Source organism: Mytilus californianus, unplaced genomic scaffold (assembly GCF_021869535.1).
Source record: "Mytilus californianus isolate M0D057914Y unplaced genomic scaffold, xbMytCali1.0.p SCAF_3, whole genome shotgun sequence".
In the NCBI taxonomy this organism is placed as follows: Eukaryota; Metazoa; Mollusca; class Bivalvia; order Mytilida; family Mytilidae; genus Mytilus; species Mytilus californianus.
Genome location: NW_026262679.1, coordinates 102,388,771 through 102,460,859, shown reverse-complemented (window position 1 = coordinate 102,460,859; position 72,089 = coordinate 102,388,771). Strand labels below are relative to the sequence as shown.

The following is a 72,089-nucleotide window of genomic DNA, read 5'->3' as shown; positions in this document are numbered from 1 at the left end:
GATTCGGTATATTTTTAATATGTATAAAATCTGTTGTAAAGAAATTCAGGCAAATGTTTCGATCCGATGAAATAAGTGAATGCTTTTCAATGTTCAAATGCTTTCCCATGCATTGTTTCGTCTGTCGACGTGGCTGTATAAATTTTTGACAATGCCTGACGCGAGATATTTTGCCATTTGCTTATTCCTGATAAGTATTGCTAATGTTCTAACATCAAGATTTTGAAAAATGAATTATACTATAAACGTTTCTTTCAATTAGAAATGTTTATAACAGCTGTGTTAGTGGGTTTGCCGAAACCTCCCCCTTTTTAGGTATTCATTCAATAACAGTTCCCTGGATACGTTAATAATTTTATTTTTTAGACGAGGATTGAATCATCTCAATGGCTAGTAGGATGCATGGGTTCTGGTATTAAAAGGGAGGTTGTTGTGGCTACACCTCCAAATAATTTTTGGGGGGGGGGGGGTATTCAAGTACACTTTGTAGGGTGAGCTCAATTAAGTGGCGTATATTTCAGCATAAGGGTTTTGGATTGTAAAAAATTAGCACTGTAGTTAACAAAATAACATATTTGGGATCTCCTGTAGTTGGTGATCGCAATACTGGTATACCGTGCACAATACTGGTATAAAAATTTTGTACCAGTATTGTAACTTTTAAAAAAAAAGACAGCAATACTGGTACATTACTGATAACCCAGTATTGTAGTTGTATTGTTGACTATAATTTAAGGTGTATAATAAAAAAATGAATTTTAAGCTAAAGAAGATATTGAAGATCAAACATGTCAAAAGGGGATTAAATGAACTCAAAAAGATTAAAGAGGAATATAGTGAAATTAATCAACAACCAGTTAAAAATAATCACGATACTCATAATTATATATAAGCCCTAATTAAAATCAAAAAGATACATGTTACACAAATAAACAAAAGATTATTGTAATTAACTCATATTATTCCAACAATTGTTAATTATATAAAATAATTGCTATTCATTTTATCATATTTCTATGTTTTTTTTAATTCAATTTAGGTAAAATAAAATAAAAGCTTATTATCATCTGAGTTATTGTTAAATAAATTCAAGCAAATTATTACACTCTTAACACTGTAAATTCAGCATTTACATGTACAAAAAATGTATGCCATCATATATTTTTTACAGATATTTCAATACATGTACACATGTATACTAAGATTATATGCATTTGTTGGTCTTTTATTTTCTAATTTATCTTTCACAATAAAAGATATCAATATCCATTAAACATAAAAAGTTGCTTAATAGGGGAACCTGATTATAATATATTTAACTACATGAATGTTTAGGGTAATTAAAGCAGATGATTCAGAACCATGGGCAACACAATTTGTAGCAGATATATCAACTGGTACAAATACTAGTACTAGACAAGCACTCCATCACCTACGATAGTAAGAGAGCCGTACAAGTGCCATCTAAAGAAGCTGGTCATGTTGTTAAGCGTAAGAGAAAGTCCACAGAGACTGAATACCAATACAGAAAGAGGAGGGTTGCAGAAATGCCATCTGAAGAAGAAATAGACAATACCAATGCTGATGATACAGCAGCTATAACAGCAATGTCAATATAAAATTCACTAAAATATACTATGAGTCTTGGAAAGAGAGCGCTAGAGCTGAAAGAAGAAAATAAAGAGTTTGTTGAAATGCTAGGACAGTACTGTTCCCTTAAGAAAAAAAGACATCAGAAGATTTAAATCTTTCTTTGATGACAATCGCAGTGTATCATCATTTAAACATGCAATCTATATGTCCAATCATTCCTTATAAAATTGTCATGTCATATGTTAATTTCATTATGCATATATATGTGACACCTACATGTAAGTCCTTTAATAAATTTAAAGATTAATTACCTATATGTATTGTTTATTTAAAAAAGACACAATACTGGAATACAATACTGGTACAAAATTTTATACCAGTATTGCGATCACCAACTACAGGAGATCCCATATTTGCCTTGGAACTGAATAGGATTTAAACAATATATAACAAACATGTATAGAATTGTGTTTTTAATTTCAGATGAAGTTGTGGGTGGCAGCTATACTGTTATCTTTTACCTGTTATACATTTGGAGATGAGGAAAATTCAGCTCGTTTGTTAGCATCTAAAAATATACTCAATCAGTATTTAGTAGAAGGAAGAGATTTAACAGTAGAATATAAAATATATAATATAGGAGCTAGGTAAGAAAGTTTGTTTCACTTTTTTCTAAGAACATTGGAAATTCAATGTTTAAGGTTCATCATAACCTTTCGGCTAATAAGGCCGTATTAACACCACAAATTACTGCATATGTTTTTGGAATAAACAAGTACACTTAAAGCTTATCCATGTAAAATATTTGAAAGATATAAAACAGTGAGGAGCATAAAAACCATAAAGGACCTACGCAAAATAGTGATAACTGGTCAACTTTGTTGTAAACACTAAGAGTTGCAAAGTTAACTTGGTATATAAATTGTAATAAGTAACTTAAAAGTTACAACACTACAATCATGACATTAAAATTTGGCAGTACAGAAGTTCTGGATACTGTGCATATGTTACATTTCTTGACTGACCCTTATACGGACAGCAGTGGTACTGACCCAGTGTTAGTATAATACTATAGGCATATTTAACATGTTTAACTGATTTCATTGTGTATTACCACTGTTTGTGATGATATAATATATGAATTGTATGATGTTACCTACAAATTTAAGAGTTAAGACATGTTTAAGAAACTAAACATTTATGGAAATTCAAAGTAAGATATATGGTGTATAAATTGCCAAAGAGACAGTTGTACATATAAACATTTTTTTTTACATTTGATTGATTTGTAATGTATGTTTAACTCATTGTATTCTGCTATTATTTCAGTGCTGCCTTAGATGTATCTCTGCGGGATGATGGTTTTCCTGAAGCAGATTTTGAAGTAATTCGTGGGAACTTAGAAGTTAAATGGGACAGAATTGCTCCGTATCCTTTCTCAACCACATGTTACACACCATCATAAGATCAATAGCTATGTGATCATGTGTGATATTGGTTTGAAAATCATTAATCTTTTTGGTTTGTTCCATAATATTTTTATTCTTTTGAAGTTTTAATTAAAAAAGGTCTTTAGAAAACAAGACCATTTTCACTTAATCTGGAGGATAAATGAAATCATGAATGGTAAAATGACACTAGTCAATATTGGTGTTTTGACAGAAAAACTTTCAGAATGTTTCTGCTAAAGAATAAAATTGTACTTCATCAATCTCACCAGAGACTTTTACTGTCATAACTGTAATTTTCGAATGTCTGTGTATAATAGAAAAGGATTAAACTGTATTTCACAAAAATTAAACCTGATAAACTTTCCCAATGACTTTACTTTTGAAAAAATGATTACATGTAGTTTCCAATCTGTGCAAACAGTTGTTTTTCATTGGAGGTTCCTACATCATATTACAACTAGTCACTTCATGACTTGATTTGAGATACTTACATTATCATGGGTATACATTGAAAATATGGTGTTTTGTTATTATATAAAACTACTACAAATGAGACTTTTGCATTAGTGTACAGTGATATTACGATAAACAATTGATATTTTTTACTAATTTTTTTTGCTCTCGTTAGTTTTGCTTAAAAATTTATTTAATATTCATAGAATACTGAACATTTAAAAAAATGATAAAATTAAGTACATTTGAGAAAAGTGTAAGTTATTTCCTTAACTTGTAGTGCATCTAATGTTACACATGTAGTTGTAGTGAAACCACTTCAATATGGATACTTCAACTTTTCATCTGGTGTTGTAACTTACAAGGATACAGAAGACTCAACTGAAAGCACTGTAAGTTTGTATAAATTGTGTGCAGTGTGCTTAGTGAAGAATGCATTTCTGCATTTTTTGCTTTTTGTTACAAAAAGTGTAAGTTGTTCACATTAACATATATTTCACTTTCAGATCATTATGTTTTGTACTCAATATCATGATATATATGTGAACATTAATTTTCATTCTTTGATGTATTTTAGAGGGGTTCAAATTATCGGTGGTCCTATGTCCGTGACCTTCCATTTACGGGTTCGGACCTTCCCACTGGTAGTTAGTTACACCCGACGGACTTTTGTATTTTTGCAAGTTAAAAAAGTTACAAAAGCATTTTGAACAAAAAATATAAAAATCTAGTAAATGTACTACATATAATTTTGAAAATATGCAAATTTATTGAAAGGAAACTTATGTGTTTGCTTAAATTCTTCACAATTGATTTGATGTGTAGTCACATGAACGGTCGTCATACAAGATACCGGGAAACTCAAGAATATAATATTAAAACATAACTAGTAAACGGTATGAGTCTGTATGGTTTGGGGTAACCTCTTCCAGAAGAAAACCTGATGAAATGGGGGATACAGCGGGGGGGGGTTGATGAAACGGCTTAATGCAACCAGAAAGACAAGATCTGACTAAAGACCAAAAATTTACAGGGAAAAACAAGAACATATTTTTTTCCAAACGTGACCCAGTGAAAGGGAAAGTGCCCTGGTTCGTTGGACAAAAAACTTAAAATTTGATCCCATAAAAAATCTTTGGTGAAAAATTACCACCAAGCATCTATATATCTTGCCAAAAAGTGGTTAAAAAAAACTTGACCCCGAGTTTGAAAACGAAGTTGAGCCGTTATCTGACAAAAAGTTAGGCTTGTGCGATCTTCAGCAGTAATTGAAACCAAAACAATTAAAAAGATACAAAGTGTTATTTAACACAGCATTTAGTGTTGGGGGAAAGGGGAAGCTTTTTTCTGACAGAATTTATTTAAGATATTCAGAAAAAAAATTAACAATGGAGTTAGATATGATGAGTGCTTTGGAATGGTAAGAATTTTCTGTTTTGATAAATTGAATTTTCAATTAAAATTGGACCTTCTAAGAATAAAGGAGGACCTTTAATTATTTTTGGTCAAAGGTCCTGGACCTTCCATTGCCTAAAGCAAATTTGAACCCCTGATTTTAACGAGTTGTTATGGTTATGAGACTTTATTATGGCAATTAGCTGTGAGACGATATTTTAACAGTTATTGTTTTGCTGATAATAATGAAATATTTTTGATATTAAAAACCCTGAAACTTTTTGACCTGTATTTTACTGTAAGACTGACTATTATACATGTGTAATGTACATCAACATGTATTCCACTGTGATTCAAGTAACTGATTCATGAAAAATACCAAAAAATGATATACAATGAAGAGCAGCTGAAATACAATTCTTAACCATACGGGTACATATCATGTTTTTAAAAAATTTATCATGCTGCATGTTACAAATTCAACCTTATATTAGAATATACATGAAAATTAGAAGAAAAATAATAAATCCTTGAGAAAAGATTTCTAATTTTAGCATTTATGAATTCTTTTTTTTTCTTCTCTGTCATTTATCCCATGAGACAGAGTCTGAGAATCAGATAATATCTTTTATACTGGGGCCTCCAGTAACGATATTAATTTTATATTGATCCATTGTTCTATGCACTATGATGATAATTCTGTTCTATTTATAGATTGGATATACTACTGCTCCAGGAGAAGGAGGGATTGTTAATAGTAAAGATTTTGATAGAAAATTCTCACCTCATGTAGTAAGTATTACAAAATATAAGCTTATCACCATTGTCAAACACAGTTAATAAGTCTTCAACTGGTGTAATTAATGTTAATTACAATGTTACGGCTACACTGATGTACAAGTATACTATTCATATAGTATTTCACAATATCTAACATATCTTATATGGCAAGGGACAGTACAAAAAACAAAAAATCGTGGTATTAGATATCTAACATAATTTACAATTAGACAGATACTATTAAATTTAAAACTTAAATGATATCTATCACATTTACTTTTAAAAGAGTAGATATTGTCTGATTAATCACTATGAAACAGGTTTACGTTGGGTGACACTCAAACATTCTAATTTATGTACAACATACATATAATATAAGGAGATGTGGTATGATTGCCAATGAGACAACTATCCATCAGAGTTCAAATGTATGTTTTTACTGTTGGTTATTTACCATAATGTTATATAAATCTTGAACAAGATCATGACCAGAAGAGAAAATCATAAGATCATAAAAGATAAGGACCAGAAGAGAATAATATCATGCACACATAAGGCAAGTCATACCAATTTTCCCGATATAATTAAGCTTTAAAGAATGCTTAATAGGTATGCTCTGAATCTGTGAACCAACAATAAAGTGATACCTTTATACTTATATTAAATGGTTTGAAATGAACTATTTAAATGAAATTTAAACATGTATTAATTTTTTTTTCAGTTGGACTGGTCAGTGTTTGCTGTGATGACCCTGCCATCTTTAGTCATTCCATTTCTACTATTTTACAGAAGTAAAAGCCGATATGACCAACCTAAACCAAAGAAAAATTAACATTTGTCTATGCAATTATAATTTTTCTTTAATAAAAACTTTTATAATTTTATTACCTGTTTTCATAAGATCGCAAAACATTTTGCGGTCATATATTGGTATCACGTCGTCCGAAGACATTTGGTTTCCAGACAATAACTTTAGTAAATGTAAATAGAAATCTATGAAATTTAAACACAAGGTTTATAACCACAAAAGGAAGGTTGGGATTGATTTTGGGGGTTATGGTCCCAACAGTTTAGGAATAAGGGGCCAAAAAGGGGCCCAAATATACATTTTTATACAACTTTTGCGGTTGTATATTGGTATCACGTTGTCGTCGTCCGAAGACAGTTGGTTTCCGGACAATAACTTTAGTATAATTAAATAGAAATCTATGAAATTTAAACACAAGGTTTATAACCACAAAAGGAAGGTTGGGATTGATTTTGGGGGTTATGGTACCAACAGTTTAGGAATTAGGGGCCAGAAAGGGGCCAAAAATGAGCATTTTTCTAGTTTCCAGACAATAACTTGTGGAACGGTGTATGGATCTCTCTGAAATTATACCATAAGTTTCCATACCACAAAGGGATGGTTAGGATTTGCTTTGGGGGGTTATGGCTCAAACCGTTTAGGAATTAGGGGGAAAAACAAAGGTGTTCTGGTTAATGGACAAATACTTTAGTACAAAACATAATTTAAAGCATTGTAAGGGAGGTAATTCAAATACATCATTTGAATTAACTCCCTTACACTGCTTTTAAATTATGTATAAATAATGGTTAATGAACAATTAAGACAATTTAAAAGCAGTGTCAGGGAGGTAATCCAAATATAACCGTAATGATTACCTCCCTTACACTGCTTTTAAATTATGTTTAAAGAAATGCATATTTATAAAGGAAGACCAATAAAAATATCTTTTTTTTACAAAAAAAATCCATATGCAAGATTTGACACCATATTTTAAATTCTATTATAAAATAGATTAAGGTAGCACTATGGTAAATTTAAATGGGTAATTATGGTTGCAAACTCCATTGGAAATTTGAATTGAGATTATGACCATATCTTGGGGGAAAAATGGGGGGGGGGTTAAGGGGGTTAATACGCATCAACATAAGTTTATTGCACAAAAGCAAAAAAAAGAGGGGGGTAAATTTTTTATTTTTTTTTGTGGGGGGAGGGGGGTCAATTTGCAACAGCACAGTGTGTTGCACAAAAGCAAAAAATTGAATATAAATTCAAATCATATAACCATATCTAAGTTCTTTGACTACAGTTATTCTGTGTCAGAAACCTTTTATGTGTCAAATATTTAATTACAATCCAAATTCAGACCTGTATCAAGCGCGAATATTGTGTCCATTTTTGCCCCAACTGTTCAGGGTTGGACTTCTGCGGTCGTATCCAGCTGCACTCGGCGAAGCAATTTATTATTAGCTCACATGACCCAAAGGGCAATGACCCAAGGGTCAAGTGAGCATTTTTAATCAATTGGCGTCTTGTCTTTGTTCATAAACATTTACAAAAAACTACAGCACCAATTGGAACCAAACTTGGCCACCGGTAGCATTGGGGTATCCACTTGAAGAGATATGTCTGATGATTCTGCATTTTTGTCATAACCATAAAAAACTATAATAGAGAGAAAATCTTTATATTCCAAAAATGATAAACAAGACAAGGTATACTATAAGGCAATGTTTTGAAGACTCATTTTAGGAGTTAGTCCCCTGAAACCACAATGTTTTCCCTTTTTGCTTATTATTTTGAAAACTATAATTGATAATGAGAAACATTAAATTGCAAAAATGATCAGCAAGATGAGATCTACAAATTTGTCAACATAACAAAATCATCGGTTGACTTCTTATAGGATTTTTGCCACTAAATGAAAATGTTTACCAATTTTTGTCTCGCCTTGACAGAGTCAAAAAGCGAGACATACATGTAGGTATGCTGTTTCCGGTGGCGGCGACGGTGTCTTCAACAATGTATTAGTTTGTGATTAGGTCAAGTTTATGGTGAACCACAAGTGGTAGGTCAATCATATTTGGTATGCAGTTGTAATAGCATTGTCACATCTCATTTCCATGGAGATTATTTGGCCCTGCCCCCTCAGTCATGGTCTATTGACTTAGAAACTTTTGCTTATTTTACATGTATTAGTTTGTGATTAGGTCAGTTTATGGGGAACCACTAATGGTAGGTCAATCATATTTGGTATGCAGTTGTATTAGCATTGACATATCTCATTTCCATGGAGATTATTTGGATCCACCTCCTCAGTCATGGTCTATTGACTTTGAAACATTTGCTTAGTTTTCATGTATTAGTTTGTGATTAGGTCAGTTTAAGGGGAACCGTTAGTGGTAGATCAATGATAATTGGTATGCAGTTGTATAAGCATTAGCACATCTCATTTCCATGGAGAATATTTTTCCTTACCTTTCAATCATGGTCTATTGACTTTGAAATGTATTGGCATTTGCAAGTTCCATTTCCATGGAGATTATATAACCCCACCCCCTAATTATGGTTCATTGACTTTGAAATATTTACTTAGTTTACAAGTTAATGTTTGTGTTAAGGTTTGTTTAAAGGGAACAACTTATGAAAAGTCAATGGTATTTGGTATGCAGTTGTATTAGCATTGGCACATCTCATTTCCATGGAAGTTGTTTAGCCATGAACCTTCAGTCATGGTTCATTGACTTTGAATATTTCCTTAACTTACATGTTAAAGTATTGCTATTTTAATTTCAATATTTGCATTATCAAAATAACAAATAGGCGAGACATTTCTCTGTGTTAACAGTTTATTAGGTTGTTTTGTCAAACATAAAGTAAATGAAGGAAAAACTGTTACCAGCAAACTTGACCAGCAGAACATGCTATACAAAATAAGTCAACATGGTAGAAATGATCATACTACTCCCTATAGGAGTAATTGAACTTAAATGATGATTTTTGCATATTAAAAAAGTAATAGACATGCTATTTTATCAGTGTAGATAATTTTTAAAGAAATGCATGTATTTATCGGTCATTTTCCTGTGTTGATTTTTAATTGTATTTCTTTTGTTTGTATTTCTTTTGTAATTCCACATGATATAGATTAAAAAGGGGAGCGGGAGAGCTCTAAAAATTTAGTCAGCAGCTGTCTTTTGTCATATCTTAAGGTCTTTTTGGAAAATTTCGTTCTTGACACATCTCTTTATTCATACACAAAATGTTGGGTATGCTTTGTTAAAGCGGACATTTTGAACTCCCCCTCCCCATGAGGGAATAAGCATAGATAAACATGACGAGTGAGTTTTGACATCACCTGTCCTCTGTTAGCTTTTCACATTTTTATTTTCTATTTGAGAACTACTAAACAGATTGAAACTAATTCTGACATAAATTTCATTACAAATTTCTTTCCAAGCATAACTTTATGAGATTAATGATAGGAAGAACCTCTCAAACGAACCTCAGTAAATGTTCATTGTGTGGCATTGGTGGCACATATATACGTCCAATTGAAACCCTGTGGAAAGCTGCCCAATGCTAACACAGCAGATTTACTTTTTCCCCGGGAATACTGAAATGTGTGCCATTGCAATTATCTAGCAGGCTGTTATGTTATTTATAACTTAATTGTTTTTCATACTTTTGAAATATGTCTAGAGTAACCTTAAAAGGTTGTCGAACAACCCAACATTAATGATGTTGCACAAAGGAAATAGTGCTCAATGGAAAGTCTTGCATTGTTTTTCTGTGCTTTTGATAAGAATGTTAAAGAACAATTGTATGAAATAATTCATCGCCGAAACCTTCTATGTACAAGTCGTTTACATTTGTCAAATGGCAAAACGTCCATGAAAATTGTTTGGCAGTCATTTTAACTTGCAAATGTTTAAGACGAAAAGTAAATTTCCATGATTTATAATTAATACTATGCGTTATAGCCACAGGGACTCGGTTAGCAGATTAACATTTTTTTGTATATCCTGCCTATTTGTATTACATTATTAAAGTATTTAACGTTGTCTTTGTTTTTTAAGCAATGTGCAGTTTACTATCCATATCCCTATACTGAAAAATCCTAGGTAGTTGCATTGAAATAGTCGATATATTATATCCCAGTTAAAACTGCTTGATTTTGAAAAAAAATAATTTGGATATTATTTTCACTATAAAATTATATACCGGTATATAAAAAAAGTTTCTAAAATATATATACTGCATCATTGCAAAGCCAACAACATCAGCATTTTGAGTGATAATAAAATTACCCCACCTCAGATTGTTTCCAGTATGATTTAATCCGTTTGTGTGCAGAGTGACACCTACTGATCCAACTTAAAATACTTGCACAACATATGAAAAGTCTAGTACATAGTGGAACTAAACCATACATCACAGTGAGACTCCATAATTCTGATGAAGATATCCCAGCATAAGTTAAATTCCAATGATTCATCAGACTTAATGTTATTTGTCCAGATCTAGCATACATGGCATTTATAAGCTGTTGCTATCACTGGTGCCAACATTATTAATGTGAAAGCATCAGACAAATTGTAACAACACATCACAATATATAAACAAAAACTGAAAATAAGCCAAAAAGGGTGTCACTGATAACCAGGGAACATATGGGTTATGTTGGCTTGCTATGCTATTTAAGTATACACAGTCATGCCAGTACCTCCTTTTACTCGTATGAAGTAAGAAATTAAAGACATTTATACATTTGCTTCAATATTGGTGGTCCATATACATTTGAAGGAGAAATCAAATAAATTATGAACTACCACTGTGATACATTAGTAGATCTTGGTTTTAATCATGGCCAGATCAAACGACAGACCTGAAAAACGGCAGTTTCTAGTTCACTGCTAATGTCAACTGATGACTAGTCTTTTAAGATGTAAGCTTGTAAACCTAGCACATAAAAAAAATTATGCATGCAGTGTGTTGGTTATGATAAAAAAGCAAGGTCCATCATAATGAACACAACAACGTTCATATCGATATTAGCATTCTATACATGTATAATATCTTGTGAAAAAATGTATCGTAAGATTGAAGCTTCCAATTAATTAAACTCATTAAATCACCTTTTCATACATTCCCATGATAGATGCTTTTGCTTTTTCGGTTAATTCAATGGAGACACGCTTACATATGAAACATCTTCTCAGACATTAAATCTTTAAAAATGGATACACATTTTAAATTAATTCAGAATATGGTAATCGACCTCTAAAAAGTGTGTAGGATAGTGGAAAACAGTATAGTACAGAAAAAATGTTGAAACTTCGATATTACAATCTGTGATAAATAATTAAACCAACTCTTCCACGATTTTCATCCTTACTTTTGCCTTGGTTTTCGATTAACTGTCCACTGTGCTTTGATTTTTTTAAACTGTCGGTGCAATTTTAACAGATTTGCAGCGGTAATGAATAACAACTCCTTAAAAGATAATCGGATCCTTATGTGAAAACATGGCCACCAGATGCAAACTTGATTCTGTGAATTAAAGCAAGAATATATGTTATCACCCTTTATGTTACATTTCTACAAATTTATAGTAAAAAATGTATCAATATAGAAGGAGACTAAGTTGGGACTATGTTATACTCAGATGATATGTTTATTCTACAAGTTTCCCTGATGTTTTTGGTTACTCTCAGACTCTTTCTACTTGGTGTGCTGGAGTAGACCGAAAAGCCGACAAACTTCTGAAAGTGACAAGCCAAACAAAAACAGAAATATTCTGCAGTTAGTCCGTGTTCTCTCTCCTTTTCAAATTTCAATAAAAAAGTTTTGCAAGAAAGTGGGACCTCACCACCCCCTCCCCTCTTGCGGCTCTTTACTTCCCGAATGGAAGACATTGAAAAGTTAAAACTCGTCAATTTCAGACCGACAATAAGACCAAGTATATGTACGGATGGCGAGTAATGTAGTGAAAATGTAATAGCGAAGTTTAAAGCATGAGGTGGACTACTATATAATTTTTGCACAAATTATGATTCAATGTAAAAATAAGTAGATGTGGCATGCTTGCCAACGAGACAACTCTCCACAAGAGACCAAAATGACTCCACAGAAATTAACAACTATAGGTCACCATACGGCCTGCAACAATGAGTAAAACCCATACCACATAGTCAGCTATAAAAGGCCCCGAAGTGACAAATGTAAAACAATTCAAACGAGAAAACTAACGGTCTGATTTATGTACAAAATAATGAACGAAAACAAATATGATATACAGCATCAAACGACAACCACTGAATTACAAGCTCCTGACTTAAGACAGACACATACAGAATGTGGTGGGTTTAAACTATTTTGTTGGCGCCAAACCCTCCCCCTAACCTGGGACAGGGGTGTAACTGCACAACATAAGAAACTATGCAACACAATAAACAAAAATAATGAACGAAACACAAATATGAGAAACAGCAAAAACTGACAACCACAATTACAGACTCCCGACTTGGGACAGGCACAGTATAGAATGTGGCGGGGTTGAACTAGTTTGTTGGCGCCAAACCCTCCCCTAACCTGGTACAGTGGTGTAACGGCACAACATAAGAACAAACTATGCAAAACAATAAACGGAAAACAAATATGTCTGTCGTCGTCCGTAGTTGTCCGTCCGGTGTAAACTATGTCAAACATCTTCTCTGAAACTACTGAACCAATTCCAACAAACTTAAGCTGAATGATCCTTAGGGTATCTTGAATAAAGTTTGTGTTTTATTTTCTGTTTCGTAAAAAATATGGCCGTCATGGCTAAAAATAGAACATAGGGGTAAAATGCAGTTTTTGGCTTATATCTCAAAAACTAAAGCATTTAGAGCAAATCTGACACGAGATAAAATGTTCAATAGGTCAAGTTCTATCAGCCCTGAAATTTTCAGATGAATCTAACAACCCATTGTTGGGTTGCTGCCACTAAATTGGTAATTTTAAGGAAATTTTGCAGTTTTCGGTTATTATCTTGAACATTATTATAGATAAAGATAAACTGTAAACAGCAAAAATGTTCAGCAAAGTAAGATCTACAAATAAGTTTATACGACCAAAATTGTCAATTGACCCCTTAAGGAGTTATTGCCCTTTAAGGACAATTTTACACAATTTGTTTATCATGTTTTCTAACTTTAACAAATCTTCTCCTCTGAAACTATTGAACCAAAGTAAACCAAACTTAAGCTGAATGATTCTTAGGTTATTTAAAATAAAGTTTTGTTTTATTTTCTGTTTCCTCAGAAATATAGCCGCAATGGCTAAAAATAGAACATAGTGTAAAATGCAGTTTTAACTTGTATCTCAAAAACTAAAGCATTTAGAGCAAAGCAGACAAGAAGTTAAAGTATTCATTAGGTCAAGGTCTACCTGCCCTGAAATTTTTAGCAAAATCAGGTATCTGATTTTTAGGTTATTGCCCCTGAATTGATGATTTTAAGGAAATTTTGCAGTTTTCGGTTATTGTCTTGAATTTTATTATAGATAAAGATAAACTGTAAACAGCAAAAATGTTCAGCAAAGTTAGATCTACAAATAAGTTTTATATGACCAAAATTGTCAATTGACCCCTTAAGGAGTTATTGTCCTTTAAAGACAATTTTTCACAATTTGTTCATCTAGTTTGCTTAATTTAAAAAATCTTCTCCTTTGAAACTGCTGAATCAATTTCAGCCAAACTTGGGCTGAATGAGTTTCAGAGTATCTAGTATAAATTTTGTATTTTATTTCCTTGTACGTCAAGAAACATAGCCACTATGGCTAAAATGAAACATAGGGGTAAAATGTATTTTTTTTTGCTTTTGAAGAAAATATGACAGATACAAAGAACATTTAAATGGCATTTTTAAGCCACTCATTAATATATATTGAAAAGCAAAAGTAATCATTGATGAAAGATTTAAGCAAAAAATTACAGGTGAGCGATTCAGGCTCTTGAGAACCTCTTGTACGGTTAACTTGACGTTGTCCAGTCATATAAAATGATAATTTCTGCTTTCCTTGCTATCGTTGGAAATTCTTGCTTGCTGCTTGACGAATTATAGCTTTAACAATGGGTGTCGTTATTTGCATATAAATGCCTGTAAAGACATTATAATTTACGTCAGTTGTCCTTTTAAAGTATCCCCACCTATTTTCATATGTCTATAATAATATCTGTCACATTATATGCTGTACAATGTCTCATTTTTGTTGCTTATATTGTCATATCTAATTATAATTGTTAATTGTAATTGCACCCTGTGGGACCCTGATTGGAATAATAAAATATTTGATTTGATTTGATTTGATTTTATAGGCAATGTTTATCATAAAATCAGAATATCATCCCTTCACATTTACCCTATATATCATTTTCTTCTTTACCAAAAAATAAAACATTTCCGAAAAGCTTTAATTAGAACTTACTCTTTTTGCACAATCTGATTAAAATTCAGATCAATCGGAACTCTGATACTCATCGAAGCATAGACGGAAACCATATATCTTACTATAAGAAAATGATCCGTTTAATCATGATTAATAAAATTGACAATGGAAATGGGGAATGTGTCAAAGAGACAACAACCCGACCAAAGAGTAGAAAACAACCGAAGGCCACCAATGGGTTTTCAACACAGCGAGAAAATCCCGCACCCGGAGGCGGCCGGCTTCAACTGGCCCCTAAACAAAAATGTGTACTATAGTTCAATGAAAATGGACGTCACACTAAACTCCAAAACATATAAATGAACTAAAATTTAAAAAAGCATACAGGACTAACAAAGGCCAGAGGCTCCTGAGACAGGCGCAAAAATGCGGCGGGGTTTAACATGTTTTGTGAGATTCCAACCCCCCCCCCCCCCTATACATCTAGCCAATGTTGAATAAACAAACACACAGCAATATGCACAGTAAAACTCATTTTAAAAGTTACTGACATGCCAGCTCCAGACCTCAATTAAGTACTGTTCAATTCAATACAATACAACATGTTCTTCGTCTCACCCGTTTACTTTAAAAACATCTTTAAGAACCAGAGTCTGTGAAACACAGTGGCGTGGCACCAATGTATAGCATTGTAAGTATGTGCTTACAAATAATAAATAAATTTTTTTCAATAAGAATTTTAATTACTATAATCGAGAGACGTTAATTTACACGAAAGAAACAAATTACTTTAACAAAGACTTAAAAGCTATAAAAGGAAATTGGAGAAATATAAAATTTCTACACTTATGTAAAAAATGTAAAAATCTTTTCTGTAGGTTTTAGCGCACACACGGATATTGAATAGTACTCCACCTAGAACCACAGATAGCTTATCTAGAGTCGAAAATAGTTGAAACCAACAAAATATAAGTGTTTAAAACAACTGTCTATAAATTTCGTCACATAATGAGCGAAATGAAAGTACATGTTCTTGGCCCTCAATGGTATTCGGACAGCAAAACAGTGTAAAAAGTCCTTTATGATATTCGGAAATTTTGAGGAATTCGTTACCGAGTTGTAAAACTTGTGCTGATCTAATCACGGTCATTTTGAACAATAATATATGTTTAAACTATCTAAAGGCGTACACACTTCTGTATCGTGTTGGTGTGTTCATGCCCCTTTAGGTATGATTCTGTCTCAAAAGTTTTTTTTTAATTTGAACTGTCTTTATAAATCCGATTGTTTTATCAGTTTCCTAACACAGCATTTTCATTTAGGACAGAATTATTTACTAGTATAATAATATTTGTCATAAATACCACACTCTATAGATTTGTCTTTGATTCTTAAATTCCAGTTTTCCAGCTTGAATTAAATTGCTTGATTATTACCCCATTGGAAAACTCTCAGTTTATTTGAACATCCAGCTAAACAATTTCATAGAACTCCATTGTTTAACTGAAACAGGTATCCAACCAATGTCAACATTTCTGGTTGCAATAGTATATCGTCCTACAAACAAAAATTAGCGAACTACCCGATTAAGTACGACAGCAATACACGGAAATTGATTTATACCTCAATTTGAAGCACCATAGTTATTTACAATGCAGACCATTTGAATATTGTTTTTATTGGTATTAATATTTGATTTTGTTATCAGTAAATTAAAATCATGCTAAATTTTATTTTTATATACATATGCACATTCATGGCTCTACAATCTGTAGATACCTGTATCTCGGCATTGCACAAGGTCATGTTTTCTCTGACTGTTAATGACGTCTTTACACTAAATCCATTGGATGTTGGATGTGTACTGATTGAAATTTTAGTCTTAGGTGCATGATTTTTTTTATAACTTGTTATTGGCTTTAAACTAGCTGTCAGTAAACGCGAGTACTCTCATATCTGTACTTAGTGTCTTTTTGTTGTGGGGATGTATAAGTACCCTGCCACGTCCACTCTGTTTTTGTTAGATGTATTTCTGCTTTGTATCCATCTGATGAGTTAAAAGCCCTTTTCAACTGCTTTTTATAGTTTGTTCTTCTGTTGTACTGTTACACCACTGTCCCAGGTTAGGGGGAGGGTTGACGCCTTCAAACTAGTTTAACCCCGCCACATTCTATATGTGCCTGTCACAAGTCAGGAGCCTGTAATTGAGTGGTAGTCGTTTTTTGCTGTTTCTCATATTTGTTTTTCGTTTATTGTTTTGCATAGTTTGTTCTTATGTTGTGCCGTTACACCACTTTCCCAGGTTAGGGGAGGGTTTGGCGCCAACAAACTAGTTTAACCCCGCCACATTCTATATGTGCCTGTCCCAAGTCGGGAGTCTGTAATTGTGGTTGTCAGTTTTTGCTGTTTCTCATATTTGTTTTTCGTTCATTATTTTTGTTTATTATTTTGCATAGTTTCTTTTTGTTGTGCAGTTACACCACTGTCCCAGGTTAGGGGGAAGGTTTGGCGCCAACAAAATAGTTTAAAGCCAACACATTCTGTATGTGCCTGTCCCAAGTCAGGAGCCTGTAATTGAGTGGTTGTCGTTTTTTGCTGTTTCTCATATTTGTTTTTCGTTTATTGTTTTGCATAGTTAGTTCTTATGTTGTGCCGTTACACCACTGTACCAGGTTAGGGGAGGGTTTGGCGCCAACAAACTAGTTTAACCCCGCCACATTCTATATGTGCCTGTCCCAAGTCGGGAGTCTGTAATTGTGGTTGTCAGTTTTTGCTGTTTCTCATATTTGTTTTTCGTTCATTATTTTTGTTTATTGTTTTGCATAGTTTCTTGTGTTGTGCAGTTACACCACTGTTCCAGGTTAGGGGGAGAGTTTGGCGCCAACAATAAAGTTTAATCCCACCACATTCTGTATGTGCCTGTCCCAAGTCAGGAGCCTGTAATTGGGTGGTTGTCGTTTTTTGCTGTTTCTCATTATGTCAGACGACGACGAACGCCAAGTGATGGCAAATGCTCACATTTCCTTTGGAAAGGTGAGCTTAAAAAGCAGTAAAGAATAAAAAGTAAAAAGAATATTTATTATCCAAAAGGGCAACACACATTTATTATGATATTATTCGTACATGAGGGTATAGAGAGAGTTTACATAGTCGAGAATAAAGAATAGCGAAAATTGGCACACAAAAAAGAATAGCGAAAACAGGACAAAAAAATAAAGAATAGAGAATAATGGAGTGGTAAAATATAAAGAATATAGAGAATGGGCAATATAAATAATGAATAGATTAAAAGGCCTTCAAATTAAAGAATGCAGACATGAAGACTTAGTCTAATATGACTGTTTTTTTTGTCCTTTCGGATATTTAAACTAGAGGATGACGATCCATTTTATTTTAATTATGACATTTTTTCATATTTGCCTGAATTCAATTATTTACTCTTAAGCTTGATTATAATTACAATAAATTTATGTTAAATATGCTCACAAAATGAAACTTCTTCTTTATATAATCCTTCCTTTATTCTCGACACGTCGTCTACTTTCACTTTCATTTTAAATCCGAATAATGTCGGTCGTTATTTTCCGCTAAATTTCCGATCACTTCATCAACTAAACATCATACCGAAAGTAGAAATGTTGTTTACCGCTATCATTTTCATTGTTTTAAAACTTATCCACTCTAGAATTATTGGAACATTTGTAATGCCACATGGTGGAATTGCATTGGATCCAACGCATTTCAACACTTCCAATGCAACTGCAAAAACTGAAGCGGAGAAATTACACAAATCATGTGAAGAAGTTGGACAAGTGATTGATTCACTGGCTCCTGATCTTGTTTTCTTAAGCACACCACATGGTTTATCAGATTTAAAAAACTTCGTACTTTACCTGAACCCTGCTGGATATGGCAAGGCAGATACGGACAACTGTCAATGCCCACCATGCTGTTACTCAATAAAGATAAAAATAGACAATTCTACTTCTGTTGATTTAATTCAAGCCATGATGCCTACTACAAATATAAGTGGGTTGAGCGCATTTGGGCCACCAGGTCAGAGTCAAGAACTATTTCCTTTAAGGTAAATACAGTTGGAATAAAAGGGTGTGTGAGGCAATTGTCAAATAGACAACAACAGTTACTGAACGGTCAGAACCACCAAAAAAAAAACAACAACGAAGACATCAATAGGTCAATACACAGTAGTATACTATGTGATACCAAGGGGAGGGGGTGTATCAAAGTCATAGGTTAGACAACAGAACTGGGAAATGAACAAAGTGAACAGACAAACAGTTTGCAAAATACTACATAGAAATCAAGTTCAGCAACAAAAACTACAATAACAAATGTGAATGTTCCAGAATGGTTAATATTCCCTACTTCACTAGAGGTACCAATCATTTTATCTATTACATGTATAAATCTAATTATCAGTCTCTTTGGGTGAAAGTAATAAACAAGGAAAGGAAAATGAGACACACCAAATAAAACAATATAAATCTTTACAAGTCGTCTCACAAAAAAACATTCAGTTACAAAATGGTCTCTATTATTAATAAAGGTCACCATATGGTCATCAATCAAGCCTAGGGCTATCACCCACATTATATCTGCTTTATAATAATACATATTTGACCTAAAAGTTTTTAAACGCTCAGTAATTTGCATATATATAATTAATGTGAATGTAAAATGACCAAAGAGTTTTTGAATTATTTTGAATTTGACTATATAAAAAATCGGCATTTATGAAATATTTACTAATTTCAGGTGGGGGGAAGTTATTCCTCTGTACTTTTTACCAAATATCAATAGAATTAAAGTTGTAATACTGTCACAACCAAGTAGAAGATATACACAGGATGTTAGTATGATTCCTGAACTACTAGAACTAGGTATAATTAGGACACCATTTACAACTTCAAACATGCTGTAATAAATCAGCCTAAAATAAGTTTTTTCCTTCAGATTTTTTTCTAAATTTAAGTTCAATCAGTAGCATATTTGGGTCAGTGTCAAGAGTTTTTTGCTACTAGACCCTAATATCTTGTGATATGGTTTTTCTCAACTTAGCATACCTGATGAAGGTTATTTCAGAGACATCTGTAGTGCACACTGAAACCAATATCATATATCTATCATATACTGTTTGTGTTTTTCTAATCATGAAAAGTTTTTTTTAAATAAAACCGTCTTCTCTTGTCTGTACCTAAAACATTCAGTTGCATAAATCAATAGGTGAAGGTTCATGGTACTTGTAGAGATTAATGCTGTCAAGAAGTACTGTATTATATTCCAAACAACCAAAAGATACAAGAAATTATTTTGTTCAATATAGGAAATCTTGAATGGTTATGTACATGTATATTTGCAATATCTGCACCTCTATAAAGCATCTTACCTATAAAATATATTGCAAAACAAATCTGTTATTTCAGTAACCTTTGCTTTCAGGAGACCTCTCATAAAGGCACATTATAATTCTTCCTTGCGGTGCATTTTGAACACAGTGTTTTATTTTTCAAACATGTGTATTGGTTTATACATATGTTTGAAAATTGTATTGTATTGACAATTTGTCATTATATTTCAGGATCTACCTTATATAAATACTTAGAAAATCTACCACAGAAGGTGGTGACCATTATAAGTGCTGACTTGGCTCATACACACCTCAAATCTGGTCCCTATGGTTACTCAGATGCAGCAGAACCATTTGATCAGGTGAGTTATGGCCCTTTATAGGTAATCCTTAGATAAAATGTATTACTGTAAATTAAGAAATTATTACATGCATTTACTATTGCGATTTTTGTGGAAAGGACAAAAATGCGAGATTAATTATTGCGATTGCAGGAAAATCTGCATACAGTTATATATATCTGATATCAGAATGCAAGTTATTATTGCTATACTCACACAATCACATTATTCGCATTAATAAAAACCTCACAATAATTTCTGAATTTACAGTAGTATGGGATAGTGATGAAAAATACGGACCAGGGTAGAGCATTGAGTTTACATTTAACATACCTTTTCGCTCCTTTCTCTCCTGTGTAAACCTATCACTTAGATTTAAGATGTCAACCAAAATAGAAATAGACTAAATAGGCACCTCCTCATTTCAACTTCATGGATAGTTTCTTTAGCAATCATACCACATCTCCTTATTTTCATAGACTCAATAAATGAAGGTATTAAAATCAGTTTGTATTTGGAAAGGATGAGTTAGATTCAATAGAGCATGATAGATTGCAGTATGAGTAAAAAACAAAATATATCTGATTACTTTTACGTGTGGATATCACCAGTCTATTTCTACATTTTCTCCATGTTTTATCACTTTTATGGCAATTATGGAGAAATTAAATTAACATTTAATGCATATAAGGCTTCATTTAATCAATTTAGTTTTAATGTTATGACTTTCTGAAAGTAGAGAAAAATAGTGCTGCATATGCACTGTTCTTAGAGAAAAAAATCAATGAAAAAGATTATTTAGATAAAACTTTGCACCATGAAATACATAAATTCAGCATTTAAGCAAAATAACCATGCATTTATAAATAAAATTGAGAATGGAAACGGGGAAATATAGAAATGAAGAAAAACTCACGAGTATGATCATTTGAGCTTAACAGTATATCATGGCTACCCTCAACAGATCATGTTTTTTTTCTTCACTTCTGATAAATTTTGTAACTTTACAATTTGTTCTTCCATTCCAGGCAATAGGCCAGTGGGTATTGACATTGGATCAATCTGTTCTGACTGTAGATGCTGCAAAATATGTTGACAAAGCTTTATCTTGTGGATACACTGGACTTGTCATGCTTCATGGAATGATGCATGCTGGGGAATTGTCATCATGGAAACCAACACTTTATGCAAATTATCATCCCAGTTATTACGGAATGATGGTTGCTTCATTTCTTAGGACTTCACATATTCATGATTCCTTATAATATACAATACTTTCATATTTTGTTGAATAAAAACGCATTTAAACAAGTGCTTTTTTTATTACACATGTATCAATAAGGAGAGTGGGTGTTTTGAGGTGTACTTTGTCTTGTAAAATTATAAAAGGTTAAGGTACCTTTTGAGGTGTACATGGTATTTTGTCTTATAAATTTATTATTAAGGGCTATTCCAGAGAATATATGGGGTGGGGTTGGATGGCACTTGAATTATTTTTGTATGGGTGGTGGCAGGTCATAAAGTTCAAATTGTGCGGTTATGTATGCAAAGTAAAATGTAATTGTAAGGGTGATGGCCATAAAAAAGTGCCTCCAAATAGCCCTTATTAAGATGAATGTACTTTTTCAACCAATCCAGTATACCCCTGTCCTTCAGATCAGGGTATATTAATTGAATCAACTTCTAAATAGTTATTGTGGTTAAAAATAATTGACAAAGCACAGAATTTGTAAATTTACTGCATTATTACAATCTCATAATTAAATAAATATATGAATGATCATACAAAAACATATTAAAAGTGTAGACACACAGTGAAATAAATGTTACTTTCTTTTATTTGTATTCAGTGTTAAATTCAATATATAGCACTTGTAAAACACAATTATCTTTTTATAGAAAAAGACAAGAAGATTATATAAATAGAAGCAGGACATGCACATAAGTTTATATTTTCACTGGGCCTGGTGGTAAATTCTCCCCCATTCTTCAACTTCTAATATTATTTCATGATATTTTTGTTCTTTGTTTACTTATATTCCTGCTTATCTTTATCAAAGTCTGGGTTTCACTCATCTTTTTTCATGGATAAATACAGATCCAACTTAAAGAGTTTTTTATTATTTCACTTAAACATTCAAGAATGAATTTCACAGTGCAACACTGTCAAGTATGTTTTTCGCTATCCAGTTTTTCTAGTTAAGCTGTTTTGTTGATAACAGCCACATGGAGACTGGATAATTGTTGTGTCCATTTATCTAAAGCATTGTATCTGGCACATGTTGATTCTCGTCGTAATTCTAAAACCTGGTTAACTTGATCAATTCTTCCATGAATGGCACTGAAAAAAAACAACCTTATAATTACACAACTATTTTTGTCCTTATTAAAATCACTGTCTATTCAGGTACCGTAGTCCTAAAACAATTGAAACTAAAGAACCTCAAATGAGTAAGCTCACATATCCCCCCTGTTAGGGGAAGAGCTTATAGCGATCAAAACATTATACCCTCCACAAATTTGTTATGTGGGAATAAATAAATAACTAATAACGTATAAATGTTTTATTCCAAAGATGTTTATACAAAATTAACACCTCACAGAAATTGTTTTGAATTTCATTTTGGAATAAAATGTTAACCCCTTTTCAATAATTAAATTGGTATATTCTCCCTGTTTACGTGTTGGTGGCAATAGTGCATATAATGACAATCTGTCAACATACAGTTAAAAAGTGAAGTTTGTTTATTTGGTTTGTGTGATATGTGTGTTCTTTGACACAACTTCAAAGTGCAATTTTTTGCATAAACATGCCTTGAAATAAAGCATATTCACATTGTAGGCTATGAAAATTTTAGTGTGAATAAAAAATTAAGTTGTCCTTAAACCAATTCAGGATGGTGCATCTTGTTATACCTCTAGTTTAAACGCCTATTAATGTTGTTAAATAGGCCATACAAAAGACAGATAACAACATTAATATGGAAACTTTTATAACAATTAAGTAACAAAATCTTTTTTATTCGTGCTTTTAAAGGAGTACCCAACACTTTGAAAAAAATAGATTTGGCTCGTTTGATATTCATAAAATTTTGACAAAAATATGAAAATTTCAAGAAATTTGAACAACACAATTTTCAGGAATAATTCCATTGGATATATAGCAGTTTGAAAAACACTAATTTTGATCTCTTTACTGATAGTTTGTGATTAAAATGTTTAGCTGATTTTTAAAAAGTTACCTCCCTTAGGTGTTCTGTACCCCCTTAAATGGCTAAATATATACAATTTTGTCAGATCAGGTGAACTAAAAGGTTCTATCTATTGTAATACAGTGATTATTATATTTTAACTCAGCTGTTATCATTCGTCTCCCTTTCACCACAAAGTTATTTCACACCTTCATCCTCTTTAGATATACACTAGAAAGGCAATTGTTTATGTAGTGCTTTCACTTCATAACATATGAATTATTATAACTTTACACAGAAACACAATGTCCAGAAAAAGTTATAAAATAAAACAACACTTACTTATCCAGTATACAGGAAACCAGTAAATTTTCCACTTCTGCAGGCTCTATATTCAATTCCTGTAATAGAACCATTCATTATTCATATTTCAGTAATTTAAAAAAGCTATTTTACAAGAAATTATTCTCTTAATGAATAAAAACCTGGCATACCAAAACCAAATCTTGACTAACACAGGTATACATGGTGGATGACATATAAAGAAGACTCTGGCTGTTTTTGGTTTTCAGGCTCTCAATATTTTTCCTGCATTAGAATAGAATTCTGAACTTTGAATTGGGACAAACGTTGGGAAGAAGTTAAGTGTCATGTGTTGCAAAAATATATTTTGCATTTTATGAACAGCATTTGATCAAAATTCCTTCTGGTAGATTTTAAAGCATACTGCTTTTGAAGGCTTTATGACTTGTATGATTTAAAAGATAGCATAAACAAATCAATTTTACTTTTTAATTCAGGTTTAAATATCTCGTGCTTAGTATTGTATACAGGCCATAATCTTGCCGGCGAAATGACGATTTAAGTCGCCAAAGAATTTTGAAAATCGCTAAATCTCTCCGGCCGACTGACTTCATAGCGAAGTCAAATCGCTATCAAAATCGGTAAAAGGGAGACAACTTGTGATTCACAAGTCTCACAGGTAAAAAAAATGGCGGCTGACAAGGAAAATCGAGATTTTCGAAACGACCCAGGACTAATACTGTCAACGATCAAATTAAATAAATACAACGGCGACTTTGAACATCCTCGGATATAACTTTTAAAACTGTTCAAACGGAAAACTGACCGTCTGTTTAAGTTATCATTTTACGATAATTTTCATCTGAGGATGTTGCGTAATCACTCAGCTGATTTGTTTTATTTTTACAACTTACACGAGTCGATCAATTTTACTATTCGGTAGGTAAAAGGTTGGAATTAACGGTAGATTTATTATATTGATTGAATAAAAATTGAAATATAAAAGGTAGAAAGAATGCTGATGGATAATGTGATGGCAAACGTACGACACTCGACCAGGTTGTGATCAGCAGTGGATTGTTTCTCACGACCATTTCTTTGATATGGATGATATTTTTAAAAAATGATAGAAATTAGCTCTTTGTCGGATAATTAATATGCGATTGAAAAATATTTTCATTTATAGACTTACAATCTTTAACGATAATCTCAATTTACAACTAACATAATGTCCTGGACATTCAATAATGTTTTACAAAATAATGACAAGTGGTGATATAAGTGAAATTCAACAGGAAAACTGGGAGTTATATTTTTTCTGGACTTTTAAAAATAAATTGAGGCAGATGCACATGAATTTAATGCATCATAATCATGATAATATTACAAGGCTACTCCCTCATGTCCCAATCAACAAATTTTATTTAGAACACAATGGTATCAACAGAGACATATAATACAATTGTATTATATGTCTCTGGTATCAATAAATAAATAACAACTATATATTGTCTAAACCTTTTTATTAAGAACTTTCTATATATACATTGTGTACAATAACATATGAAAGAAACGGTAATGGAATCTCACTTCTCCAAGAAATTGACCACTTCTCCCTTCTCTCTCTTGGAAGGAGAAGTCACTTCTCCCTCTTCAAAATCCTAGATTAGGCCCTGATTGTATAGGGATTAAGTTTGTTCAGTTCAAGCTCTTTGTAGCTTAAATATTACCACTAATTGATAAGTACACTGTATTGAGTACTGTTGTGGTCTGGCGTTGCTTTCTCTTCTTTTTTTTTTATTTGTAGAAATATTGGTGCTCATCTTAAACATTCCATATATTGATACGATGAGGGTATTTGAATCTTTTTTGGACCTTATATCTTCTGAAAACTTTGTCTTCTTGCATATTTCAGTGGAGTAAGAATAGACTGGAAAGTGGGGAGGAATGCTTTCGAGAAAGTGACAAGTAAAATTTATATTCAAGGGCCATCACTCCAACACTATTGAACAGTTGATGCTATTGTTGAGAAATTCAAACCTAATCTGTTTCTCATGATTATAACGAAGAATATCATAGTAAGATAATTTCTATTGGAGAAATTGTGACAAGTAGTTTCTATTTACACCCACACATTTAATGAAATATAATACAACTTACTTTTGATATAAAAGGAATCTGTATTCTTGTGTATGGGTTAATTAGTTTTATTAACACTTGTGTTCTGATGTTTCGAAGTAAATCTAAAAGTTAAAACAAAATTGATTATTTATTATGCATTGTGTTTTTTGGTGTGTTATAACATTCTGAACTTGGTTTATTTGATATCCATTGTAAGTTTCTTTAAAACAAATGTACTTGATGAAAAGCCAGGACATAAAATAGTATGGTATTCAAGTAATTTTCTTTTGTTTTTTTTCACAATAGTCATGAGGAATGGGTTTTAATATTTATATTCCCATTCAATGAAACACTAAATTTTTTGGAAAGATGTGTTTTTATCATGTTTATACAGAGTCAAATAATCAAAAGCTAAAAAGGCAGCCAGTGCACATTCTTGAAGCAGCTGTATAGTATAGCAAAGGGCATATGAAATGTATTGAAGAAATAATAACAAAACTGGTTGCCCTCAGTTACAATTTCTTCACTCATAAAATGTCTAACTCTGGCATGCTTGTTTGATGGCAACAATGAAAAATATATCTATTACCTAATATAAACCACTTAATTTTGCAAAAGGAAAAATATTACTAGGCATCATTTGATCCTGAATGACCTATACAATGTACGTTGTATTTAATTTCAAGTAAGGATTTACAACCAACTGTGTTGAAAGAATTTGTAGTTAAATATTATGAAATTCATCCAAAATAAGTATTGTTATTTACAATGGTTAACAGTTTCATAATTTGATCATCCTTACCTTCAATGTGTTCTCTGATGAATGGATCTTCCATAATATTTCTTCTGTTAGTTTTAAGTATCTTCTCAAATTCATTTATGTCATTATTCTGATAGGAGCTGAAAAAAAAAATTATACAGTGACTTATAGTTGTTAACTTCTATGTCATTTGGTCTCTGGTGGAGAGTTGTCTCATTGGCAATCATACCACATCTTCTTATTTTTATATTATCATCAAACTTAAAAAAGAGGTAGTTTTCTTTCAACCCATATCCTTGAAACTTAATATTACATGTGCGCATATAATTTATCAGTTGTGCACCTCTAATTATGACAAGGTATAAAAATGTTTCCTTTTTCCATGACTTGTGATATTTGTCCTTTTTCAAAACAAAAAAAACAATTCCGTAAAGAGTACCCCTCTTGTGTGAATTTCTTTAAGGCAAGATCTTTCACATCTTGAAAACTGTTTGTGATCTTCCCCACCAAATAGTCACTACAAGGATCTATTGATCACTTTTGTATAACATTTGTTTGACCTACCTCACAAAATTATTTTCACAAATCACAGGAATTTCTGGGTCATTTATTTTGTATAACTTTTGTTTGACCTACCTCACCAAATTAGTCATTGCAAGGATCTCTGGGTCATTTTTGTATGGCTTAGTTTCCTGGGAATCAAATGGATTGATGCCTGATTTCATCAGCATGTTGGCCAGAACCAGGTATTTCAAACAAGTTGTTCTCCTGTAGAATAATAATAAATTAGTGAAATAAGTTATTTAAAAACAAAAGCATTGCAGTCAATATAGAAATAACAAGAATATGTGTCCATGTGACACAATGGTCCAATCAAACTACCGGTGTCCATATGATACAATGGTCCAATCAAACTACCGCTGTCCATATGACACCATGGTCCAATCAAACTACCGGTGTCCACATGACACAATGGTCCAATCAAACTACCGCTGTCCATATGACACCATGGTCCAATCAAACTACCGGTATCCATATGACACCATGATCCAATCAAACTACCGGTATCCATATGACACCATGGTTCAATCAAACTACCGGTATCCATATGACACCATGGTCCAATCAAACTACCGGTGTCCACATGACACAATGGTCTAATCAAACTACCGCTGTCCATATGACACCATGGTCCAATCAAACTACCGGTATCCATATGACACCATGGTCCAATCAAACTACCGGTATCCATATGACACCATGGTCCAATCAAACTACCGGTGTCCATATGACACCGTGGTCCAATCAAACTACCGCTGTCCATATGACACAATGGTCCAATCAAACTACCGTTATCACATTTATATGTTCAGTGAACTGTAAAATCTGGGTTAAAACCCTAATTTGGCACATTATTTTAAAAACATCAAATTGAACATGTGTACAAATTTTCAATTTGATGCGACTACAACTTCATGGTAAAAACTCATTAATGATACTACCTTAAACCTGACATTTGAAGGACAATAAACTAATTGATGAGGCAAGACTTCATTCAAAGTATTTTTACCACTATTCATATCCTAAGATAATAAAATCTAGAGGCTCTAAAGAGCCTGTGTCGCTCACCTTGATCTATGTGCATATTTAACAAAGGACACTCTCAAACATTGTAGACGAGAATAGAATTCACTACAAAAATCTCTGTTTTGTTGATTTTGTATTAATGATCATGTATTCTGTTTAGTTTCTCTCTATCTTGTTTAGTTTTTGCTCAAAACACAAAAGATGGTAAAAAAAAATCCTAATTTAAGGGCAATCACTCCTTTAGAGTGACAGTCTACTAACTATATAAAAAAAATTTGACTTGCTGATCAATTTTTTGTGATTTTAAGTGTCTATTTATTTATTATATTTTTTATCATATAAGACAAAACGCAAAAAAATGGTAAAAATCGTCATTAAAGGGCAATAACTCTAATAAGAGGTCGTCGGACGATTTCCTACAAATAGTCTAAATTGTTGATCTTGTCTTGCTGATCATTTTTGCTTATTTAAATTTCTATCTATCTATTATAATTTTTAAGATGAAAGGCAAAAACGCTATAAAATGGTAAAAATTGTCATCAAAGGGCAATAACTCTAATAACAAGTTGACTGACGATTTCGACCTAGGACTTATTTGTAAAACTTGTCTTGTTGATCATTTTTTGCAATTTAAAGTTTCTCTCTATCTATCATAGCTTTCAAGATAATAGGCAAAAATGGAAAAAAAAATGGTAAAATTTGTCATTTAAGACCAATAACTCATAAAGAAGTTGTCTGACAGTTTTGACGTATATGGACAATTGGTAGAGCTCATGAACATTTCTGCCCTTGAGAGATTTTCTCTATTTTTAACGATTTAAAAAATAATACACAAAACTTACATTTTACCCCTATGTTCTATATTAGCTATGTCGGCAGGCAGGGTCATCGGACACATTTTTTAAACTAACTACCCCAATGATGATTGTGGCAAAGTTTGGTTAAATTTGGCCCAGTAGTTTCAGAGGAGAAGATTTTTGTAAAAGTTAAGGGCGACGAACGCCAAGTGATGAGAAAAGCTCACTTGGCCCTCTGGTGACATAAAAAAAAAAAGAAAAATATTAATGTCTTGTAGCAAATTATTACCTTGGACTCCCAGATTCATCATAGTTTTTAAAAGCTTCAAAAAAGTCTGTGTGTGCTTTCTCATATTCTCCTTCTCTTAAATGCATCTTGCCACCACATTCTGGAAATAAATGTTCATAGATACTATGGAGAAAAAGTAGAAGTTTGTTCTATTTTTATTACATTATTTAAAACCTATAATATGATGAGGAAAAAATTAGACTTTTCTTATTGGTAAACATATTAAACAGCATGTTTTTTGGTGATTTTTTATGAAATGAATCCTGGTTTGACTTGGAAAGTAATTATGTTTAAAAAATCATGATGAAATGACATTTTTATCCTTTCGACAAATATAATGAGACTGTTTAACACTAAAATATCAGTTATTAGCTTACAAAAATAAAACTTAAGCCAAGTTAAAAGTCATATTTGGTTATGTAATAATACACATCATTCCTGGCTATTAACATAAATTTACATTATTTAATTTAGTTTCTTCTGATTGACTGACTCAGAAGTTATGTAACAAATTGAGTAATTGAAGATCTAAAGCTGATTCCATTTATAATTAGATAAACAAGCTTACCTCTTATTACTCCCATAATTAAAGGATGTGGAATTGCTGACTTAATATGTAAGGACTGTTCATATAATGCCTACAAAACACAAACATATTCTAAAAATTCGTAAGGGTTCCGCGGAACCCAGTGTCTCGCCTACTTTTTCTGTTAATCACAGGCTCAACAAAAATGAGGAAGTAAATCAATAAAAATATTCCTCTTGATACTATTTTTTGATTGTAAGAAGCTTCTGTCCAAGTTTGGAAAAAATCCAGGATAGTTTATGAATCTAATAAATGTTTAAAAACTTTAACTGCAAACTGAATGTAATGTTAACTGGAAGAAAAAAAATTTCCTTCTAGATACTAGCATTTGATCATAAACAAGCTTCTGTCCAAGTTTGGTACAAATCCAAAATAGTATAAGAATGTTAATAAAATTTTAAAAACTTAAACCACAGAGTGAATGTGTTGTTTCCCGGCAGAAAATCTAAGTCCATTTAAAAGTAAAATACGGAAAAAATGGATTTATTTTTGTACAAAATTTCCTTCTAGATACTAGCTTTTGATCATAAACAAGCTTCTGTCCAAGTTTGGTACAAATCTAAAATAGTATAAGAAAGTTATTAAAATTTTAAAAACTTTAACCACAGAGTGAATGTGTTGTTTCCTGGCAGAAAATCTAAGTCCATTTAAAAGTAAAATAAGGAAAAAATAGATTTATTTTTTTACAAAATTTACTTCTGGATACTATCTTATAATCATAAACAAGCTTCTGTCTAAATTTGGTACAAACTCAGGGTAGTTTAAGAAAGTTATTAAAATTTCAAAAACTTTAACCACAGAGTGAATGTAATATTTCCCGGCAGAAAAACTAAGTCCATTTATAAGTAAAATACGGAAAAAATGGAATTTTATTTTTAAAAATTTAATTCTGGATACTATCTTATGATCATAAACAAGCTTCTGTCCAAGTTTGGTAGAAATCCAGGATAGTTTAAGAAAGTTATTAAAATTTCAAAAACTTTAACCACAGAGTGAATATTTGTGGACGCCGCCGGAATGTAGGATCGCTTTGTCTCTCTTTTTCGACTAAAGTTAAGGCTCGACAATAAAATGGACAAATCAATAAGCACAACATAACTTTTTTCAAGATTCAACAATTTTATGTTTATTGATATTAAAAAATTATTATTACAATAACCACAACATGTGAAATCAAGGATCTTTGCTAGCCAAGGGTTACGATCCAGTCCCCTCCTCTCCATCCTTGGCAGATTAAGCCAACATTTGTGATTACAATGCTGCGCCACCTACCGGAAGACATAAGTCACGCCCATTCTGACTACATCATTCTTGACCAATAGTATCACTTGAACGCTCTTCAGTGTGGAGGTGTAAAAACGGTTGTGTCTAGTGTTTACAAATTTCGTGAAGCAGGAACCGAAAATAAACATTGGCATTCCAAAATTTGCACGAGAAACATACCCAGAAACTTCAATTAGTTGATTAAGAACTTTAAGATTGTCACTAAACATCGTCCTAATTTTTTTTTTTGGGGGGGGGGGGGGGTAAAGACGTGTTGCACGTGGCAATTGTTTATTTACATTTTTTACATATACACGTGATCACCTTAAATGCTCTTTTTGATTGGATGCAGCCAGTTACAACTGCGACCAATGGAAATCATTACATCGTGGATCCGAAATTCTATCTTAATCTGCCAAGGGTGGAGAGGAGGGGACTGAATAGTAACCCTTGGCTAGCGAAGATAATGGTATGACTGCCATATTTCATTTTGTTATTTTCCTTATAAGCAGTGTACAACTATCAAAGTATACAAGGAATTCATTTCAAGCTTTACTGGTAACCTCTGTTTTTAACATACTTTTAATTTTTTATTGTTTTTCTGGGCTGTGTACATCTGGATTTCCAAGGCATAAATTTCCAAGAGTTGTGTCCCTTTCTTTAGATCATCTTCACCTTCATCTGTCTGAAATCATTAATGATTATATTCGTACATATATGTGAATTATTACAGTTGAGTCAGTCTAACACAGAAGATCTAAGAAATGCACTTTTTTCTTTATGGCCACCACCCATACAATTGCATTTTACTTTGCATACATAACAATACAATTTGAACTTCATGACCTGCCCCCCCCCCCCCCCCCCCCCCTCACCAATACAAAAATAATTAAAGGGCCTTCCAAGCCCCCACCCCCTCTTATGTTTTTTTCTGGAATAGACCTTATAATCTTGAATGAACATAAATTTCAGTTTCTCACCTGACAAGATTGATGGAGCTGTTTTAATATTTTCTGTAATTTGTTATAATCTTCTCTGTCATAATACAGTTTACCCAGCTTCGTATTTGTTTTAAACCACAATCTTTCATTCTTTGCTTCCTTTAAAGCATCCAATGTTGTTTCGTAAAAATTCTGCAGCAACTCCATCTGAAAAAGTGCAAGCAAAATTATATAACTGAAGCAATAAAAGATACAATTTCACAGTGAAAAATATTTACACTGGAACCATAACCAACCAGTAACATTCAAATTGTACTGTTAAATACATGTAGTTTTTTGTACAAATAAATCATAAATTTCAAAACCAGAGGCCTACTTTTACATCAGACCTAAATGTATGTACCTTACAGACTGCTAAAACAGAATCTTTAACTTTTAAAAGATTACAAAACAATGTGTCACCAGACCAAAAGGATGAAAATACTACCAATTGGTAGAAACTAATAAATTATGTCTTTTATTTGGTATCAGTGATTTTCCTAGTGCTTAGGGGAAGGGGCCCAGGGCCCATGCAATTGGGAATTAAAGTTCGTGAAATGTTGGCTTTGAGGAAAATATATTAGTCCGTTTATACGGAGGACACACGGCATTAGCCGTGTGCAACTTGCTAGGGGGGTTTGGGGACATGCCCCCCAAGAAAATTTTGAAAAATTAGATGCAAAATCCTGCATTCTGAGAAGGAATAACTGTATGAATTGCAAACAAGATTCAAGAGATTTGTAAACAAAAAACCATGATTTGACACCAACAAAATCTCGCAACAATGTTTATATACATTTGGATATTTTAGAGCTGAAAATTGGGAAAAAAAAAAGCATATTTCTCTTTGGGATTGGGGCCCAAATTCAAACCCAAAATGAGGGTTGGAAAATCCCTGGGTATACATGTATTTATTACACAATATACCTGTTTTGAAGTCGATATGTAATCCAGGATGGAATTAATAGACTTCTCTGAGTAATTCCTTGTCACAGCTGATTTAATGTAGGTCAGTAGCTGCTGATAACGCCTCATCATTTCATCAAAGTGCCCCTGTAAAAATCACATTAATATATCTACATGAGTAGCATGACAGGTATCATTTAATGACATATTTATCACATTATTCAAATCAGACTTGTGAAGAAAAGTGTATTGATATGACATAAAATACTGCAACAAAACTTTATTTAAGAATAATAAAAATCCTGAAAACAGTAGTTATTTATTTACATAACATAAAAGCACTTGATGGTTTCCAAATTCTGTTTAAGTATGAGTTAAGAACTATATTATTCTACCAGTGCATCAAGTGTCGTGTGATGTTTCTACACATACACCAATTAAATTATATAAATTAAATAAAATGCTCCGCTGGGCGCAGCTTGATACGCTAGCAGAGGTCGAACCCTGAACAGTTGGGGCAAGTATGGACACAACATTCAAGCTTGATACAGCTCTGAATTTGGATTGTGATTAAATATTTGACACAGCATAGGTTTCTGACACAGAAAGAATGTGGTTTAATTTACCTATTATGGTCCAATATCCAAAATCAAAATACATGGTTAGATTCAGCATATCAAAGAACCCCATATATTCAATTTTTGTTGAAATCAAACAAAGTTTAATTTTGTTGGACCCCAACTTGGACCAACTTGAAAACTGGGCCCATAATCAAAAATCTAAACACATGTTTAGATTCAGCATATCAAAGAACCCCAAGAATTCAATTTTTGTTAAAATCAAAGAAAGTTTAATTTTGGACCCTTTGGACCTTAATGTAGACCAATTTGAAAACTGGACCCAAAATTAAAAATCTAAATACACGGTTAGATTCGGCATAACAAATAAATAAATACAAATCTAATGCACCATACTGTGCAATTAAAGATTACTTCTTGAAATTTGAAAAAAAAAAAATATTTGAAGAATAATTCTTTTTAATTTCTGAAATCTGAAATGTGAAAAAATTAACCCCCACAATTTCTTTTTACCCCCCCCCCCCCCCCCTTTTTCCCCAAAAAAATTCTTTCCCTCAAGATATGGTCATAATCTCAATTCAAATTTCCAATGGAGTTTGCAACCATAAAAACCCATTTAAATTCACCATAGTGCTAACTTAATCTATTTTATAATAGAATTTAAAATATGGTGTCAAATCTTTCATATGGATTTTTTTGTAAAAAAAAAAGATGCAACATTTGCAGATATTTTTACTGGTCTTCCTTTATAAATATGAATTTCTTTAAACATAATTTAAAAGCAGTGTAAGGGAAGTAAACAAAACATTGTATTTTGATTACCTCCCTTACACTGTTTTAAATTATCTTAATTGTTCATTAACCATTACTTTATACATAATTTAAAAGCAGTGTAAGGGAGGTAATTCAAATGATGTATTTGATTTATCTCCCTTACACTGCTTTAAATTATGTTTTGTACTAAAGTATTTGTCCATTAACCAGGACAACCTTGTTTTTCCCCCTTTTTTGCCCCTAATTCCTAAACGGTTTGAGCCATAACCCCCCCAAAGCAAATCCTAATCATCCCTTTGTGGTATGGAAACTTGTGGTATAATTTCAGAGAGATCCATACACCGTTCCACAGTTATTGTCTGGAAACTAGAAAATGCTTATTTTTGGCCCCTAATTCCTTAACTGTTGGTACCATAACCCCCAAAATCAATCCCAACCTTCCTTTTGTGGTATTGAACCTTATGGTAAAATTTCAAAGAGATCCATCTATTTAAACATAAGTTAGAGTGCTAAAACCAATGTGTCTTCGGACGAGCTATCCGGAAAGGCTATGACCTCTTATGCAAGTATATACTCCAAAATGACAAAGTTCAACTATCTCCCAAAAGAGCAAATATTAATAAAAATCAAATCCCTGAATACATGCACATGTTCAATATATGTATAAACAGCCAGCAAAGAGAAAATTTCCTAGCATTCAAACTGTAGGATGAGTTATCTGGAAACCCTATGCACCTATTATGCAAGTTAATACTCCAAAAAATGACAAAGTTCAACTATCTCCCAATAGAGCAAATATCAATAAAAATCAAAACCCTGACCACATGCACACCTTCAATATATGTACAAACAGCCAGTAAACATGGTAAAGTGAAAACTTCCTAGCATTCAAACTGTAGGAGGAGTTATCTGGAAACGCTATGCACCTCTTATGCAAGTATATACTCCAATAAAATGCTTCACTGAGCGCAGCCTGATACGACCGCAGAGGTCGAACCCTGAACAGTTGGGGCAAGTTTGGACACAATATATTTGACATAATACAGGTTTCTGACACAAAATAAATGTGGTCAAAGATCTTAAAAATTTGAAATGGGACCTTTAATTTACCTAGAATGGTCTGATATCTAAAATTTAACAACATGGTTAGATTCAGCATATAAAAAAAACAGAAAAATTTAATTTTAGTTGAAATCAAACAAAGTTTGTAAGGGAGGTAACTCTAATACAAAAAAAAAAAAACCCAAACAAAGAATAACCAATTCGGAGTATAAAAATTTATTCCACTGAACCATTTGATATACACTATTATTATATTATATGTATTTAAATCACAGTATTTGATGTTTCTATAAACAGCTAAAAATATTTCATACTAGAACTAGCAAACAAATAGCAAAAAGTACCAACATAAAGAAACAAAGCTAAAGTAATTGTCCATTAACCAGGAATCCCTTGTTTTTCCCCCCTTTTTCGCCCCTAATTCCTAAACAGTTTGAGCCATAACCCCCCAAAGCCAATCCTAACCATGCCTTTGTGGTGTGGAAACGTGTGGTACAATTTCAGACAATTCCATACACTGTTCCACAAGTTATTGTCTGGAAACTAGAAAAATGCTTATTTGGGCCCCTTTTTGACCTCTAATTCCTAAACCGTAGGGACCATAACCCTCAAAATCAATCTCTACCTTCCTTTTGTGGTTTCAAACCTTGTGTTTAAATTTCATAAATTGATATTTACTTCTACTAAAGTTATTGTCAAATTTCCAATGGAGTTTGCAACCATAATAACCCATTTAAATTCATCATAAAAGTCTTAAAATAGACAAGAGTGCACACGCTGAAATGTCTCGCCTTCTTTACTAATCATTGATATTATGTTGATAGTCCTAAATATAAAGCTTTATTACAACTGTCACATAAACTTAACATTTACCAAGTAAACTAAACATTGACCAATGAACCATGAAAATGAGGTCAAAGTCAGATGAACCATGCTATGCAGGCATGTACAGCTAACAATTCTTCCAAACAACAAATATAGTTGACCTATTGCTTATAGTTAAAGAAAAACAGACCAAAACACAAATACTTAACACTGAGCAATGAACCTTGAAAATGAGGTCAAGGTCAAATAAAACCTGTGTGACTGACATATAGATCATAAAATATTTCCATACACCAAATATAGTTGAACTATTGCATATAGTATTAGAAAAAAAAGACCAAAACTCAAAAACTTAACTTTGACCACTGAAACATGAAAATGAGGTCAAGGTCAGATGACACCTGCCAGCTAGACATGTACACCTTACAATCATTCCATACACCAAATATAGTAGACCTATTGCATACAGTATAAGAAAAACAGACCAAAACACAAAAACTTAACTATAACCACTGAACCATGAAAATGAGGTCAAGGTCAGATGACACCTGCCAGTTGGACATGTACACCTTACAGTCCTTCCATACACCGAATATACTAGACCTTTTGCTTATAGTATCTGAGATATGGACTTGACCACCAAAACTTAACCTTGTTCACTGATCCATGAAATGAGGACGAGGTCAAGTGAAAACTGACGAGCATGAGGACCTTGCAAGGTACGCACATACCAAATATAGTTATCCTATTACTTATAATAAGAGAGAATTTAACATTACAAAAAATCTTAACATTTTTTTCAAGTAGTCACTGAACCATGAAAATGAGGTCAAGGACATTGGACATGTGACTGACGGAAACTTCATAACATGAGGCATCCATATACAAAGTATGAAGCATCCAGTAGCTGTCAAAATATTTTTAAAAGTTACTATTTTAAAAATGCAAGGTAACTTAATTTTAGTCATGATTATGTATGTCATTTTTGGCTCGATAAAAATGACATACATAATCATGACTAAAATTAAGTTACCTTGCATTTTTAAAATAGTAACTTTTAAAAATATTTTGACAGCTAATCACCTCAAGACAATACAACATTTCTTTATACATAATTTAAAAGCAGTGTAAGGGAGGTAATTCAAACACATTGTCAATGTTGTGTTTGAATTACCTCCCTTACACTGCTTTTAAATTATGTTTTGAACTTAAGTAATCGTCCATTTACCTGGAAACCCTTGTTTTTCCCCCTTTTTTGCCCCTAATTCCTAAATGGTTTGAGCCATAACCCCCCAAAGCCAATTCTTACCATCCCTTTGTGGTATGGAAACTTGTGGTATAATTTCAGACAATTCCATACACTTTCCACAAGTTATTGTCTGGAAACTAGAAAAATGCTTATTTGGGCCCTTTTTTGGCCCCTAATTCCTAAACTGTTGGGACCATAACCCCCAAAATCAATCCCAACCTTCCTTTTGTGGTCATAAACCTTGTGTTTAAATTTCATAGATTTATATTTACTTATACTAAAGTTTTTGTCCGGAAAACAAAATTTTTTTGGCCCCTAATTCCTAAACTGTTGGGACCATAACCCCTAAAATCAATCCCAAACTTCCTTTTGTGGTCATAAACCTTGTGTTTAAAATTTCATAGATTTATATTTACTTATACTAAAGTTATTGTCCGGAAACCAAATGTCTTCGGACGACGCTGACGACGACGTGATACCAATATACGACCGCAAATATTTTGCGGTCCAATAAAAATGACAAAGTACAACTATCTCCCAAAAGAGCAAATATCAATAAAAATCAAAACCCTGACCACATGCACACCTACAATATATGTACAAACATGGTAAAGTGAAAACTTCCTAGCATTCAAACTGTAGGAGGAGTTATCTGGAATAGCTATATATCCATTATGGGATGGACGGACGAACAGGGGTAAAACAATTTACCCCCCAACTTTCAGTTGCGGGGACATAAAAACGCAGCCAATTAAGAACTGAGAAAAATCGTCCACATGTTGTGTATACAAACAAAATTACCTTGTGTTGGAAAGTATAAATTTGCTCAACATTGGAGTAACAATGCTTAATAAACAAAATACTGTGAAACTTAAAGAAAATAATAACTTCCAGGTAGATTGTTTAAAATGCAAATTAAATGAACTATATATTATACATACCAGTTTGAAGTTTATTTTTATCATCTGTTTCAAAGCTTTGAACCCCCATTCTCCTTTATCCTTTCCTTCCAAATCTAAAACCTAGTTAAAAACAGAATTACTAATTATGTAAATATGATTGGGTTCCTGTCTATTTAATTGACTGATTGTTAATTGCTGAAGGTTTAATAGCAACTAAATCATGCAAGAGAAATATGATATATAAATTTACCAGCAGTCCCATTGGGGAATCTTAACTGATAATCGAGCACAAAATAAACTTCTCCTTGGAGCTTCTTTAAGAGTGAAGTCATGAATCCTAGGGTGACAAAGTTGCCCACTTTGCCTGGTGTGGTGACCCCTGGGCATGTTGATTTGTCATCTGACATTTTGTTAAGTGTTATCTGAAGCATCTGACCCCACTCACTTAATTATCATGAGAAAGCTATGGATTTACTAATGCAGACTGAGTTTCAAGCTACACATCTGAGACCCAGTGACATTATATTATTCAACTATCAGGAAAGGACAGCCATGAAAGTGTGTGAAATGTATAACCCTTCTACTGTGTATTGAATAGTAGTGTAAAATTTTTAGAATAATGTTTGTGTTTAGCTTTGACTATGCAAAAATTGTAGACAAGGTTGAAGGCATACTCCATGACTGAAGGCAAGTACACTAAGTCTTCATCAGAGTCTACTATTTCAGATTGTCAGTGCTAAACACTACATGTAGATTATTCTTTTTATTATATTGACATAATCAATTTAGTGTCGGTAAAATACATACATTTGTACATACGAATAACATAAGCTTAAATGAGCTTTTAATATCTACTGTCAATTATTAACCAATATCCAAGACTAAAATATCACTCAGTACACATCCAATAGATTAACTGCATACTACTAATCGACAAGCGGAAATCATACTATTAACAGCTGTACTAGCTATCAGGCAATTGAATTCTTTTCAAGAAATAATTTCTGATAATGATATGCTCAAATGAAGATTTTAAATTATTTAAGACCATTCTTACAAATGTTTATTAATAACTTAATGCATTACCATGATTACACTTCAAGAGTTTACCACTAATCATTGTAGCTACTCAATCTTACCTTCTAGAACTTTATCAGTTTACAATGATCAAATAAATTGTTATTTGTACCTTTTGAAAACTTTCTAGGGCTTGCCTTGGGTCATCATCTTTCTGTGCTTTAGAATTGTAGTATTGATTTTCTAAGTCAACATCTGGTTCAGAGTTACTTTCTTCAGAATATTCCTAAAATACAATTACAAACATGAGGATAGTAATAACGACATCACTAAAAACCTCAAATAAAGATTGACTGATTGATGGAAGTATGCTAAATGTCAATAAAATGCTCCTAGGGTGCAGCTTAATACGACCGCAGAGGTCGTACCCTGAACAGTTGGGGCAAGTATGAACATGATGGACACTATATTCAAACTTGATACAGCTCTTAATTTGGATTGTGATTAAATATCTGACACAGAATGAATGTCAGGTCAAAGAACTGAAACATTTGAAATTGGAGTTTTACCTCATGTACCTAGTATAGTCCAATATCCAAAATCTAACATGGTTAGATTCAGCATATCCAAGTACACCAAGAATTTATTTTTCAAAATACCTAATACATGTAATAATGAACAGTAAATTTCAAACTATATTTGTAGATAATTTCTTCTCTAAAATTAGATTTGATGCTGTATTTCTTTTTAACTATGACTCTTCTTACAATTTCTATTAATTGTGCAATACAGCTCTGAATATTGATTGTGATAAAATATTTGACATAGCATAGGTTCCGACACAGAATGAATGTGGTCTCAGAACTTAAATATTTGAAATTGGACTTTTACGTATTATGGTCCAATATCCAAACTCTAAATACATGGCTAGAATCAGCATATCAAAGAACTGCAAGAATTCATTTTTTGATGAAATCAAACAAAGTTTAATTTGGGACCAATTGGACCCTAATGTTGACCAATTTGAAAACTGGTCCCAAAATAAAAAATCTAAATACACAGTAAGATTCAGCATATTAAAGAACCCCAAGAATTCAAGACTTTGAATTAAACCACATTGAAATTTGTCAAGAAATAAACAATTTATACAAAGTATTAGAAAAGTATTGTTTTGGACCCTTTTTTAGTTAGGGTTATAATTCCCATAATCAATTCCAACCTTCCTTTTAGGTATGGAAATTTGTGGTATAATTTCACAGATCCATACTTATATACTCAAGTTATCGTCTGGAAACCCGAAAATCTTAATTTTTTTGTCCCTAATTCCTAAACGGTTAGGGCCATAACCCCTAAAATCAATTCCAACCTTCCTTTTGAGGTATGGAACCTTGTGGTACAATTTCATAATTATCAATACACCTATACACAATTTATTGTCCTGAAACAAGAAAAATACGTTTTTGGCTCTTAATGCCTGAACAGTTAGGACAATAACCCCCAAAATCAATCCCAACCTTCCGTTTGTGGAATGGAACCTCGTGCTACAATCTCATAGATATCCATAGACTTATTCTCAAGTTATTGTCTGGAAACCAAATGTCTTCAGAAAACGACAATGCTGACAACTTCATTACATTATAAGCATTAAAAAGCAAATGTTAAACATGCATTCATACATGACATGTCTTAATGATAATATTGTTGAGAAGACTGTGGGATCGGCTATGTCTCGAATTACCTTTGGATCTTAGGTTGAAGTCACATCAGCAACGTTGTCTTAGCTTTGATTAGTAACAAGTAAAACGTCAAACTGAATAGCTGTTGTTTGTTATGTTGAAGTCAGATAATTAGAAATCATCCCCATAAATATGTTATGATTTGTATCTCTATTATGTAGTAGACTGACACCATGGACACACAGGCTAGATTTTTATGGTGGTAGAAAAGAAACTGTGTACAGGAGATAAAGCAATAAAAGGATAGTTGGATTGGATGAAGGTCCATTGGCAAATACTACATATATTTGTATTAGGACCAGAACATATTAATGTGATATGTATATGAATCCTGATCTGTATTAGACATACTGAGCTGCATTTTTAATGTGCTAGATTACAAGGTAATAAATCAGTTTGTGGGAAGACATTTCACCATAAGCTGACTAATTATTCTGACTCCAAGCTTATCAAGTCTTTACTCTTACACCTAAATGCTGTTTCCTTAGAGGAGAAGCAGCAAATACTAATTTTCAATAAGATTCTTCAGATTGACAAGGCCAGGGATTGAAAATACAAGAACTCCAATGCTTGAGGTTAGCATGCTACATTTTTGTACCATGAAATCACCAAAATGGCTGATAAATAAAAGATATCAGGTATATGTCAATGAGACAGCAACCATATTACAAAAATAACCTAAAGATATCTCGAGGGAAAGTTTATATTGGTTGTGGTACATGTAAATTAAATAGAGTTGTCTCCCTTTCATTACAGTTTTGAATCTTTATTTAAATCATTTGTTAGCCATTTTTCCTCAAATAACAATATAATCAATGGAAAAATCACTTCATGAAATCAGTGGAATGGAAAAATGAAATTGTTTACATTATAACATTACTGAAATAAACATTAAAAGTTGATAAGGCTGCATACAATGTATCTGTCTTTTTGTTACAGATCTTCATGTCAAGAAATATCTTTCAATTGTATTACAACTTTTCGGGGTACTTATTCAAACAACCATATAGGCAATAACGACTGCAAATGCTCAATTACTCTTTGTCATTTATGTTTTGTCGGTTTTCCCACACCAAGAGACCGGTCACCTATAAAGTATAATTTGATGCCGGTATAATATCCGTGATTTTTTTCTTCCTGTAATTAGTACGGCAAACAATTGTGATTTTTATATGTTCAATATTTGTTCATGTGATATATGAAATACTTCTAATGATCATATGCGACTTGATGAACGTACTAAATCATATTCTTCGTCGTCATCGTACATGCATTCATCGTCAGACATATTTTTTTTTCATTGAGTTTTATAAACATCAGAACAATCTGATAACGGAACGCACTTTCCGGGATATAATAATGACCCTATGATTAACTCCCTTTCTCTCTACTCCTAGTTTGTTTTTATTTAATTTCTAATCAATATTTAAGTAAAACTTAATTTATGAAATTATAGAACATTTTTTTTTCAACAAAATCAAACATTTAATTAGATGTTAAGACCTATTCCATATTTGTTTTGCAAATAAAGCATAAACAGTACACTTTTTGATAAATTTTTGTAATACGTTGTAAATTATTTTGTAAATTACTATTATATCACGCATATGGACAATTGCTCAAATGCAATTGGAAGCTGAATTTTGAATGACTATTGAAAAGTAGTCAGTATTAAAGGGAAGCCCAAATAGAGATGATGAAAGGGATAATGAATGACTACGGCTCAAATTTTGGAATGGCAAAATCTAGGACTGCAGAAACACTGTTAGAATTGACAAGCGTCGCATCCTGGGTCACTGCTCTATCACTACCAAATTACAACTATTGCCACCTGCGTAGTTTGAGATACGAACGTGGAGGATAACGAATTGACCGGTGGGTTAAATTTTAACTTCGTTTGTACACTGTGTACATTATTTTTAACCGCAAATTGATGACCCATAAAAGTTTTATGACTATATTAATAAATGCATCCATCTGATCGAACTAGACTGAAATTGATAAAGGACACAACAGATAAAGTAAAGTCTGTCTCATGTCTTGACTTACACATAGAAATTGACAACAAGGGTAGGTTGAGTACTAAACATTCCTATTGTGAACTTTCCATTTCTATATAGGATCATTTCAGTAGCGCCTGCAGATTGAATAGTATATATCTCCCAATCAGTGACACGATTTCCTTGATAGATGGAAGCTACTAACAAAATAGTGATTTAACAAATGGTTCCGTTGACAGTTTTACGGAACTTGACACATCATAAGTTCGTTGATCGTTATCGAATACCTGTGTCACAGATGACCAAGAATATGTTCCAATTATCGTAGACACAATCATGGATTGTGACAAAACCGAACAAGATTTATCACCGAATTTGTACTTGCCACGAGCAGCACGACGAGCACCTGTTAAAAAAATGTTCAAAAGCTTTATTTATAGACGAGATCATTATACAGAAAACATAAGCTCTATTGAGCTTTTATATCGTCCTATTACAAACAAAACATATAAAACGTGCACGTTTAAAACAAAGCAAGCATGCTACACACACAAAATCTACACAAAGCAAATCATTACAATGAAACATACATATACAGTATACATGACATGCAGAAATACTAAAAGTACAATAAGCAACTCAATATTAAAAACATACAAAGCACTTTAAAACACATAAGCAATTACAGCACATTACGCAGAAAAAAGCACTAAAAATTAAAGCATTAATTATTTGCAGGCATTGCATTGACATGTACTACCATTCCAGGTAACAATAAGTTTAGAAAATTGTTTAAAATTGTTTTCATCTCTAAAACTCTGGGGTAGTTCATTCCAAAATTTTGGCACTGTGTATCTAAAAGAATTGATGCCATAACTTGTTGTTCTCACCTGGGGCTGTTCAACTGTATTTTTATATCTGAAGGAATATTTGTGATTTCAGTTTATATTAATCAAATCATGTAAATAAGACGGACTCTTTTTGTGTATAATTTTAAAAGTTTCTATAGCTATTGCTCGTAATCTTCTGACTTTAAGAGATGGAAGTTTTTACTTGTGTAAAAGATTTTCATACGAGCTATTATAATCTCAAGGCTCTCTCTTGGATTTTTTCCATCTTAACTGTGTTTTTTTTTCTCACTACAAACATGCCATGTGACCGATTGTGTCACGTCTTACCGATTGTGTCATTCACGTCTTACCGATTTGGATATCTGTAGTCTAGACTACTGTTTCCTATATCTATTCCCGATTGTGCCATTTTGATTGACTGGATTCGCATGGTGGGTGATGCACGAATAGCAGCAGACGCTTACTCTGTTGACGCATCCGGTCTCGCTCCTGGTTTCTTTCCTGTAATGATAAATGATTTGACCAATATAGAAGATGCAGCCTCATATCATATCAAAGTGTGTAATCACTCAAAAACCAACTTAACTTAAGTGAAACTATGTTCGTAAAGTGCACCAAATTGAATGACTGGCTTAATACTTGCGTAGTTGCTCTTTCGCCATTTCGTTCATGTATAGTCCCGATCGTCAATATAGCTAACTCTGGTTTAAAGTTTTACCATCGAGACTTTTCCGTTGGGTAATGCATTTCAAAGGGACTAAGTATATTTTAGAATTTTTATAGATTTTGATTCCTCGCTATACAAAAACGACGTATTTACCTAGCTAGGAAATGAATAGTCGTAGCTCTGGACTCGTTTGTCAGTACCTTCAACACTGGTAAAAAATTAGATTTTTTGTAATTTAATAGGGACTTTACAACGTATTGACGAATTTCGAATAGGCGACATAGTGATTTTGTTTTAGAATTTTGATCCCTCGCTGTGATAAACTGACTGCCCATTTACCAAGCCGAGGAATCGGGTAGTGCATAGCTCTAGTTCTATTCAACAATAGCATCGATTTTCATTGAAAGCTTTGTCATAGAAACTTTAGCAAGGTGCATTTACCCAACCGGGTCGTGAGCAAAAAATGTGTGTAACCGTGGTCTCGTTCGCCGATACCTCAATCAGTCGTTATAAGCTTTATTTGTAGTAGTGATTATTTCATGAGGTCGGTACTTTCTTAAGAAAGTAAGTATATTTAATTATGGTGTTTTGGATATTGCATTTGAATGGGGATATATGGTTGGAACCCCCCCCCTTTTATACTGGGTTTCAAGGGCATGATATATTTGAGAATTTTGAGAGATTTTCCTCCCTCGTCGTATATGTGTTGTGCATAGTCCATTTCAACGATATTACTGTCGCTCTTTTAAAAGATTTGCTCTATTACAGTGAGATATTTTATCGAGGAACGAGACAAGAGCTATGTTCTTTACGATTCTTCAGCTGGATTAATGCTCTGTGTGGAAGCACATATCAGATTATCATAAACTGATATGTAGCCCCTTGGAATTCGTCACCCCGCTAAAGTCCTTACACCAATGCATTTCTGAATGAACGGGGGTGATATTGATGGACAGAACCATAGCAAAAAAACGATCAGATTCGTTATCTCATTAAAATTTTCTTCTTGGCGAGGGAGCAAAATCTGAGAAAATACTCATACAATCTTATCCCTTTAGGAAACCGTTCACCCGTGCAATAGTCCATGCAGACGGAAAAATAGGTCTCAACTAACGTGTGAGATATCAACGAAGAGACGAGAACTATGCAGTACCTGAATTCAGAGCTAGGTAATGGACCATTTTCGTACAGAGATCGGTAAAAAATCTTAAGTAAATCCTCGAACGTTTGCAACTTTGGAATTCGTCCATCATGGTAAAGCCATACGACAAGACTTCAACGAGCTTGGACAATATCGACGCACTTTCCGATTCCTTAGCTGGGTATACTTTTAACATAAAACGTCACTACAGACAAGGGCATAGCGAACGAGTTGGTGGAAAATATACACTTAATTTCGACTTTAATTCTTAATTGACTAGGATAATGGCAAGCCGTTTTACTATTTATTCTAACTTCAAGATATCTCATATAATATATAAGATATCTCATATAATATTTAAGATATCTCATATAATATATAAGATATCTCATATAATATATAAGATATCTCATATATACGATAGCTTATGTAATCTAGTTTTTATAAGATATTTTATATACTTTATGAGATTTCTTATAAACTTTATGAGAATCTTATATACTTTATAAGATATCTTCTAATGTTTATAAGATATCTTATAAAGTATATAAGATATCTTATAAATATTTTTTATACAAGATATCTTATAAATATTTTTTATACAAGATATCTTATATACTTTATAAGATATCTCATATAGTTTTTTTATAAGATATCTTATAAACTTTAGAAGATATCTTATATAATTTATAATATATCTTATATAATTTATAAGATATCTGATATCTTATATAATTTATAAGATATCCTATAAAGAAAATTATATGAGATATCTTATAAACTATATAAGATATCTTATAAAAAACTATATGAGATATCTTATAAAGTATATAAGATATCTTGTATAAAAAATATTTATAAGATATCTTATATACTTTATAAGATATCTTATATACTTTATAAGATATCTTATATACTTTATAAGATATCTTATAAACTTTAGAAGATATCTTATAAAGTATATAAGATTCTCATAAAGTTTATAAGAAATCTCATAAAGTATATAAAATATCTTATAAAAACTAGATTACATAAGCTATCGTATATATGAGATATCTTATATATTATATGAGATATCTTATATATTATATGAGATATCTTAAATATTATATGAGATATCTTATATATTATATGAGATATCTTGAAGTTAGAATAAATAGTAAAACGGCTTGCCATTATCTTATAAACTATATAAGATATCTTATAAACTATATGAGATATCTTATAAATTATTAGATATCTTGAAGTTAGAATAAATAGTAAAACAGCTTGACGTATAGGATTGTCAGTTTTCCTGTCGAGGGTCGGTAGTTGTCTTCGGGCACCCTGGCTTCCTCCACCAATAAAAACTGACCGCCACGAAAAAACCAGTAGTGCTGAAAGTGGCGTAAACAACAACCAATCAAGCAAATAAGTCCCTATGGAATAGCTTTAAAACGAGCGTTGGTGATGTTGACGAACGAGACCAGAGTTATGCATACTCCGTTCCCTCAGCTTGGTAGGTTCACCACTTTCTCAATTTGTTGAGGTGGCTTCTTCTTTCTATATGAGCTTCATTTATAAGAAACACCATGGATAAATCCAAGTAGAATGTGTATCTATGTACACTGTAAAAGTTTTTTTCACTCGGTAAAAGGTAAAATCCAGTTAATACACACACTTTCTTATATACACACAAATTACGATATATATATATACATATGTATATACAGAATACGATACCTAAATTTCAAATGCCTTTCGCTTATATGTGTTGGTCTAATTTAAAAAAAAAATTTGCATTAGACCGTCAACCACCCATTGCCTCAAGCATTTTCAAGCATTTGGTGTGAAGCCTGTAGCAAAGTTCCTAGTCCTATAATATAAGACTTCGGAGTTTCATATCATTTACATTCAGGCAACGTTTTTTATCGGATATTTTTTTTTACTATCAATGTTGAAACGGGTTTGTTTCAACATTGATAGTAAAAAAAAATATCCGATAAAAAACGTTGAATGTAAATGATATGAAACTCCAAAGTCTTATATTATAGGACTAGTAAAGTTCCCTAGTAGATGCTTCTCAGATTTGTATCAATCAGATTGGTGTCAGTGAAAAGATGAGTAAAGTGTCTACAGTCTATAATAAGCCTGATTATGTCCAGTTTTTTTTTTAATAATCCATGGCAGGTTTTGGCAACAGTGTTTTGTATTATTCCATCATTGATCGGTTCGAAATAAGTTGTACGAGTTTTCGAGTTTTCGGTGGCAAATCCGGATTCTGCTGTACTATCCGGTTTTGATTCAGTTTTACACTATTTCCGTTTCAGACACAGACGTTTGGCAAGACTATGGTAATATCCTAATATTTTCACTGTTTTAGTGTTTTCGTACACTTTTAAGTACGAGGATCTATTCAAAGTAAAGAAAATTATAACATACTTCGTTTTGTGTTAATTGATAACAATGCAAAATGTGTAACTCTTTATAATATTGAAACTTCGAAGGATCTTTCTGTTGGTGACTGAATTTAATTTTGGAAATGTCACATACTTTATGAAATGTCTCCAAGATGATTGATTCCGCCTTACATGAGGGGTTGTTTTGAAGTCATGAAAAATGTATAAATATATTTATTTTTAGTATTGAACATACTTTTGCCAACTTTTTCTATGTACGTGTTGTATGCATATTTTTCACCCTTTGGCTCGGTATCCTTCATCACCTGTTCCATGCATGTGTCAGTTACTTGTTATCTTAAAAGTACAGATTCTTGTCATATTCAGTCCTCCTTCTGGTTCTGATCCCATTACTGGCATTAGTGGTTAGTGAAAAATTGCATTTGACGTCTGATGAAACTTGATAGAATTAGAATAAACAATCTATGACTATCGATTTTGAAAAGGTCTATGATGTTTATAAAGGAAAAACAATGTCACAAATTGATTTGTCGTCATATTTATAACAGTTTACTGATGTAACATATGTATACCTTCGAGAATTTAAATCATTTCCAGGCAAAAACTTAACAGTCCCCCAGGCAAGGACGTCAAGTCTTTGGCAGTGTATCCCATTTCTACCCCCTGTATCAGTGAAATAAAAAAATTTCCCCAAACACAATTCTGATGTCAAATAAAATCGTGAATAAAATATTGAGACTTCTTGAAATCTTACAAGTACAAATTCATTTTAATGACCTAAACCCGATCAGACCCCCGCTCCACCCAGCTGGGTCATACATTGGACACCCTAGTTTTTAATGCACAATCAAGATTAATTATAGTATGTCTGCTGTTGAAGAAAAAAAAATCTTTTAAAATGATCATTTAAGATTGAAATTGATCTAAATAAGTTTGAGAATTTAGTTTTTTGTTATTAACCAATTATTGGCTCATAAATTAAAGGGCATGTTACATATACCAATGTATACTGGTTACAAATACATGTAGACAAATACATGTAGACATAGGTTACAAAACAATAATTGTAATGCTTATGATAATCTTGATAATATGGATTTAACTATAGCAGTTGTTTTTTATTGTAAAACATTTATAACAAATTAAAGCCACAGTGTTGCTATTAAAGCCTCCAGGAAAGTGAATATATATATTTATAATGCCCTATGAAAAGGCTGCTTATTTTTCCGGATTATGATCATGATGATAAATATAAATACATATATCAGTCAAAATGGGAGTAGAGTAGGTCATGGTTGAAAGATACAGAGAAGTGAAATTCAATGGTGTGTATGATATCCCTAGATTTCTCTGAACAAACCACCAATATGTGCATTACTGACTGAGTTATAAACTCGACAGTACTAGTGTAACCAACTTATTAGTACAAAAACAATGTATATTAAAAGTACATTTTAGTTAATTTTATTACACTGTAGTATAAAAACTAGTTGGGCCCGTAAAATTTCGACTGGGCCCTGAGAAAAAATATAATCAGCAGTTTAACCATGTCAAAGCTTTCACTTCGTTTCTTAAGAAATAAATTGTCTCCTTTTAATTTCTTTATATACAATGTAAATGAAAAATGAGAACAACAGGACAACATGATATTGCATTAGGCGGTTGAGATAAGCATTAAATGTATGTTAGTAAATGAATAACTTAAAATAAGGCTGATATTTTTATAAAAGTTTTCATGTTACAAATGCAGCTTACATGTATCTCAATAGTGTTGATAACATTCACAGTACCAATTTCAATGCACCATATACACATTTAGAAAATGTCTTTTCAGTGATGCTGAAATATTTAAAAATCTAAAACCTAATACGAACATTGAAGATCTGATAAAACCAAAAATGAATGTTTGTTGCTGAGTATTCCTGTTGAAAGTCAATCTGGTTCAAATGCAACATAAACTAATTATTTAAGTTTGAATTATGAAATAATTTTATGAACTTCAATGAATACTTGTATATAAGATTTAAAAAAACTAGTTTGTTGTTGAATTTTGATACCACCAGCATTCTTTTTGGTTGTTGTTTGTTGAATTTTGACCCAACATAGTTCTATTAGATGTTCTCAACCAATAATTCATTTGTAGACCATGGCCATGTTGACATGTTAGAAGTAAAAAAATATAGTACACATATATATAAATATACATGTGTACATGTAACTTGCAAATTGTGTACATTTCCTTTTGATTTCTGACTGTTATACATGTTAATCTTTTTGAAAACACTACAGATATCAATTTTCTATTTCAGATATTATAACATGAATAATTTTCATATTTTATTTTTTTAGGCCGACTTTTTAAAAGGTTTGCCGTCACATGATGAGAATAATTTCACCAAATATCACACAGATGCTAGTTGTAAATCTAGTGTAAGTTACTACAGTAGAATAATCATGATGTTGTTAAATGTTATTTTTATTATTTCCTATTGCAATGTATTGCAGTACCATTTAGTAGTGAAAGTGTCACTAAATTTTTGGTAGGATTGCTAATGAGACAACTATCCACAAAAGACAATATTAAATGAAGTGATGTAAGCAACTTCAAATGCACAAAGGTCACCATATTGCTAGGTGAGCCTTCAACAAAGAGCAAACCTATACCCTATAGTAAGCTATAAAGTCCCATACATTTTGTAGCTCTGGAATTTACAAACCAGAAAATGTTCAAAATCAAAAGCAGGTCTACATTCATCAAAGTTAACAACAGTTTTAAGTCTGTAGTAATTATGTTAAGTTTTGAGGAAAATTAATCCAAGCATACTAGAGGTAGTGCATGATATTTAAAAAATGCCTTTTATTTATCTGACTATCAAAGTCCTATAACTCTAGAATTACACATCAGATTTATTTTAATTCAAATGGTGTGATATGTTCACTAAATCCAAAATTTATGTACAGTTCAATCAAAGCAAAATCAAGTTATGATACAACATGTGAGATATTTACTTAAATCTGACAATTAAAGTCTGTATAAAATCTTGAAAAACAAACAAGAAAATTAAAAAAATGAAAAGAGATCTTCCATTTGTCAATCTCAACAATAATGTAAAGTTTTGTAAAGTACAAATTTTCTTTTGGCTTCTGTGCAGACTTCAACAAAACAACAAAATCAAAAATCCACGAAAAGTTTTCCTCAATCCACCAAAATTGGTACAAGTTCACGAATAATAATGAATCCACAGTATCAAATTTGTGTATTTCTTTACGGACAATAACTTAAGTTTAAGTTAATGGATCTCTATGAAATTTTTGAAGAAGGTTCAATACCACAAAAGGAAAGTTGGGATATTGGGGATGATGGTCCAAACCGTTTAGGAATTAGGGGCCTAAAAGGGCCCAAAACAAACATTTTTCTAGTTTCAGGATAATAACTTGTGTATAAGTATTTTGATTGCTCTGAAATTGTACAACAATGTTTAATACCACAAGTAGAAGGTTGGGATTCATATAAGGGGTTATAGGGCAAACAGTTTAGGAATTAAGGGCCTAAAAGGGGCCAAAAACGACAATTTTTGTAGTTTCCGGACAATAACTTGTGTGTAAGTGTATGGATCTCTCTGATATTGTACCATAAGGTTCCATTCCACAAAGGGAAGGCTGGGATTGAGTTTGGGGGTAATTGCCTCAAACATGTAGGAATTAGGGGCCAAAAACATGCATTATTCTATAGTTTCCAAACAGAACTTGTGTTAGATGTGAATGGATCTCTCTGAAATTGTACTACAAGGTTCCATACTACAAATGAAAGAATTGGACCGAGTCTTGGGGTAATTGCTCCAAGGGGGGATTCCAAAAGTCGCGGGGGGGGGGGGGGGGGGGGTTCCAATTTTTTTAAGGAGTTCATATTTTTTCAAAAATTTTCAAATTTCACATTTTGTAAAAGTTTCAAGAAGTAATCTTCAATTGCACAGTATTGCGCAATAGATTTGTAAGATCTTTTACCACATTTTTTTTGAGTCAGAAACCTATATTATGTCAAAAATTTGATCACAATCAAAATTCAGACAGTATCAAGCTTGAATATTATATCCAAATTTGCCCCAACTGTTCAGGGTTCGACCTCTGCGGTTGTATCAGGCTGTGCTCAGCGAAGCATTTAATTATCAATTAGTTTAATCGTGAAATTTTCCTAGCTGAAATAACATTGAATTTTATAGGTTTACAGAGTTCTTCTCACTTATTCATTGTTATTTTTAGTTTTTTCTTGATAGCTGAGAAATAATAAATTCATGTTTTTATGGCCCCGCAACAAAGTGGTCAGGGCCTTATAGTTTTACCTTTTAAATTATCCATCATTCTGCAATGTACAGTTATACAGACTTTTTTCTAAACACCTTCACATATCTGCATATTGGGCAGGTTTTTAGTATGTGATTCTACTATGATGAGTTACAGATCGAGTTTATGTTTGGTTCCGGCGGAATTTTCGCTCCATTGATTCTTGCCTAAATAACAGGCTTTGGACTTTGAAAATTATGTGAAAATAACAGTTATACAGACTCTTTTTCTAAATGCCTTCACATATTGAGCTAATTTTTAGTATGTGCGTCTACCATGATGAGTTATAGATCAAGTTTACGTTTGGTTTTGCTCTACTGATTTTGCCGAAATTACAGGCTTTGGACTGAAAATTTTGTGAAAATAAAAAACTATTTCATTTCAGATAAGAAAGCCTACAGTTTATATTTCAACAAAAGATTATCCTTCAGAACAAGGTAAAACATACATTAGAAACGAGGTGTTGCTTTAAATATTTACCATGTTGGTTTACATGTACAAATGAAATAAAAGTATTGTCAGACACCTTCTTCCTGTTTGCTGATACTTTTTATGCCCCCACCATAGCGGAGGGGGCATTAAGTTTAACCCTTGTCCGTCTGTACGTTCGTCCCAAAATTGGTTTCCGTTCTCTAATTTTAGTTTGCCTCAACCAAATATTATGACATGTATACACAATGCTAATTACCACAAAACACAGGTCAAGTTTGAATTTTGGTGGCGTTACTTTTACCGTTCTAGAGTTATACCCCTTTACAAATGAAAAATTGCTGAATTTTTCGTTTCCGTTCTCTAACTTAAGTTTGCCTCAACCAAATGTTATGAAACATATACACAATGCTCATTACCACAAAAAAAAACAGATCAAGTTTGAATTTTGGTTGAGTCACTTTTACCGTTCTAGAGTTATGCCCCTTTACAAATGGAAAAATTGCTAAATTTTTCGTTTCTGTTCTCTAACTTTAGTTTGCCTCAATGAAATGTTATGAAACTTATTCACAATGCTTATTACCACAAAACTCAGATCAAGTACAAATTTGGGTAGCGTCACTTTTACCCTTCTTGAGTTATGTCCCTTTATAACGTTATATGCAAGCAGGGCGTCATCTGTGTCCTATGGACACATTCCCCATTTATTTTAATATGTTGAATGAACTTCTAGCTTGACAGTGTTGAGTTGACATGTAAGCATTTTTCCAATCTGTCAGACACCTATATGTGCAAAATTAATGTACCTCCTGTTTTCCTTCAATACTTTGAATTATGAATTAGGGTACACTTCTTGTTTGATTAACAAAATGTGAATACTGGTAAAACAATTTGTTGGTTTATTACATGTCAAGAGGAGATCAAGCAACAACACAAAAAATCAAAAGAGATCTAGAAGTAAAATATTGTTCTTTACAGCTGTTATCATAATGCTAGCAAGTTAAAGGTTTGGTTGACTTGCTTGCTTTGTTTGTATAAATGTTTGCTCAAGCATTGTAATTAAGATTGTCATCTGGAAACAATATAAAACAGTGGAGTTAAACTTGTATATATTATACTTAAATTTGATTGGACATTATCAAATAATCAAATTTATCTATATACAGGTTTAACTCCGTCTACTTATATTGTTTGCAGATATCAATCTTAATTACAATGCTTGAGCAAACATTAATACAAACAAAGCAAGCAAGCCAACCAAACCTTTAACTTGCTAGCATTAGGATAACAGCTGTAACAGTAGACAATTGCCTATAGAGTATATCAAACTCTAAATTGCCCCAGAGTTAAAAAGTTTAGAATAAATTTAGCAAAGACTTTTGTACACACTATTTTCTTTGGGATTGCAAAGTCTTATGGTTGCCAATAAAAAAAAATTAACATCAACTCTCTAGAAGTTAATATGAAGTACATTATTATGTGTTTGTTTGTCCTTTACAGTAATAACAACTGAAAAAACAAATATACTTCTTCGATACCTACACCAGCAATGGGACAAAAAGGTAAGTAAAATGTAAATCTCCTTAGATTACAGATACATTGTACAAGATTCTTCAATAAAGTAGGAGAATTAGTAAGACTCCACTGGGGTTGTTTATCATAGTCAGAAAAATTACCAATCAAACATGACAAAGTATTATATTCAAAATTGTGATTTCTGTTTAGCAAGGAACAATTGGTATTCTTGCTGTAGAGAATTACATATTTATGGAAATTGTTCTATAGAATGCACTGTCAACAATATCAATGTAAGATGACTATTTACTCTCATTCTATGAATAGAATATAGAAACATTATTTATTGAAACAAAACTTTAATCATTTTTGTCACAAAGCTGCAGCACATGTAAAAGAATCGCTTCAATTTATCAGGTCTTGTTATCTATCATTTCCATAAGTCTGATTCTCTCAAAGATGCTAAGTGTTACTCAGAGTCAGTCAACAAGTGAGTTATGGAGGATTTAGTTTCTGTTAGTTTGTGTTGTTGATCTGCTATAATGTATACATTAAAAATGTACATGTGTTGATTTGCATTTATCAATTTCCTCCTTTCATATGCAAACAGAAGTTGCATAGAATGTGCAGTAAACTTTAAAATTGGGAGAATTATCCTGTAATTCAATGCATTTTTGTCTTGCCTGTCGCAGAGGCCACAATGGCGTACACTATTTGTATAAATCTTAATATTTCAGAAGGTAGAAGACCTAGATGCTTCTTACCTTGTATGTAGATGCCTGCTGTTTTAAAAGAAGTTTCCATCTGTCATGTCCATTGTCCTTATGGTTCATAGACTTCTTAAAAAAACTATTGTTTTTTGTCCTGTGAATATTTCATTTCACTTTCTCATCATGAGTTAGTTTTTTTTATGTGTAGTATATGGGAGTCCTTTCATGGTCTACACATCTGTCAGGCAGAGTTTGCCTGACCTTGAATCTCATTTCAGGAATCATTAATTATGAAGGTTAAGGTTTTGTGAGTTGGTCTATTTCTCAGATACTATAAGCAATAGGTCAACTATATTTAGTGTATGGAATGATTGTAAGTACTTAGGGTACATGTCTGTCTGGCATGGTTCATCTGGACTTGACCTCATTAACATGGATCATTTACAATGTTTTTGTGATACATGTACCAAAAAAATGTAGTAAAACCTTTATCATGAAAACTTTTAACATATATATCCAATCATGATCAGTAAAGCTAACAGGACATTTCAGCAAGTGCACTGTTGTATAAAAAATTCATAGAAAAATGGTCACAAAGTATTTTCATTTCTGATTAATGAGCCACATTTATTTTATTTATTGAGTAGGAATTTATGTATTTTACAAAATCCTGTCATTCTAAATACTATGGTTACACTGAATTGATAGATACATTGATATTGAGAAAGTTTACAAACGACAAACACTATTACATGACCTAAAAAAGTGCTTGATAGAATTAAAGGAAAAGACCAAGACTTTTAAAATGGAAATTTAGAACATACAAGATTTAATAAACACATGTATGTGAATATCATTCCAAAGATTTAGAGTACATAGTTTTTCACCTTGAATACAAGTAAAAACAACTGTAAATTGTTTCTAGGTTTAAACAAAACGATGTTGATGTTTTAAGATGTTGAGAATGGATTTCAATGGAAGGAAAATATTTATTTAGTAACAAAAGTTATTGTAGAGTTTCCATATTGTTTTGTAGAATTCCAATAAAAAGAGAGATTCCAGTAAAGCCAGTTTAGATAGTTCGGAAACCTCATCAAAAATGCCAAGACTAGGTGACGATGATGCATCATAATTACTGTTTATTTTATGTAAATTGTGTTCAAATGGTGATTTCTACTGAATGTACGGAAGTTTTAAAGGTGCTGAAGATGGATAAGTGTTGTCAAGTGGATGAATTCCTAGGAATATTGAGACAATACTGATTATTGAACTTTCATTGTAAAAAATTATCAAAACATTATGTGATAAAATACACATAAGGCTATTTTAGAGTGAGTGATGAGGGCTGTTCCAGAATAAAATGCAAGGGGCATGGGAGGCACCTTTTGAAGTCCTCAACCACTAATAATATAAATTTTTATTAAACTTATAATAATTCATACAAAATTCTAAGGGAAATGCACATTAATTTGATTTCCTGCATCTTCCCCACCAAATTTGATTTTGGAACAGCCCTAGCAATGATACCTGTTGATTCACTGTGAAATATATCTCTATAAATGTAATAAATAAATACCAATAAAAGGGTTGTAAACAACAATCACTTTTTAATTGTCAATTAATCAACACCATTACACGTATTGATGTAGAACTGATTTAATAACTGAAATACTTTCTATGTATTGTATATGTACTTTTCCTCAACTTTGGAAGTTATATGTATTGTATATGTACTTTTCCTCAACTTTGGAAGTTATATGTATTGTATATGTACTTTTCCTCAACTTTGGAAGTTATATGTATTGTATATGTATTTTTTCCTCAACTTTGGTAGTTATAAAAAGCTGAAAAAAATTAACACAATTGTTCAAAGTCGAAATCCCACACTATGATATGATAAATAAAACATTTTGTCTACATACCCTAGATACTTTTAAGAGAATGTAATAGGAACCACATGTATATTTTATTTTGGCATTGAAAAAATTTAACATTGGAGAGTTGTCTCATTGGCACTCATACCACATCTTCTTATATCTATTGAATGAGACCACCTGTAATTAAATGTACACAATTTATTTCAATTTTCTCTATGTAGCAGTAAGATGACATTAATTTTATGATTTTCATTGCAATGATTATGTAAGAATGTCTGTTGAGCAATAGATGTTTATGGTGACCTCATATTTTATTTTTTTTTAAACGGAAAGTCTTATTGAAACTGTATTATTGAAAATGGTGGTTTGCATTAAACCCTTTATTGATGAAAAAAAAGAAAACAAATTTTTATAGTTGAATTCAAAACTAAGACTAATTTTAAGCATCAAATTGAATAGAGTTAATGGTACACTATAAATGGTTAAACATTATATATATGAATATTGTCAGAAAAAAATCAAATACATGAATTACCTCCCAAGGCCAAGTATAGTTGGTTGTGTGTCTTTAGAATGGAGATTGAAGTACTTTTGAATAATTACATTACTTGTATGTTTCATGAGAATCCGTTAGTTTGATTGGGTAACAACAATCATGCATCATTCAAAAATTAACCTTCATATCAAAATGAAATGTTACATTCGTGATGACACGTGCTTCTACAAAAAAGTGCACAGGTAAATAAAAGAAAAACTTGATAAAACTTTTTTGTATGGTCTAATTAGCATAAAAATCGTGCACACATTTTTAGAATGAAGCGCTTCTGCACTTCATACAAAATGTGCTTCGATCAACGCTTTTACAACCCAATAAAATTACAAAAAAAAGCATTCATTTCTTAATTGAACCAATGGTTCTATAGAAATGGTAAAAAATTATCATATTAGTATTATATAAACTTCAATTTGAATAAAACAAGAAAAATAAACTTTTATGATAGTGCTTTAGATGTTGTGTTTAAACTTTTAATTATAGTGTATATATTGTATATTTTATGTAATATTGTATATATAGTATCACAATAATAGAATTGGTTGGTAAGAATGAAGTTAGGTGTATTTATACATGTGTCATATGATAATGGTGATATAACAGTTAGTTATGTTTTATTTATGTTAGAGGAATAACATATTTTAAAAATTTTGTATTTAAAGTACAACTTCTATACATGTACATGTAGTTAACATTTTGTCATATCATCAAATTAGTTTCTCAATTTTTAGTATAAGTAATTTCAATCTGAATCTGAATATTGTGTCTCAGTGCAAATGTATTAATTAATACCTACTCTGATAAATTAAGTCCAGTAAATGTATTATTACTGGGTACATTGTGATTTTTCCAAACTAATTGACAAAGTGCAGAAATAAGCTTTCACGTTCCCTACTTTTTAAAATTTAATGAAATGATTTTTTTTGTATAAAATAAGATAAATTTCTTAGTTATGAATATCAATAAAGCATAATAGGTTGGCAGCTGCTTCTTTATAAACGAAAAAATGTATAAATAAATTTGCCATTTTCACATTTTGTCTTGAATAAAATTGAAAGAACTAAAAATTACATCTCCAACCAATTTTTGGAACAGAATTTAAAGGATTTTGAAAATAGTTAGGAAGGTTTAAGTGCACATTTTCTTTAGTAGTTTGGGACTTTCCCAAAAAAAAAACATCAACTAGAATTTCAACTTTTTTGTTGTGAAATTTATGTGAAGATGTGTTGGAATTGATAACCAAGTAATTTCTTCAGTTTTTCACACCAAATTTTGGGAACTTCAAATGATATTATGTTATGCTAGCTAGGTTGTGTATTGAATTTTTTCACTATAGTGATGTTAAGCCCAACAATTATAACACAATATAAAACCTCATTAAATGTCCTTCCTGTCTCCTGTAAGTTTTATCCCAAATCTTCAGTAGTAATATTCATACCATAATGATACTAACTATATGCTGCTACTTAAAGTAGCTGAGAAAGTCCTAAGTTGTCCTATAAATTCTGATGTACATTCTGACCACTAGAGCAGTTATAGTACTGTATAAATACTGTAAACAACTTGTTTTAACTGTCAGAAGAAATAATTGTTTTGATCTATAAGCCAAAGAAATGATTGTTTTGTTCTATAAACTGAAGAAAAATTCACATTTAAACACACTAATATAGTTTACATTATAGTTTTACTAGTAAATTATATCAAATACATATTACTCCTTTAAAATGCTAATAAAGTACTCCGAAACAGAACTGTGTACTACTTAGTCCAGTAAATGACAATTTTTTTTTAAATAACAGCATGTAATACTGGTACACAAATATTCAGCATGGTGAGTAATTTTTTTTATGCCCCCGCCTTAGCAGAGGCGGCATTAAGTTTTACCCTTGTCCGTCTGTACGGTCGTACGTCCCAAAATTGGTTTCTGTTCTCTAACTTGAGTTTGCCTCAACCAAAGGTTATGAAACTTATACACAATGCTAATTACCACATCAACTTTGAATTTTGGTAGCATCACTCTAACCGTTCTAGAGTTATGCCCCTTTATAAATTGAAAAATTACAAAATTTTTAGTTTCCATTCTCTAACTTAAGTTTGCCTCAACCAAATGTTATGAAACTTATACACAATGCTTATTACCACAAAATACAGATCAAAATTGAATTTTGGTAGTGTCACTCTAACCGTTCTAGAGTTATGTCCCTTCATAATTGGAAAAATAGCAAAATTTTTAGTTTCCGTTCTCTAACTTAAGTTTGCCTCAACCAAATGTAATGAAACATATACACAATGCTTATTACCACAAAATAAAGATCAAGTTTGAATTTTGGTGGGGTCACTTTAACCATTCTCGAGTTATTCCCCTTTATAAATGGAAAAATTGCAAAATGTTTTGTTTCCGTTCTCTAACTTGAGTTTGCCTCAACCAAATTTTATGAAACATATACACAATGCTTATTACCACAAAATAAAGATCAAGTTTGAATTTTGGTGGGGTCACTTTAACCATTCTCGAGTTATGCCCCTTTATAAATGGGAAAAAATGCATTATTTTTAGTTTCCGTTCTCTTACTTAAGTTGCCTCAACCAAATGTTATGAAACTTATACACAATGCTTATTACCACAAAACACAGATCAAGTTGAATTTTGGTAGCGTCACTTTAATCATTATCGAGTTATGCCCCTTTATAAATTGAAAAATTGCAAAATTTTTAGTTTCCGTTCTGTAACTTAAGTTTGCCCCAACCAAACATTATGAAACCTATACACAATACTTATTACCTTAAAACTCAGATCAAGTACAAATTTGGGTAGCGTCACTTTTATTGTTCTTGAGTTATGTCCCTTTATAATGTTGTATGCAAGCGGGGGCATCGTCTGTGTCCATGGGGAAACATTCTCCATTTATTAAATGATGAAATGCTTTTTTATTTCAAGAGTTATTTTATATAAAGGTATATATGAAATCCATGAAATACTATGTTATGTATTTGTATCAATGAAACAGGAAACTCGTATAAAATATGCAAGGTAATGAAGTACATCTCAATTTGAATAAAGTTTAATAACATTAAGGTTCCTAGTTTTGGTTTATAACTTAATAGAATGGAAAAAAATTGGCTTGAAAAGTAAATAAGATTAAGGTTGTTCTTTTAAGAAATTTAACTCCAATATGAGCTTCTACATAACAGTTTCATTGCAGATATTTTTTTGTAATGAGAACAAAAAGTTTGGACACAAATTTGAAAGTGTACAACTGAAGAAAATTGATGTAATAAACTGCAATTTTTAGTCCATCTAATAAAAGTAGTGTAATTATATGATATTGTTTAGTGATGTACCTGTTTTATCAACTGATTGTTAAAACAAAATTTTCAATCATTATTGTTATTGTTTCATATATATGTTCAATGAGGAGAGTAATTGTTGTGGAATTAGTGGATGGCTTTTGTATGCAAAGCAGGAAAGCTTTACTTCTGGTAGCATGACATACATGTATATAATTCAATAAAAATGTTAACACTTTTTTAATCATTTGTTTTTGTCTTTATTATATATAAATGAAATAAAATGCTAGATATGCTTCAATGAGACAGCAACTCAAAGACTCAAATGACCAAAATACGTCTAGAGGGTAACATATAGTCTTAAACAAAATACATGTTTCTCTAATTTTCATGCTTTTTTCACATTTCTCGATTAGTGTGAGAAAAAAATTTCTTATCTCTAGAGAAAACTTTGTTCTCAGTAAATGATTGGTCTAAATTTAATTATGACTTCAAATTTTCTTGGATTCTTCTGAATTTCCTATTGTGAAGTCGTGAAAAAAGGCGAACAGGCCTGATGACGTCACATAAAAAGAGCACAACTTTCTGCAAATCTTTGAAAAGGAAGGATAAACTTTGTTTAGACATCATCTAAAAATCATTAGTGAAACATGAAACATATTCCCCCAATATAACTTGTTTCTAACGATATTTCTCGACCCTCAACAGTTAAATTTTAATTATTTAAAAAGCTCTGCAGGCCCATTAAAATTTAACTGTCTCGAGTGGAGAAATATCGTAACACACTTGATGCAGTGGTGGAATCTATATGTCTATAACAGATGTGGTGGAATCTATATGTCTATAACAAATGTGGTGGAATCTATGTGTCTATAACAGATGTGGTGGAATCTATATGTCTATAACAGATGTGGTGGAATCTATATGTCTATAACAAATGTGGTGGAATCTATGTGTCTATAACAAATGTGGTGGAATCTATATGTCTATAACAGATGTGGTGGAATCTATATGTCTATAACAGATGTGGTGGAATCTATATGTCTATAACAGATGTGATGGAATCTATATGTCTATAACAAATGTGGTGGAATCTATGTGTCTATAACAGATGTGGTGGAATCTATATGTCTATAACAAATGTGGTGGAATCTATGTGTCTATAACAGATGTGGTGGAATCTATATGTCTATAACAGATGTGGTGGAATCTATATGTCTAAAACAAATGTGGTGGAATCTATGTGTCTATAACAGATGTGGTGGAATCTATGTGTCTATAACAGATGTCACGCTCTGAATCTTACAGAGTTTAAAACATTTCTCTAAATTACAATACTTCATTCAAATATGACATGGGACAAACACTTGTAAGTTTTCTGATTTAAATCTGGTACCGGCAAGGAATAGTAAAGTTGTGAGTGATTGTATTTGGTTTATTGTATTGGATGCATTTCTGTAGGATTAAACCGTTAGGAGGAATAGGTGATGTGATAAATAATGTTGAAAGTACAAAGTATGTTTTGCTTATGATTGAGAGGTATACAGTAAGAATTGCTACATAAGCCAAAGTTGTGAAATAAATCACGGAAAATAAGTTGTAACCTGGTTGTGACAGACAGTCTCATTGTCCTTCACTGTCAATCTCTAGCTTCTACTAGAATAAATGGTATGGTATCACTAATAAAAACGGGATGTGGGTAATCATCTTAATACAGCTAGCCAACACACGAAGCAAACTAGACAAAGTGATGCCACCGCACTCCAACTATTGTAACAAAATCAATGTAGGACTTTCTTTGATATAATTGTGTCTGGGAGACACAAATGATGCCCCTGCAGATGCAAAATGTTATTTTAAAATTTACAAAGTTGAGCATGGGAGCACATAGCTCTATGGTTCACTGTAGGAGGAGTTATCTGGAAACACTATGCACCTCTTATGCAAGTAAATACTCCAACAATGACAAAGTTCAACTATCTCCTAAAAGAGCAAATATTATTAAAAATCAAAGCCCTGACCACATGCACACCTTCAATATATGAAGAAACAGCCAGCAAAGTGAAAAGTTCCTAGCATCCAAACTGTAAGAGAAGTTATCCGGAAATGCTAGTCTATGCACCTCTTATGCAAGTAAATACTCCAAAAATGACAAAGTTCAACTATCTCCGAAAAAGAGCAAATATTAATAAAAATCAAAACCCTGACCATATAAACACCTTCAATATATGTACAAACAGCCAGCAAAGTGAAAACTTCATAGCATATAAACTGTAAGAGGAGTTATCTGGAATAACTATATGGGACGGAAGGACGGACAGACGGACGGACGGACAGGGATAAAACAATAACTTTTAGTTGCGGGGGCATAAAAACCCTTAACATGATCTAGGCCTCAACAGAGGACGATTACTGTACAGCAAGTTATTTATTTGTGTATAAATTAAAAGAAACAACCAAACATCTGACGTCAACACCATATTTTAAAGCAAACATCCCCACTCCCACCAAATTTTTAAAAAGGGCTCTATAAGTAATATCACCGTAAACATGTTATTATCCCATTTGTAATAAGGTTTCCTACATGTACATCCAAAACTTTCAAACCAATATTTGAGTCTATGCAAGATTTAACTAAATTACTTGTGTAAACGGAATCTCTGACTCAATAATCGACAAGTTATACAAAAACACTTTAATTCATTGAAAGTTCAAACCTTAAACGTCACAACAAACACGAGCATTGCGACACACTTTGAAATGTCCACACCGTAAGAAGGGGCAAAAAGAACATCATCGTCCGAAAAAAAGAAAAAATAACCATAGGGAATAGTCTTGTCGTAAATTGATGTTTCGATTTTCTTGTGTGAAGTACTTTTCATAGTTATTTTGCAAAGGGCATGTCCGCGTGAACAGTCTCTGGCCGTTTCCTCTTATTAAACAACACACGGGAATTTACCAAAAACAACATATTCATGAAAATTTTCAAAACATTTGGGTTTTATAAATGACAAAATATAAAGTGAAAAAGTTGCCATATAGAACGAAGTTTTTAAAATTTTTATTCATCGATTGAAATTAGTTCAGTTTAAGAAACAATATCTGTCATTGAAAAACCATTCAATCTTCATAGACATTCCTGTAACAAAAAAAAAGTGTTATCGTTCCTCACGTTATGACGCCATTTTAAGCATCTTTTAACATGTATTTGTGTGCGTTTTTGGTCTTAATCCTCTCATCAATTATGCATATACAAAAAAATAATTAACGTACCATGTTTTGATTTGTTTTGGCGCCAAAACATATTTAACGCATTGATCGTTTCAAAGCGTTTCATATAATAGTGTCGAAGGACAATCTATGTAGCTGTCTTTAACTTTTTATTTTTTTAAATGTATATGAAAACCAACATTAAAGTGGTAACCCAGAGAACACGAAAAAGAATATTTTTGTAGTTTATAAATCCCAGTGACGAGTTTGATTTCAAACAGGCATATTTCAACCCCGCCGCATTTTAGCACCTGTCCTAAGTCCGGAACCTCTAGCCTTTGTCTTGTATGTTTTTAATCTTGGTTCATTTGTATGTTTCGGAGTTTCGTGTGGCGTCCACTTTGCTGAACTAGTATACATTATTGTTTAGGGGCCAGCAGAAACCCGCCTCCGGGTGCTTGATTTTCTCGCTGCGTTGAAGTCTAATTGCAGTTTTCTGCTCCGAGTTGGTCGTGTTGTCTCTTTGGCACACCCCCTTTTCCATTCTCTATTATATACTGAGTGAGATTGACATAACAAACATCTTTTCCGAAGATTTCCCCAAGTAAAAAGTCATTACAACAGATAATATACACTGCTACTTTTGCATAGGTACTATTTCTGTACTAAAAATCTGTAGTACTGGAAATAACTAGTCACTTTGCAATTACTTTTCTCATTTTAAGGTCAAACAAATGTATTTTTTTTAGGGGGAGAGGATGAGGCTTGGTGGCCAAGTGGTCTACTAAGTAGTTCATTTACTCATTTTACTGTATCTCTAGCCTTTCAACACTGAGGTTGCGAGTTCAAACCCCGCACGTAGCATGGGAGTTCGACTCTAATCCTTATTGACTATAATTGCTAGTTTTCCTGTCAAAGGTTGGTTGTTCTCTCCGGGCACTCCAGTTTCCTCCACCAATAAAAGCTGGCCGCAACGATAAAGCCAATAGTGCTGAAAGTGGCGTTAAACATCAAATAATCAACCAATCAATCATTTTTTTTTCGCATCGTCACAATGTAAGTTTTAAAATTGTTTTTTCTTATTGGCTCTTCTTCCTTTGTTTTCGGTTAGGTTTAATAGACTTTTTGTAGAAGTTTGTACAATTAATCTTTTTTACTATCATTAATGCCTCCATATGGTTTTTAACCACAGAGATTGCCTTCGGTATAGAAACATGGTCAGTTAGCTGAAATTCTCCCATACGATAGCAAAAAAAAGCATTTACATTTACAAGGGTGTTTCATTTTGACTGTGTGGTATGTATAAATATACAGCCACACCTCTCAGGAATAGGAACGTTTTAAAATGTTGCAATAATTCGATCTTTAAGGGTTTTTTTTAGGGCTGCTGTATGGGAAATTTGGTTTATTGTCAATTTGCTACTGGAAGTTAACCAACCAATCAATTAGTTTTTAACTTTTGAATTACAAGTATAGCTGTCATTTTTCCATCTAAACTTACAACTGAAAACTCGCACACATACAGCTCATCTTCGTCACAATCATCAGCATCCCAGAACCAACCATATATATCATACCAAACTCCATCTTCATAAACCCATTCATCATTAAACTCCATTTCTACACATCTGCCACGGTTCGATCCTTCTTCTATAAGTAGATCCGTGTTGAGATATAATTGGGGAAAACGAATCCCATAACTAAGAAACAAGCTCAAAAAATAGACAGGTATAATAGAGTGAACACGATAACATGTGTCGCCTACTACTATATATATTTTTTAAAAGTTATGAACCCTCAAACTGAGGTCAACTCGGTGGTCAAATGAAATCTGTACGTGTTCACAGAAATGGTATTTGTTCACGTGTATAATATTTTCAACATATCATGTATAATTTCTGAGCTATATATACATACTTAAATCAACAAACTTAACGTTGAATTAATACTGGAAATAAAATATTTTAAGTTTTATGTAAGATGAAATGGTGATAGAGAATGGAATTATTCTGAACTGTTTTAAGCCACTGTCGCCGAAATGGAATTCCTATTTGTCGTCTTCCAAATCTTTGTTTGAATTCAATTCTTGTATTGCTTCGTAAATTCAGTTTTTTTTTACATTTTCAACTTCTCTAAACTCATTAATGCCAAAATAAAATTGGTCCTTAAATAATTTACCCATCCAGGAAATCGTATAATTTTTATGCAACTAAACTAAGTTAGAACACTATTCGTAAGCAATGCACAAACATATATATACATTGCTGGCATCCTGCATTATGTATTATGAGCAAACGGTAAAATGAATCTACTCTTTTAATACATCATAGTTCATGTTTATTTGGTGTCGACAAAGATTTCTCTTTACATATTTCTTGACCAGATCGACATGTGACTTTAGCTTTTAAGATCATCTCTGAATAGAAGTATATAATCATTGGTACAAACCGTTTCCAAACGGTAGATTATCCAGATCAAGCTGTGTATTGGTCATTGTAAACAGGTATGTACCGTTGGTGTTCAGATCAATGGCCCCTGTCCACACATCTGCATCGTCATCACCTGAAAGGAATTTAACTAAAAGTTTCGTTATTCATTTAGCAAATATCCAGCCCCGCAACTGGACGAATTCAGCAATAAAGCGTGATTCATTTGATTAGAAGGAGTTGTTGATATACGCCAATGAGGCAATGACCAAACGATAAAGATAATAAAGACATCTAGAGATATGGTAATTTTCTATACAAACCACAAACATGTCGTCATTCACTTCAAAAGCTAACCAAACCTTTAAACAGACTTATTCAGAAGGGATATAGTTACGATACTGATGTCAGGTCATTAAAGATGGCATATTTTGGAATTAATATTGATTCACTCATAGGGTCTAGCTGCATTGGATATAAACACATTTATTCTAAAACCAGTTGTTGGCATGATACGGGTTATGTTCTTCTCATATATTTTATGATGGTATGATACTAAACCCCTAACGGGAGTGATTGTGCTTGATTGTCATATGATGAAGACATAATCTTTCATTCGGTTTAATTGAGGTCTGGAGCTGGCATGTCAGTAACTGTTAGTAGTCCTTTGTTAATTTGTGTATCATTGTGATTTTGCTTAGTTTCTTCTGTTGCCTTTTCTGACATCGGACTCGGACTTCTTTTAAACTGAGTTTTACTGTTCCTATTGCTGTGTGTTTGTTTATTCTACATTGGCTAGGGATATAGGGGGAGGGTTGAGATCTCACAAAACATGTTTAACCGGCCGCCGCATTTTTGCGCCTGTCCCAATACAGAAGCCTCTGTCCTTTTTTTTAAGACTTGCATGTGTTTTCTTAATTTTAGTTCATTTATATGTTTCGGAGTTAAGTGTGACGTCCATTTTCACTGAACTAGACACATTTTTGTTTAGGGGCCAGTGGAAGCCCTCCTCCGGGTGCGGGATTTTCTCGCTGTGTTGAAGACCTATTGGTGGCCTTGGGCTGTTTTCTGCGCTTTGGTCGGGTTGTTGTCTCTTTGACACATTCCCCATTACCATTCTCAATTTTATTCAAAATCAGGCATATGCCTTTTTTAATCGACCTCTAAATAAGTTGGTAATTGATAAATTATACAGAAACTACCAAAGACCTTCCATCAACACCAAATTCAAGAATAATTTAAAAAGAAAGAATAGGACATAAGGCAATAACCGGAGAGGTTCCGGACAAACACATGTTGCGGGGTTAGACTAGTTTTATGAGTACTTCATCCATTCGATCAGAGGACTTACGAAAAGTACATACAATTAAAATTAGTACACTTAACTCACTTAACTCCAAATTAACAAAAAGTTTACAACAACAGCGAAAAGAATGAATTGAAAATGTATTATTTCGTAGCCAGGAAAGTCACAGTAGCAAGCGCATAGTACTAAACATTGATATTAAATCATGTCATCTTACGCTTAAATATCTGTCTCTGAACTTCATACAATATTTCATACAGTATCGTCACGAGCAGCATACGAACACACGATATTGTAAGATTCCCAGTGATAAATGTACTTTATTACGTCGGTTGAATCACAAAAATTCCAAAGTAATAATAGCAATCCATCAATCAATACCAACACCTGAAAGACCTAATGATTTTAATCCCAAAACTTCTTATAATCCCTTTTTAATTGACGAGTCAAGTAGACAAAACTCTGTTTCTATCTACAAACAGCAAAAAAAATCTTTCCGCAACAAATAACAACTTACCTATTCCAAATTTTTCCCGAAGTGCCTCAGCTTCATCTTCGATGTCTGGGACCCATAAGTGAGCACCTGGAGTGCCCATACATTCTGCCTGCAATCACAAAAAAGAGTTAACCACACAAAAGAAGCAATGAAGATATATGGCAAGATTCCCCTGATTCTAGTTATATTTTCAAAATCTCAATATAGTATTAACTAACTTTCACCAATACTTACTGTAACTATTGTGATGTATTTGGTTGCATAAAAGTACATGATTTCTTATAAATTATCATAATGAACAATAATCTCCGGACTTGTAAGGAATGTTCCAAAAAGACTGAAGTAACTAAATGTATTGGTTAATTTATCTGGGGCTATGTTAAATAAAAAAAAAAACTCTAATTGATGATTTTCGACTTCTTTTAGAGGAGCTCCGACTTTGATATGTAAACATAAATATTCACCATCAGATTATTAACAAAATTTTAAACAATAATTTACTTTAAAGAGGAAAATGCTACCAAAGTTATGCTTTTCATCGTTTTGCGTCCGCTTGCAGGTAAAGGGTTTTGTTAAAAAATGACCCAAACTGTTTAGTTTGTGAAAGGTGTGTTTTTATATGTGTGGTTTTGTTTTCATTCTAGTTAGATATATGTTTTTTTTCTTAATTTTACGCAAAAAAATAAATAAATATATATTATTGATTTGTAATCTCACCTCTGCCAACTGCCATGATAGATAGTTATCTACCCCACCAAAGAGGTAACAGTTACGACTAATTTGTTGATTATCCAGCTTTGTATATCCAATGGGACACGTACACGATGCTAAAATAAGATGTTAGCAGTGGTAATAGCTTGTAACAAGCACTGTGATAACCACAAAATCGCATAAATCAAATGACACCAACCTCCAGTAGCATCAAGATTTCACAATCTCTTTCTCTTTCGATTCAACATTTCCATTTATCAGAACATACATATTTTATTGTGAAAACGAACATATTAAGCAAAACATATATATTCTTATTTATAGTTTGTTCTTATGTTGTGCTGTTACATCACTGTCCCAGGTGAGGGGAGGGTTGAGCGCTCACAAGCATCTTTAACCTCGCCACATTCTTTATATGCCTGTCCCAAGTCAGAAGCCTATAGTTCAGTGGTTGTCGTTGGTTCATGTCTGTCATATTTGTTTTTCGTAAATTGTTTTGTTATACATTAGGCCGTTTGTTTTTTCAATTGAATTGTTTCATATTTCTCACGTCGGGGCCTCTTATAGCCGACTATACGGTATTGGTTTTTCTCATTATTGAAGGCCGTGCGGTTGCCTATAATTGCTTACATCCACTTCATTTGAACTTTAATGGATAGTTGTCTCATTGGCAATCATACCACATCTCCTTATTTTTATATTGTTAAAAATATTATATATTATTGAGAACGCATGTAATTTTAATATACTAACTTTTTCCAGAATAACTGATATATGCTATTATACTGATATTACTGAATATTGTCTAGAAGATAAATTATAATGCGCTAAGATGACGATGATGATTTGGTATTTAATACCAGTGGCAAGTATTACATACATATCAAGAAGAGATAATTTCAATGTGATATGAATATGAATCCGGATTTGAACTAGACAGACACAGTAACATTACATGCATGATTTTTTAACGTGCTAGTTCACAAAGTTACCATCCACAAGAAAACATGTTACAGTACACAGACACATTATTCTGACTGCGAGTCGACCAATCTCTGTTCTTACTCCTTAATGCCGCGTGGCTGGCTGAGGAGCATCAGATACCAATTTGCAAGTCTTTGGTTTGACCGTTCAGGGTGTCGAACCAATGAATTTCTGCACTCGAGGCGAGCGCGCTACCAACAGACTATACCATTGCAGTTAATGTGTTGATAAACACATTTACCCAAGTGCAGTATCAGTGATATTGCACGAATAATTTTAGTAATATTTTACATGGAATATTAGGGGTTAACAGTCACAAATTTATATCCCTGCTCCATCATTTGTATAATATAGCAAAGTCAATTATTTGCTGAGTTAAGCTCCAAAATTATTCAAATTGAAAAACTGTACGCAATGACATTATGGAAGAAAGATTATGTGAAAATTTCAAGGAAAAATATGTCATCGTTTTAGGAGAAGTTGCAATTTACATTTATTACAGCGTCTATTTTTCTATGCTATTGGAAATCCCAAAACCATTTAAATAAAAAAAAAAAGAAACATGCGCAACTCCCATATATAGGTACCTTGTATCAAAGATTATATGAAGGTTTCGTTAAAATATACTAGTAGTCTCTGGTTTAGAGGGAGTTACAGAAGCAAATTACGTACGGATAAACGAATAAAAGAACAAACGAACAATCGGGAAAGCGAAAGCAAAATCTAGGTTATAATAAGATAATCTTTTTATTGTGCGAGGTGTATATGTCAGTATTGTTTCATTAAATTCGCCAATGTTACTTCTGAAAATGTGCGTTTTAATTTTTAGTTATATAATTATGTACACTATCATTACATCATACTTACTATACACGTAATAAATGTTTTCATTAATTGCGGTGCAAACTGTTAGTAGTAGACGAGATAAGAGGATGATAATCTGATATTATTGTTGAGCTGAATATTCTTGTTCATCTCGTCTGGGGCAAGGTTCTTACCAGGCCAGAATAAATCGTTCCTAAAATCCTCCCGCCCCCTCTCAGAATATCAAACTATTGTCCCAAAGAGAGTCTCGGGGAGATCATATATATATGGCGAGCCGTTCTCGTCAAAACTATGTTTAAACCATTTTTCGAAAAATTTACACACTGAGAATTAAAAAAAAACACACTGAGATTAAAAAACCTAGAAACACACACTGAGAATTAAAAATTACACACTGAGATTTCATAAATATGCACTGAGATTACAAAAAAAAAGAAGAAAAACACACACTGAGAATTGAAAATTACACACTGAGAATTGAAAATTACACACTGAGATTTCAAAAAGACACAATGAGATGAAATAAACTGAAAAACACACACTGAGAATTTGAAATTACACCGTGACTGAGAATTTAAAATTACACACTGAGATTTGTGCGCACTTTTTATGCGCACATAACTAATTAACATACTTAATCTGACAAGCTTAAAACAACTAGGGGACAGAACTTGTTAGTCCTTCAATTTGGCGCCAAATGTTTCACAAAAAAACATTAGAAATACAACTTATAGAAAAACTACGTTATTAAAGACCAGTAGAACAAGAAAAATATCCACTTACTCTCATTATGAAAAATAACCAAATGGTGAAAAATTTTATTAAAATTTTAAGAA

General features: G+C 32.3%; 4 protein-coding genes and 1 long non-coding RNA gene across 5 annotated transcripts in view; 3 read left to right on the top strand and 2 right to left on the bottom strand.

Annotated features, from left to right (window-relative positions):
* The window catches only part of LOC127735585 (translocon-associated protein subunit beta-like), a 6,646-nt gene extending 90 nt beyond the window's left edge, over nucleotides 1–6,556 (top strand). Inside the window, exons 2-6 of the mRNA XM_052245829.1 lie at nucleotides 2,077–2,240; nucleotides 2,923–3,021; nucleotides 3,778–3,889; nucleotides 5,607–5,684; nucleotides 6,394–6,556. Coding sequence (XP_052101789.1) covers nucleotides 2,077–2,240; nucleotides 2,923–3,021; nucleotides 3,778–3,889; nucleotides 5,607–5,684; nucleotides 6,394–6,504 — 564 coding nt within the window. The 3' untranslated portion in view covers nucleotides 6,505–6,556. The remainder of the gene's footprint in view (nucleotides 1–2,076; nucleotides 2,241–2,922; nucleotides 3,022–3,777; nucleotides 3,890–5,606; nucleotides 5,685–6,393) is intronic.
* An 11,860-nt stretch (nucleotides 6,557–18,416) lies between these two features.
* Nucleotides 18,417–22,609, top strand: LOC127735580 (protein TTE1956-like). The gene is made up of 4 exons (XM_052245824.1): nucleotides 18,417–18,973; nucleotides 19,666–19,790; nucleotides 20,489–20,619; nucleotides 21,627–22,609. Exons 1-4 carry the CDS (start codon nucleotides 18,525–18,527, stop codon nucleotides 21,861–21,863), a joined length of 942 nt encoding a protein of 313 aa, XP_052101784.1. The 5' UTR covers nucleotides 18,417–18,524; the 3' UTR covers nucleotides 21,864–22,609.
* Nucleotides 22,320–42,829, bottom strand: LOC127735574 (COP9 signalosome complex subunit 2-like). The gene is made up of 13 exons (XM_052245817.1): nucleotides 42,765–42,829; nucleotides 39,961–40,074; nucleotides 38,811–38,891; nucleotides 33,403–33,528; nucleotides 32,476–32,643; nucleotides 32,076–32,180; nucleotides 30,215–30,284; nucleotides 29,647–29,746; nucleotides 27,610–27,741; nucleotides 27,016–27,113; nucleotides 26,253–26,335; nucleotides 24,132–24,190; nucleotides 22,320–22,939 (listed from the first exon to the last, which is right to left on the bottom strand). Exons 1-13 carry the CDS (start codon nucleotides 42,810–42,812, stop codon nucleotides 22,798–22,800), a joined length of 1,326 nt encoding a protein of 441 aa, XP_052101777.1. The 5' UTR covers nucleotides 42,813–42,829; the 3' UTR covers nucleotides 22,320–22,797.
* Nucleotides 42,830–48,492: 5,663 nt separating this feature from the next.
* Nucleotides 48,493–61,539, top strand: LOC127735586 (DET1- and DDB1-associated protein 1-like). Its single transcript, XM_052245830.1, has 5 exons — nucleotides 48,493–48,516; nucleotides 50,932–51,012; nucleotides 53,309–53,360; nucleotides 54,853–54,914; nucleotides 56,614–61,539. Exons 1-5 carry the CDS (start codon nucleotides 48,514–48,516, stop codon nucleotides 56,707–56,709), a joined length of 294 nt encoding a protein of 97 aa, XP_052101790.1. The 5' UTR covers nucleotides 48,493–48,513; the 3' UTR covers nucleotides 56,710–61,539.
* A 4,481-nt stretch (nucleotides 61,540–66,020) lies between these two features.
* Nucleotides 66,021–71,457, bottom strand: LOC127735603 (uncharacterized). The gene is made up of 5 exons (XR_007998517.1): nucleotides 71,296–71,457; nucleotides 69,451–69,560; nucleotides 68,755–68,842; nucleotides 66,954–67,067; nucleotides 66,021–66,155 (listed from the first exon to the last, which is right to left on the bottom strand). It is a non-coding gene; the product is annotated as an uncharacterized LOC127735603 (long non-coding RNA).
* Between the last annotated feature and the right edge of the window lie 632 nt (nucleotides 71,458–72,089).

Excerpts from the sequence above, each read along its gene's own strand:
- LOC127735580 (XM_052245824.1), top strand. The coding sequence starts at position 18,525 with ATGTTGTTTACCGCTATCATTTTCATTGTTTTAAAACTTATCCACTCT. Across the intron at positions 18,974-19,665 it reads CAAGAACTATTTCCTTTAAG|GTGGGGGGAAGTTATTCCTC; the intron begins GTAAATACAGTT and ends TACTAATTTCAG. Across the intron at positions 19,791-20,488 it reads TCCTGAACTACTAGAACTAG|GATCTACCTTATATAAATAC; the intron begins GTATAATTAGGA and ends ATTATATTTCAG.
- LOC127735574 (XM_052245817.1), bottom strand. The coding sequence starts at position 42,812 with ATGTCTGACGATGAATGCATGTACGATGACGACGAAGAATATGATTTA. Across the intron at positions 32,644-33,402 it reads ACATATCGACTTCAAAACAG|ATGGAGTTGCTGCAGAATTT; the intron begins GTATATTGTGTA and ends GCACTTTTTCAG. Across the intron at positions 30,285-32,075 it reads AAAACAATAAAAAATTAAAA|GCATTATATGAACAGTCCTT; the intron begins GTATGTTAAAAA and ends TGTGTTTTGTAG.
- LOC127735586 (XM_052245830.1), top strand. Across the intron at positions 51,013-53,308 it reads ATGCTAGTTGTAAATCTAGT|ATAAGAAAGCCTACAGTTTA; the intron begins GTAAGTTACTAC and ends ATTTCATTTCAG. Across the intron at positions 53,361-54,852 it reads AGATTATCCTTCAGAACAAG|TAATAACAACTGAAAAAACA; the intron begins GTAAAACATACA and ends TGTCCTTTACAG.